The sequence below is a fragment of the Gigantopelta aegis genome, chromosome 8 (genome assembly GCF_016097555.1).
Source record: "Gigantopelta aegis isolate Gae_Host chromosome 8, Gae_host_genome, whole genome shotgun sequence".
In the NCBI taxonomy this organism is placed as follows: Eukaryota; Metazoa; Mollusca; class Gastropoda; order Neomphalida; family Peltospiridae; genus Gigantopelta; species Gigantopelta aegis.
In genome coordinates, this window is record NC_054706.1 from 13672686 (window position 1) to 13744774 (window position 72089).

Below are 72089 nucleotides of genomic sequence, written 5' to 3' on the forward strand. Positions count from 1 at the left end.
CAGCGGGTTTCCCCTTCTCAATAGCTGTGTGGTCCTTAACCATATGTCCGACGCCATATAACCGTAAATAAAATGTGTTGAGTACGTCGTTAAATAAAACATTTCCTTCCTTCCTTAAATTTAGGATAGACGGAATGAATCATTACATGTTTAACGACACCCCAGCACGAACAATACAACATATATATTGGGTGCTAAAGAAAAAGGAACTATATAAATGTACTGATTATCAATATCAAATTATCAGTATAAAAATCCAAAAGTTAAATTAAAACATAGTGAAAAGAAATGTACAAAAATACTAACATCTCAGACAGGTAAAATTAAAATTTAGATTAAAAGAGTGTGAAATGAAAACAACTTCAGGACAGAATCGAAATATCTTAACATTTCTCGTCATCACAGTACACAACCCCCCAACCCCCCAAAAAAAAAAAAAACCCCAAACAAACAAACCAAAAAACCAAAAAAAACAAACAAACAACAACAACAAAAAACAACAACAACAAAGCAGTACACAGTGCTCACACTGAGGTAGAGGATCCTTATTCGGAATACATGAATGAGCCGAGTATATATTATAGAAGATGTTAATATATTATTAGTGGCAAGAAGAAGTTTGTTTTGTTTTACGACACCACTAGAGCACATTGATTTCTTAATCATCTGCTGTTGGATGTCAAACATATGGTCATTTTGACACAGTCGTAGAGAGAAAACCCGCTACATGTTTTTCATTAGTAGCAAGGGATCTTTTATATGCACCATCCCACAGACAGGATAGCACGCACCACGGCCTTTGGTATACCAGTCGTGGTGCACTGGCTGGAACGAGAAATAGTCCAATGGGTCTACAGACGGGCGATCGATCCCGAACCGACCGCGCATCAAGCGAGCGCTTTACCACTGGACTACGTTCCGCCCATCCTAAATTTAACGCCCCCTGCCACCCTATTCTGACCTAAAAGCGATATCTGGCTACGTCTCATTTACACTATTATAAGTAATGGATTACTTTATAAGTTATGAGTTTATAAGTTACAGTGGCCACCGCTCGACACGAATCACACAACACCAGTCGCGTAACAACGACGTGGGGACAATATATATATATATATATATATATATATATATATATATATATATATATTTGGTATTATGTTTTCTCTTTAGTTTTATATCGTAACATTATTTTTAGTTTCATGTAATAAAATGTTTTAGGTGTCCAATAAGTCTATTTAGGCTAGGTGGCAATATATTTCATGTTTGGTTTGCATACTTTTATGTATATCGTCATTTGACACTTTAATAAACAATTAAAGCATTATATTACCGATGCGAGCACGACACAAGGCAACTTGATCCTTCCTGCACTATCTATAGAAGGACACTCCCAGGACCGCACCGTTACGATCATCTTGCCAGGTTAGTTAATATCATATTTAAAATCAGTATAAGACACACCAACCCTAATCTAAATCTAAAGCAGATTTAGGAGCTGAATATGCATTGTTCATTACCTTCATGCCAACATGGCTGGGCAGTCAGCAAAAAAGTATTTATTTACAATACATAAACAGACACTCTTTCGTATAGGGGCGGGACGTAGCCCAGTGGTGCGTTGTCGGTTTGGGATCGATCCCCGTCGGTGGGCCCATTGGGCTATTTTTCGTTCCAGCCAGTGCACCACGAGTGGTATATCAAATACCGTGGTATGTACTCCCCTGACTGTGGGATGGTGCATATAAAAGATCCCTTGCTGCTAATCGAAAAGAGTACCTGCGCGACAGCGGGTTTCCTCCCTCAATATTTGGGTGGTCCTTAACCATATGTCTAACGCCATATAACCGTAAATAAAATGTGTTGAGTCCGTCGTTAAATAAACCATTTCTTATTCGTCTCGTTCGTATCGCCATCCCAATTAAGGGGTGTCCCAGCTCCATATATTGTAAAGCCTTAAGAAACGAAAGTGAATCTGTGAAAATAATGTATTTGAATGCTACAGAATCCTTAATTATTTCCGGGATTTAATAATTATTCAAATTTCAACTGTAATGATTGGCGCCGAATCGGACAATCTCTTGGAAATTATTGGGCCGATTTCTCATGCCTGGGTAATCGGTGGGTGATGAAAACCTACGGGTTACTCTCAGGTTAACCTATGGGTTATATTCATTGCGCGTTTCACGTGCAGAAGTTTCTGTAACCCTAGGGTACCACCTGGTTACAATTGCACTGCACGATAAACCTGCTATATGGCTGGTTTTTCAATGGGTTTTGTCGACTGGAGATGGAGCAATTTTGGCACGGAAATAGGGTTTTACGTCAATATCGAAGGGCTATGAGGCATGAACGCCTTTTTAGGGACCGGTTGGAACCTTTGATGATATAAACTTTATAAAAAAAAGTATCAGTTAACTCGACAAACGGCCTTACATCTAATCGATCTTTTAAGTGAACATTTGAAAATTGTAATAACCCCGTTAAATTCCTAAAAGACCTTTGCCTCTAAATATCATGGCTATGGGCTTGGTGGTAAAATCGATCCCCTGACCTCGTGCGGATCCAGGGGGTGGGGGGGTTGCAAAAAATGTATATTTGAGGTACATCCACTTTATAATTAGTGAAAACGTGTGTATATATATATATATATATATATATATATATATATGTATATGTATATATATATGTATATATCTATGTATATATATATTAAGCAGGGGCGTTCTGGATCCCATCGACCCCTCCCCTTGATCCGCGCCAATTTTATGAATAAAATCATTCTTTATTTTTTGTAATAAAAACTGCGTAACCAACCTATTAACTATTGTGTTTGCATAGATAAACTTCACCTATTAAACTATTAAAATAATTTTGTTACTTTTTGTGCAGTCGATGTTGCAAAAGGGGATGATTAAGAATGTTTTAACATATTTACGTCACACTGGTTGACTCTTCTGTAGGCATTGTCGTCATCGAACGGATTTACTAATTCTATAAATTCACCAGGAATCATCCCTTTAATTGTTTGGCTTGTTTCATACATGTCTGCCATAGGAGACCCTCCTCCGGTTCCTTTCTGGTGTTTCTTAAGTTTGCAGACATCTTTTTTGGCCTTGCATTTTAGCCGTTTCCATAACTCCTTCAGTTGTCCTAAATCTCTTTTAACCGATGACTGACTATTAAGTATTAAGTATATTTAATTATTTCATGCCATAAATTTTACTTACCAATATTAGTTTTCATATCAGATTTTTTACTTTCGATGGTTTTAACGTTTGCACGGATAAGTTCTAACAAAAACGTTTTGTCAGCTTCACAAAAAATGTTGTGGTTTTTTCACCCTCGTTTCAGCCATTATTGCAAACGTAACGTGTATTGTGCATGCGATCATTTATATACCTTGCAATCGAAGAAGACCTGCAGGTAACCCATGGAAAACCCGTGGTTTTCATAACACGTCTATAACCCACGCATGAGAAAAACCACCGATAGTGTAGGCTAAGGTTTTCAGCGTGTTACGTAGCCCAGGATTAACCCCGGGTTATATTATAACCTGGTGTTACCTAACCCGGGCACGAGAAATCGGCCATTGTGTCTGATGGACAAGTAGCAGACGCCACATAATTCCCATCCCGTGATCCGTCAGTATAAATAGGAATGTAAGCACGGATACCTTCTTGAATTTCCATGAAATATTGTTCATAAATATTGCTCATAAATAACTGCATCTGTGCGATCCTTTTCACATACGTGAGACACACTGGGGTTAGAATATTATTTTTAGTAAAATGGAGTGACACGGACACGGACACACACACACACTCACACTCACACTCACACTCACACTCACACTCACACACTCACTCACTCACTCACTCACTCACTCACTCACACTCTCTCTCTCTCTCTCTCTCTCTCTCTGTCGCCGTGAGTATCACCTTCTGTTTGAAGACCTGTCGCCGTGAGTATCACCTTCTGTTTGAAGACCTGTCGCCGTGAGTATCACCTTCTGTTTGAAGACCTGTCGCCGTGAGTATCACCTTCTCTCTGAAGACCTGTCGCCGTGAGCATCACCTTCTCTCTGAAGACCTGTCGCCGTGAGTATCACCTTCTCTTTGAAGACCTGTCGCCGTCAGTATCACCTTCTCTTTGAAGACCTGTCGCCGTCAGTATCACCTTCTGTTTGAAGACCTGTCGCCGTCAGTATCACCTTCTGTTTGAAGACCTGTCGCCGTCAGTATCACCTTCTGTTTGAAGACCTGTCGCCGTCAGTATCACCTTCTGTTTGAAGACCTGTCGCCGTCAGTATCACCTTCTGTTTGAAGTCCTGTCGCCGTGAGTATCACCTTCTCTTTGAAGACCTGTCGCCGTCAGTATCACCTTCTGTTTGAAGACCTGTCGCCGTCAGTATCACCTTCTGTTTGAAGTCCTGTCGCCGCCAGTATCACCTTCTGTTTGAAGTCCTGTCGCCGTGAGTATCACCTTCTCTTTGAAGACCTGTCGCCGTCAGTATCACCTTCTGTTTGAAGACCTGTCGCCGTCAGTATCACCTTCTGTTTGAAGACCTGTCGCCGTGAGTATCACCTTCTGTTTGAAGACCTGTCGCCGTCAGTATCACCTTCTGTTAGTTTTCTTCTTCTGCTTCCTCTATTCGTTTGGAAGCGCCAGTGGTATGCATCGTTTTATATTTATTATATGGAAACTTTTCATTTTATGTTTTAGATCTAATAACATTGGAACTGATAGAAACTGATTTTTTTGGCCCGAATTGAACGAAAATGCCCGAATATGGATAACAACGTTTATTCATACTACTTAGAATTAGGCATACAGCCAAACGACTATATGGGGTTGTAAACAAAGAACTTTTGCACAAACTGAGCAACATTATTATTATTATTATTTTATATAACTCAATAATTTATAAATAAAGCAGAAAACATTCGCAATTCATTTTACTTTGTAAAAATAACTGTGGCGTTACAAATAACCGAACATTAATATACAGTATATGGACGAAAATAAAGTTAAATTCAGCGTTCAAATGGTGCGTGTTCTTTTTCTTGCTTTTACGGTGACGCCACTTGTTATATTATTCATATTATTCTTATCTATACAAACACATTATAATGGGACACACAGTTCACAAGCCCACTGACACAGTGTAAAAATATAAAAATGACAGACACTAGTTGTTAAGCACTAAGGCATGTTTCACTGAAATCATACTTCACTTATATTTTATTGTGTAGATTATTAATTTCTATACACCGGAAGTGTTTCTGGTCATCCTGGTGTTTATCACAAAATGTATTTTTCATATTCTTTATGTTACCGAAGGTTCTATATATAGCAAAGAAGACTTCAGCTGGGGTTTAAGGTTTTTATTCAGGGATCACCTGGAGGGATGTGAAGATCCTGATGTTTATAAAAACATCCGCACACAAATATATATCTCTATAACGACCCTGGAATAACAAAAGAACATAAAATCAGTTACATTTTCCAGGTTAAGTACAATTTACTTCAATATTATATTACTAATGTACATTTAACACACATACATTTCAATTCAGACTCAAATCAAATATAATTATAATTCAAAGGTTAATTTAATTATCACATCATTGCTATAAGCATGTGCTAAGCACGTCATAAAACTATATAAATACCTGTGTGTATATTCTATAACACACAGAATTACGACATCACATATAAGTAAATATTTAACCTACCAACTGTGGGTCAGGTCGTTTGAATAATGATGCTGGTTGTGCTACATCATTGATAACCTGTCAACAAAATACCACTTATAAATAGGAGCACATAAAATATACACATAGAATATATTCATATATACACTTAATAATAAAGTAGTTTAATAACTAATTTAGTTATTTACTTATTTGTATTATCAAACCTAATCAAATATTCGTCTTAGAAGACAAATATCCCTATATAATTATAAACATTATTAAACACTACTTTAACTCGTTCGCTATAGAATAAGTTTTATCAACTTCTTACACATGCTAAGTTCTAATTTAAGGCTTATCATAAAATATGCATACACTAATCTAGTTTACTACTTAAAACACATGGTTATATCTTAAAATATATGTTTGTATTTACCTGTGCTGTTAATAACTGTGCCATGCAGAACTTGATCAACTATAAAACTCGCAATGCTGAAAACCACCTGTCTTGCTTGAATGTTTAAAATTCTCTCACTCCAGAGAACACCAGGTAACAAAAGAAACAATAGATGAGCTTACTACTGAACGATTACCTGGCCTGAACACTGAGTTGAGGGTGAACACAACCCAAGCTGACACTACCAAAGACACAGGAAAACAATAGAAACAAAATAAGAAACAGCTTTGCACTATTAGAGTTAGAAAGAATAAAATATATGTAAACTGTTTTAAAATTGTAGTGTATGTGATATGCAATTTAAAACATCCGGTTACATTTAAAACGCACGTGGGTCTAAGAAGTAACGATTGTGGAGTCGAGTTCTGATCTATTTTTAAGGATATTTCCCTGTTTCAACGTCAGAGATTCTTGTCTGACTCCGTTGTAACTTTATCCAAATGTGTTAAGGTTTGTAGATTTTTTACTCTTTTTTCCCCCATAAAATCTGTAAACACATCGAAGCCCGACGCAGAATCATGCAGAGTGTAGCAGATCGACGCAAATAGATGCAAATCGACGTCGACTTACACAGAATGTAAAAAAGTAGAGCACATTGATTTTGTTTTATCTTATCATCGGCTATTGGACGTCAAACATATGGTCATTCTGACACTGTTTTTAGAGGAAACCCGCTGTCGCCACATAGGCTACTCTTTTACGACAGGCAGCAAGGGATCTTTTATTTGCGCTTCCCACAGGCAGGATAGCACATACCATGGCCTTTGTTGAACTAGTTATGGATCACTGGTCGGTGCAAGTTGTTTACACCTACCCACTGAGCCTTGCGGAGCACTCACTCATAGTTTGGAGTCGGTATCAGGATTAAAAATGCCATACCTCGACTGGGATTCGAAACTAGTACCTACCAGCCTATACCGATGACCTAACCACGACGCCACCGAGGCCGGTCTACACAGACTGATGCAGACTGACCCAGACCGATGCAGACCGACGCAGACCGATGCAGACCGACGTATACCGATGTAGACCGATGCAGATTGACGGAATCCGATGTAGACCGACACAGACTGGTTCAGACCCACGCAGACTGATGCAGACCGACGCAGACCCATGCAGACTGGTGTGGACCAAAGCAGACCGACGCAAACTGACGGAGACCGATGTAGACCGACGAAGACTGATGTAGACCGACGCAGACCGATGTAGACCGACGCAGACTGATGGCGACCAACGCAGACTGATGGAGACCGACACAGACTGATCTAGACAAACGCAGACTGGTGTAGACCGACGAAGACTGGTGCAGACCGACGCAGACTGATGCAGACCCATATAGACTGATGTAGACTGACGCAGACTGGTGGAGACCGACGCAGACCGATGTAGACTGACGCAGACCCATGCAGACAGACGCAGACTGATGTAGACCGACGCTCCCATTTCTGTAGGGGTGGAGTGGAGGGGGGAGGCTTGCTTTTGCCCGAATTCAACAAAAATGCCCGAATTTGATTAACAACATTTAGGTAGTACTAAACCAAATAACTTTCGCCTGGATCAAAGACCGATGTAGACGACGCAGACTGACGGAGACCGATGTAGACCGACGCAGACTGGTGTAGACCCACGCAGACTGGTGTAGACCGATGCAAACTGCTGCAGACCGACGCAGATGTAGACTGACGCAGACTGGTGTAGACCAACGCAGACCGACACAAACTGACTAAGACCGATGTAGACTGACGTAGACCGACGCAGACTGGTACAGACTGACGCAGACTGACGTAGACTGACGCAGACTGATGTAGATCGATGCAAACTGACGGATACCGATGTAGACCGACGCAGACTGACGGAAACTGATGTAGACCCATTCAGACTGGTGTAGACCTACGCAGACCGATGCAGACAGACGCAGACCGATGAAGACCGACACAAACTGACGAAGACCGATGTAGACCGACGCAGACTGATGTAGACCAACGCTCCCATTTCTGTAGGGGTGGAATGGAGGAGGGAGGCTGCATTTTGCCAAACCAAACCAAACTAAACCAAATAACGTTCGGCTGGGTCAAAGGCCGATGTAGACGACGCAGACTGGTGTAGACCGACGGAGACTGGTGTAGACCGACGCAGACTGATGCAGACCCACGCAGACGATGTATACCGACGCAGACTGGTGCAGACCCACGCAGGCTGACGTAGACTGACGCAGACCCACGCAGACTTGTGTGGACCAAAGCAGACCGATGCAGACCGACGCAAACTGGCGGAGACCGATGTAGACTGACGCAGACTGATGTAGACCGACGGAGACCGATGTAAACCGACGCAGATCGATGCAAATCGATGCAGACCGACGCAGACTGATCTAGACAAACACAGACTGGTGTAGACCAACGCGTACTGATGGAGACCGACGCAGACCGACGGAGACCGATGTAGACCGACAATTTTTTATAAGATAAACCTTTCTATTTCAAACTTGTTTCGCAATATACTTTAACTGCATTGACATTTAGCACAAAGTAGTTAATATTGATTTTCTCTAGTCGTGCTAGCAACATTTTTGCTATAACAGTGCCAAAATCATCCCCAAGTTCAGCCAGGAAACGTTTCGCTAACGCTTGCGAACTATTTGATTGGTTCTCGACGTGGCCATTTGATTTACCGTGAAACACATAAACCAGTCTAGCAGACTTTTTCTGCTCGCTCTGGCTGAACTCACTCGTGGTGTCGCTCTTAGGCAGTGATAGTGGGATATTAACTGACATCGAAAAACAGTAGCTGATAAAACTTATCAGACAGAGGACAGTACAAAAAAACAGATAACGTTTATGTATGCCCAATCAACAAGCAATTGTTCTGCGAACACACCAGGACGTACACTGAAGTACCTTTATTTTTATTCGGTAAAATCACACGTGATGAGTGAGAAGAAGCTGAGTTTTTAATTTTATTTTGTCTGGTGAGTTGGCTGAAATTCCTTTTTTTAAAAACTGGTTTTCATAAAGGTTTTGCGATCAGGATAATGAAGGTGACTCTCTTGCCAATAACTAGCATATCAAGTAGTGTGGATCGACTATTTATTAGACGGTACTAGTGTGGAGGGCATAGCCCGACGACGCAAGCGCCGTAGGTGCGAAACCTGTGACGTGTGGTATTGGGGTCATCACCCAGAAAATAATGCAATATTGACACCTCTTTAGCGCTATCATGGCATGTTTTCTGCTGTCTTCAAAGCATTTTTTAAATCACGCTTTTTGGTTTCGTTAATAACATTTATTTGATTCATCCCGTGAAATAAACTGTAGACATCGTAACCATTTATTCTCCGCCCCACAAGGTAATTTACTACAAGTTATTTATTTCTGAACCGATTGTTTTCTAAATTGTACATAAAATAGGCTGGGGTTTTTTTGTGCTGTTTTTTTGTTATATCCAAACTACTTTTATATTTTTTCTTACGTCAAACCAACGGAATTTATTTACCAAAATATGTTTGTAGTAGAATGGGACGGACTATATCCATTTCAAATCAACAAATGTCCCACGCTCTTCGGTTTCAGATTCATTTGAAATTTGTACAAAATATGCATCAGTCATCTACATGAATAAATCTGAATTATGGGCTCTATATTCCAAGTATTTTAGCTCGAAAATTCTATCCTGTTTCAAGTCCCATTATTCTAGCAAATAATACAGATAGAAATCGAACATTTTGTGTAGGAATTAAATATAATGGTTATAAAGGTCTGGTATACAGATATACAAAAACATTTATATTCATTAGACCTACACACATTTAACTTTGTTCTATATAAACTGACTGAAAACATATTTTACTGTATGTACACACACCCACACACACACACACACACACACACACACACACACACACACAGACACACACACTGGATTAGGTTATCCAACATACCACGACCTTTGATATATCAGTCGTGGTGCACTGGCTGGAATGAGATAAACATGTTTAAAGGCAATATTCGCTACAAACATAAGAGGACAGTATTTGTTACTTTTTAAAACAAAACAAAACAAACAACACCCACAACCCCCACCCTCCCACACACACTCCTAAAACACGTCAGATGTTAACCCCTACTTTTAGTAAATATAGTGTTAGAAATGAGCGCACACATACTCGACCATAAGTGTGGCAGTGACATCCTGTACCATATCATTACAATATGACAAATATTTTTCGTGACAGATTAAAGATTATCAGTATATAATCATGATGAAACTGTAGCCGGTGTGAACTTTGTTATCGTGCTCCACCCACTGACACGATTCACAGTCGTTTTGAATCTCTTTATCTCAACCCTAATATCGAGTGGAAAGGAGTTAACGCTGCAAGATGAAGGGCTTTTCTAAGAAAGCAATGCTCACGTGTTGATGATATTATTCTGTGAACTTGGGTTTCAAAATGAAGATAGCAGTGGACTGAACGGTTGTCTTGTCGCATTAATTCGTGAGTAGGATTTTCATCTATATTAATATATATATATATATATATATTTCCTCTGTAGAAACGCTTCATATGTAATTGTATTCACACCTCAGTCATCTAGTATATGTTTTTAGTCTATCAATCAGTCGTTCAGTCGACGCGTCCACCCGTCCGTCCGACAATTAGTTAGTCATTAGTCAGTCAGTCAACCAGTCAGTCAGTCAGCCAGCGAGTGAGCGAACTAGCCAATCAGTCCGGCAGTCAGTCAGTCTGTGTGTGAGTGAGTGAGTGAGTGAGTGAGTCAATCAGCTGGACAGTTAGTCGGAGAGTCAATCAAGCTGTTCATGAATGAATGAGTGAGTGAATCACCCAGCCAGCCAGGCAGTGTGTCAGTCTGTCTGTGAGTCTGTCATTTGATCAGTCAGTCAGTCAGTCTCTGAGTGAGTAAGTGAGTGGGCGAGTGAGTGAGTCACCGAGTCATTTAGTCAGTCAGTTAGCTATGACATTAGTCTGACTGATAATCTGGTTCACACGGGTAAGATGGTAACCCATTTCATTAACACGGACTATTGAATAAGATCTGTTTAGGAATTATCAAATGAGAGGAACGCGGGTGGCCATGATATCCAATGCCATCTGTTAATGAAACTCTTACCTTGAAGAAATAAACATGTTAATGAAAAATCTATTTGTTGTAGTATAACCCACTTTAATGTTACATTCTAAACAATAACGACAACCATCATTTCTTGTGACGCCTTTTATATGATTTTAGTTGTCGACTGCTATCAGTAAGTTATAGCAGCAGCAGCAGCAACAGCAACAACAACAGCATCAACGACATCAACCAAACACAGCAGGGGTATGAGCTTGCGCATTCTGGCTTTTTTATTGTAATGTTTTATTTTTAAAGTAAATTCATATATTATTTCCAAAACATTTATATATTATTTTGTTTGCTTTTGAGAATAGTCATCCGTGTGTACAATGATATTGTATCAGAGAGATTATGCTTGTTTACCGGATACGAGTGGATTGAGTGTAACCTAAGATAGGGTTATTTTTAAGCAGTAACTAAATTATATAAGGTGCTCTGCTTTGTCAACTAGTTATTCTGTTTTCTTCTCTCTCTCTCTCTCTCTCTCTTTTTTTTTCTTTTTAAATTTTTTTTACCGGCCTCGGTGGCGTCGTGGTTAGGCCATCGGTCTACAGGCTGGTAGGTACTGGGTTCGGATCCCAGTCGAGTCATGGGATTTTTAATCCAGATACCGACTCCAAACCCTGAGTGAGTGCTCCGCAAGGCTCAATGGGTAGGTGTAAACCACTTACACCGACCAGTGATCCATAACTGGTTCAACAAAGGCCATGGTTTGTGCTATCCTGCCTGTGGGAGGCGCAAATAAAAGATCCCTTGCTGCTAATCGGAAAGAGTAGCCCATGTAGTGGCGACAGCGGGTTTCTTCTCAAAATCTGTGTGGTCCTTAACCATATGTCTGACGCCATATAACCGTAAATAAAATGTGCTGAGTGCGTCGTTAAATAAAACATTTCTTTCTTTCTTTCTCTCTTTTTTTCCTTATTTAAAATATCTTTTACACATTTGGTGTGGATATTACACATGGTATATTGTCATACCATGCCGAACCTGGTTTTAAAGGACATTAAAAAGTACCAGGAATAGTGAAGTACGATTGTAGAGGCGGGTAAACGTACATTAAAATAAAGTGAATTAAAATATACTCTTCAAAAAATGTAGGGGAACTCTAATAAGAATTTACAATTGCCAAAATTGTAAGGTATATTAGCTGTGCTGAATGGTTATATGATAATAGTGAATTAATTGGGTAAACATTACAACCGGTAGTTCAGTATTACAGTAGGTTTTGTGACCACCAAAGATCTTGAAGGACGACTGGTGTCTGAAGTGAAATTTGAAAGCTGACGGTTTTTTTTTTATTAGTAAATCGCAAATTCAAACAGTAAAAATTACTGAAAACAAAACAGTAACAACTGTATGATCAACATAATGAAACACATTGACAGAAATAATGTTCCACAGTGATTTATCGACCTTCCTAGAAATGGTCAAAATCGAGAATGACACCCCACGTACGTGTACGGGGCAACTGTGCGATGCATGTGCAAACTATGGAATGTGTTTTGGTGTGTTGATAAACAGACCTGAACGTTCTTTACTAGGATGTCTGTGGTCAAAACGTATGTTCGGTCTAACAGAGTTCCTCTACTTCTTTTTTTTGAAGAGTATATATTCCTTTTATGTGCTAATATCTGCGACCAAAGATATTAACTCAGTATATGTCACTTCCTTAATCTGAAATAAAAAAACGACGAATTCAAATTTTAGATTACACGAAGAACTACTATTTAAATATTTGTTTCATTTGCAGAATGTGCAGAATGTCCACGTTCCGTTATCTGTTAGGATCTGGAGCAATACTTCTTTTGATTCACGGTAGGCACCCCCCCCCCCCCCCCCCCACACACACACACTAAAAAAGAAAGAAAAAAACCTACAACAAAAACCACCAAACAAAACAACAACCCCCCTTAAAAAAAACCCTACTGTGAATGTGGTTAGGATTGGTTCTTTGTTGACTGAAAGAAGATTGCACAAACAACGAAGAAAGGCTAGACTAGTAGATACATGTAGTGTAATGACAATCGTCTTGTTGAATTATGGCTAATCATAACATGTGTCATAAAAATAGTTCTCGGCTGTTATGTTATAGTTGGTGTATGTTTAAAATGCATCACAAAAACCCCAATACCCCCCCCCCCCCCCAAAAAAAAAAATTAAAAAAAAATTACGCATTTATTTTGCACGACTGTACATACTATACTAACTATAGCTATTTACAATATTGAAACTTCTAATATTTGGACTATTATTGTAGGTTGTATGAGCTTTCCAGAAATAAAACCCTCCAACCGGATAAATGCAAAAGAAGATCTGCCTATTGGTAAGGGAAATGTGCACCCACAAACGCACGCACACACGTACGTACGCACATACATACATACATACATATGCATACATATATCTATACATACTTGCTAGTGCCATGTTTGCCCACAACGTCATGTACGGTAAGGGCCTACCACGTGGTTCACCAAGTATATCATCGGTTATTCGGTGACTAAGGTCCGATTCCCAGCAATGGAATAAGACACATTTGTGAGGCCAAAAAATTAGATTATCCCCTAAGCCAGTGTGTTAATATCTATGAATGTACCAGTGAAACCCGACAAACATACAATATATTAATATTCATACATCTATACATACATATATACATACATGCATGCACACACGCGAGCGCGCGCGCACACACACACACACACACACACACACACACACATACACACACACACATGGCCACGGCATGGGACAATTTGTGAGGCCAGAAAGGATTCAATTATCCCCTGCGCCAATACGTTAATATCTATGTATGTAATGGTCAACCTCGACATACATACAATATATAGATATTCATACAACAATACATACATACATAGATAGATATGTGTATGTAATATGTAGTAAATTTTACAAACCTGCGAGGTTTCTTGGTGATTATTAAAAAACCTGTTCACAACACATTTCATACTGAATTGATATTAGTCGACTAGCATTTTTTAAGAAGTGAGTAACCATGCTATATAGTTTCATCATGTTCCAAGCTTTTAAAAACACCCGGTTACCACTGCGGCATTTAACCTTTGAAGTCAAATAGTCAAGTAAGATCAAATAGGAATTTTCATCTAAACTCATCTATGAACCCTATATTCTGAGAATCTGCAATATTTAACTTCAGTTGTTATGACATTTTCTCCTTATTGGCATAATCCTGAAATAGTGGCAAATGTAGGTGTAGTCATGAATGTTTTAACGTATTAAGCAGTTATGTTTCACCAAGACTTCTAATTAAACTTATTGTTAACAATTATCTTACTTTGTATTTTAATTATTATGACAATTTTTGTTTGATCAGATTGTTAAATTGCGGTCAAAAGTCAAATACAATTTGACACAATGAACAAAACACTTAATATTCACTGACTATCAGTGAATTTTCAATTGTGTATATAATCATAATGTATATATTAAAATGTTTCTATAAGGTCATTAGGACATAAGATGATATAATAATATTATAATATAAACTTACCTTACAACTTTCACCATTTTTATTATCCTGATAATAAACTCTGTATTAATATTTCTTTCTGGTTACATGCAACTCCAGGAAATAGTTTCTTTGGTTCGACAAATGGAGTTCAGAATCTTATAAGCAATGCTACCACAACTTTAAACTTGTGATATATTTATCTCGAGAAAATGAAATAATGAGACATGTTCATCTAGTTTGAGGTTAGACATCCTGTTATTTTTTATTTATTTATTTATTTATTATTATTATTATTATTATTTTTTTTTTTTATCCCACTGCCCCGTTTCCTTTCTCTCCTTTGAAATCCATCTCATTTCTTCCCGATCTGGCAACTCCTCCTATCTTTCAACTTCTTTCGCTGTCCACCTCCACATCCTAGTCCTTGTCTCTCCAATCGCGACAGGTGCTTGTCTCTTGTGGTGATTTGTGCCACACGCCTGCCATTCCCCATCAGCTTTTAGCTGTGGGCTTAGTCTGACCACTTTGGGGAGTGTTCAGTAGTTACTTCTGGCATTGTTAAGAGGCACTTGTAACCACCTACTATGCACCCCTACTACCGGCGGTCGTTAGTTAGTGCCGTGGGTCAGACCAGCTTTATTAGCGGCAGAGGACGAGGATGCCAGGTGGGTGCAGGGAAATACACAGAGACTGCACCCGTGGAGGAAGTTGAGATAGGTAGGCGATGGTGTGGACAGCCCAGAAGACAGAGTCGGAGGAAACTGACAGAAAGGGTCGAAACAGATGGAAATCGTGGGAGAAATTGAAAGTTTTTTTTATATTAAGATAATGTGAATGATAGGCAGAGGGTGATATATGGGAAAGATGAATGAATGTGTGAGCCAGCTTTGACGGGATTTGAACGACTGTCGTCAGCTTGATTGTCTAGCAGCTTATCCACTAGACCACGGACCTCACTCTGAGACGGTTTAAAGGTTATGTGGACCAGAAAGCCATCTATCCCAAAATAGTTGCCTAGGTGTGATTCGTATGGTTGCGTGAATTCAGTCAGTATCACTGAACAACACTAAGTAATAATAAAACATCCCGTTTATACCGTCTCAGTCCAACCACTAGTAGCCACTGGACTACAAAGCAACATGGTGGTCTCACAGGACTGCAACCACACCTTTGCTTGGCAATTTGCATGAGACAAATATAGATACAGGACATCACTTGTTGTGGAAAGCTTTTGTACATTTTCGAAAGAAGTCATGTCTTGCTTGGTCTGTTCCAGCTGTGACAACTGGCGTTTGGTACAAACGGCAGATAAACTGTTCTATATCAGGAAGTAGACCATCTCGTCCTACACCCTGAAGGAATTCTAGAGATTATACATACAATGTCCAACATGTTTTCTTCCCATTACCATGAACTGTTGAGACAGTGTCACAGCCAGTCACAGCATGAAACCCAAGGATATTATCAAAAACAGCGCATGGTAGTGCTTTTGCAATATCATAGACGTGACAGCTGCAGCAAATACCCCGTCCTCGAACTGAAAGAAACAAACATATGATAATGCTGCCACTATTTTTTTCTTCTAAAACAGACAAAATGATTGGCCTGCGTACCCGGTCCAACCACTTAGGATGCGAAGTTAGGGACCCAATTAGTGATTGCATTGTTTTTAAAGTAGTTTTCTTTTTATGTTGAATAACCGTTATAAATTGTCATAATTTTAGCAGTTGTTTTCTCATCACAAAATCATGTTTTGTTTGTCTAATGTCGAGAAAAATCAGAACAGTACTGGGGTCTTCGGGTTTCCTTCTGCTATTAGGACTCCTAACATGAAACATGCATTCTGGAAGCTATCCACCACTATTTGACACTTATTTGCCACCCCCTCCCGCCTTCAAAAAGAAAATCATCAAGCTAATGAAAAACATCTGTCGAGTTTTGCAAACACTGCTGTTGGACTCTTCACTGAATGAAATGGAAACAGATTCAAATACTGCACAGCTGATTGATGCCCCCATAGGTAGACATTGATCAAAGTAGTACATGCCATCTATTTTAAAGCCTAAAAGATCAAACATCCCTGGATATACTGGCAGTAGCCGATATGCCGACTTTATATCAGATGTCCCTAATAGGGCCCCCTTTCCCAATGTTTGAATAGTTTGAACTGCATCATCTACGCGTATTGTTTGGAGGAACAACTGGGATCAATGAAGTCATTGACAAAGCCAGGGTCTGGATAACCCTAAAATCTCCCACCATGAATGCTGTGTTCTAAGCATCATGTTTTTGCACATGACTCCCTTTGTTATTACAGGTGCATGTTTCGTATCCTTCTCGGCTTACCTTCTAACTTAAAAAATATTTTACTGGCATTAAATGGGATTATTTGGTATTACAAATAATCTGTATTATGATAACTCTTTTCATCTATCACTACAGGGCATGAATTTGGCCCCTTCGTTGTGGAGGATACTGAAACTAATCAAATCAGAATACAAATGAGCAAGAGCCCCGACATCCCATTAGATATGGTAAAAACAAATGACACAGTCTTCTTTTTCAATCTAACCGGAAGGCTGGATCACGACAGGGTAAGTAAAATATTTTGTCACATTTTTAGTCCATCTCTTTATTTCTCAGGTATGAGTGAAAAGTGGATACACAACCATTTAGTAAATATCACCATAGAATAATATATCCTAAATAGTTCAAGATTTAAAACAAGACACATCATTATTCCATGTTTATCTATGCAGTAGCTAATGATTCTAGTTGTGGCTCAAAAAGCAATACATGTACACGCAATCCTTGTTCAAACTGATTATTGACTCGCGTCATATACTAACTGTACATTTCAACCACAGTTCACTATATAAGTGAAGTATATGTTACGATTAGATAGACGGGATATTTCATTAAAAGGATTGGGATGACAAACGAATTTGGGCGACAGGATGTTCTGTCAGAAGTTAAAACCGCGGGGATCCAGGCATTCTGATTGAAGGGTATGAAAGTAAATGTTAAAATCAAAATATAATGCAATGCCACGTTCTCCGGCTGCCTTATATATCTGCCGCTAATTAGTTTCATATTTATGCCTTATGCAAACAATTTTCTCTTTTGAGTTTACTTTTTAAATTATTTGTATCCAATATTATTTCCTTTAATATTATGGGATTGTTTTCCTTGTTATTTTTCCTATTATTTTTCAAATTAAAAGAGCAAATTCGCAGACTTTCTAACGCTATCTGGTTTGGATACATTTCCCAGGGAACTATAATAGGCAATGGGCTACATAAGGTCCTCGTGCACCCCCACAACTCTACTACATTATGTGCGTTAGAAGACGTGGTATTTTCTGAACATGAAACTGACTGGTATCAGTGAAAAAATTTGAATCCTGTACTCATTTGTCAGCACTGTTCGAAGGTACTCTAGAAAATGCGATTTGTTTTCGTTGACATCAAGTCATAAAAAATTGATAAAAAATCTATAGCAGAAGGTAAAGGACCATTGTTTGTTTTAATTCTTGCCGAGTTTGATGAAAAAAATTAATAAAACTTAAATTCTTTAATGGCCAATCACAAGCAAGTCATGTCTTGTTTGTAATGAACAGTGTCAGCGGCACATGGTCGACGTCCTTGTTTATAAACAATCTCCAGTGTCGTTTCCCACATTAATTACACTCAGAAAAATAGTATGTTGTTTTTACAAGTGATGCCAGCAAACAAAACGTGACAGAACGTCTTGCTGACTGTTGTTGTCTGGTCTTTCACATATTAACAAGGACATGTATACCACAAACGTTACCCATTGTCCCTGGCTTCTGTTCATTCCACCGATATGGTGTCCCAAGGCTAGCACCGCATGCTGGTATGCTTCTTTGAGGCATGTGCACAGTAGTTTATCGCGTGATTACATAATTATGCTATTCGGTGTACTTCTGGTGAGGTACATAACATCGAAAAGAGGGATAACCTACGACAATGAAATAAATATGTCCAACCATATGTGGGACGTCCATGTTTCAAATATTTCAGCTGATTCAATATCATTAGTGGCAAGTCTGTGGTCAACAGATGTACATATGGATAAGATTATTGATTTTATTCTGCATTTGGTCTACAACTGATTCAAAAGTACAAACAGAATCCACACACTGAAGCCTCTGGTACAGGGTGTATACTACCAAATCAAATCCCATAGACGACAATAGTAACATATGTGGCTAAAAACTCGTAGCTGCAACATATCAATCGACATATACACCTCGGATATAAATACTACGATCCTTCACCCTTAAAGTGAATCAGAAAATATTGGGTGTCAAGCTGCTCATTTCAGAGTAAGTGGGTAGCGTCTATGACTAGACTATTTTTACAGGTACCTCATACATGTTTCAAGCACAAGGCTGCTTAACATAGTGGTGCTAGATGAAATAAAATTGCAGAAATTGTTTGCCCACATAAAACACTTTTTTTGTACAACCAACACACTCACATTTATCACCAATCACATGACTCGTGGAACTAACTGTTCTAAAAAATGTTCGCTAACTATAGCCCTAGGATAGCCCTAGAATGCTAAATTGGTCAATCGAGTCAGTACTATTATCAAGTGTCATGAAACTATCTCCAGTGGCCATGACATGCCAATGTAGAGCCTTGAAGATGTTATGACAAAATTCAAGAAATGTTTGTTTAGAAAATTGTTGAGTATTACCGTATGAGTATAGTGAAAGCTGTGTGTATATATTAACCATCTGACAAGGATTCTCGACTGTCATAATTCCCTTTTGACTCTACATTGTGCTGAGATACCTTTTGGATCATGGTAATGTGTTTGTAAATCCTTCAGTATTCTTTTCACGTTATCTGGTACCATAATGTATTTATTATATACAAAAGTAAAAATGTTAAGGTATTTTGAAATCGATTTGGTGATGCCTATCAGAGAATGTAACCATTTTGGTGGACATTATGAATGTGGCGGCCATTTTGTATCCTGATCATTATTTTATCGCATTAGCCATTCTTGAATTAATTTTTTAAATTTCGAAAATAGATAAGAATTTACATATATAAGTACGTTTTTATACTAACTCCCAAAAATAATTGGAAAAATACTCTGCTTCGGTGTTTTGTTTACGTTACATAAATATACAAAGGTAAAGATGTTAAGATAATTTGAAATGGATTTAGTGATGCCCATCAGAAAATATCAAAATTTTGGCGGCCATTATCAATGTTGAGCAATATGGCGACCATTTTGTATTCTTGTGTTCTGATAATTATTTGATCGAATTAGCCATTCTTGAATTAATTTAAAATTTCAAAAATAGATAAGATTTTACATGTATAAGTTTTCATGCTACCGTCCCCCCTCCAGACAATAAATGAGAGCCGGGGATAATTTTGGCACATTTTATAAAAAATTAGTTGTAACCATCGGATGCCTTGAAGAAAAAAGTATTTTGGAATCACATTTCAAACAATGTGAACACTATTTTTGTAAAGAGCTCAAATCTGAGATGGATATTTCGCATTACGAGAGTAAAATTTGTTAAAATCCTATCATGTTTAAAACACTACACCTAATTTAATATTAATGTCATGATGATGATATTGGTGTCACATGAAAGCTACAATAGCGTAGAATACGACGAACTATACTGGCGTCCAAAAGAAACTATACCAAGACTCTGAGAGACTACTGCAGAAAAACCTAAACATGTTGCATGTTCAAAAGATATATATTCATGAGAGTGGTGTTTTGGCATGTTGTGAACACGATTTCATTCAATAAAAACATAAAATGTTCAAGAAACTGTGCTACAAAGACACATGGGGTCAAAATGAGATGATTCACAAAGCCACTGTCAGAACAGCTTTTCAACAACAGTATGTTAAGTGTCTGCAAAGTAACTAAACATTGTGCATCAATGCATGCCACAACACGTCGCCGCATTGATGACGTCAAGCGCCGGATGACGTTAGCGGGAATCCGTTGCCATTCGTCAATTAAAGCTCTCTCCATGTCCTGACGGTTGGCTGGTGGTACTGGTCGTCTTCTGATTTGTCTGTCAAGATGATCCCACAAATGTTCGATGTGGTTCATATCAGGAGAACATGCAGGACATGGCAAAACATGAATGTTCATGTTGTTGAGGAACTCCTGTGTTATCCTTGCAATATTGGGTCTAGCGTTGTCATGCTGGAAGAGTATACCGCGTGGCTGCTGTTGAACAAATGGCAACAGAACGAGTCGCAAAACTTCATCTCGATACCTCTGTGCATTAAGGTTACCTTGAATAATAACAAGCCTCGTTTTTAAGTCCCCACATATTCCTCCCCAGACCATGACACCACCTCCTCCAAACGCTTGGACTTCCTGGACACAGTTCTGCACTACACGTTCTCCTTGACGTCTGTATACACGCTGTCGACCATCAGCTCTAAACAGGCAAAACCTGTTCTCATCACTGAATACAACTTGTCGCCAGTCTCGCACTTGCCAAATGGCGATGCCTCCTGGACCATATCAATCTGTAATGTCGGTGTTGTTGCGTTAACGTAACTCCACGGTAGGGTCGACGTGCTCGGATAACAAGTTCCCGTAATCGTCTTGACACTGTCTGTCGACTAACACAATGCCCTAATGCTGTTGATGCCGATGTAGTCACGAGGAGAAAGCGATTTCGGAGATGCAGAATGCGCAAGTAACGGTCTTGAATGGGCGTGGTCACACGCGGTCTTCCACTCCTAACCCTGTCAGTTGTCAGCCCTGTCTGCCGAAAACGTTCCATCAACCTGGTTATGGTAGCATCATTGGACGACGTCAGTAAAGAACGTCAACGTCAGCCAACCAACTTGGCTGAATTAGGCGCCGCTCTCCAAGAGGAATGGGACAGGATCCCCAAAAATATTATTGGACGTTTAATCAGGAGCATGTCACGTCGGATTCGTGCGTGCTTGGCGAACAGTGGGGGTTTTACTCGTTATTAGTGCAAATATTGAAAACGTCAAATTGACAAGCACCACCCCTGTTGTCAATCTGTGTCTCCTGCGAACCTACACCACCATCTTGGCTACAATCTTTAATGCCAATCCCTTGTCACATGAGTGCTTGTCTTTTACCATTAATTAATATTAGTTAAAAATTAATACATCTCTGTTATATTGTGTTATATTGGAATATCCCTTACTTATTTTGAATTTTTTTTATGTATGCCACTAACGCATGTGTGGGTATTGGGGTGCACAAAATGTAAAGAGTACCAATTATGACCTGACGTCAACGTAAAAATGACATTTTTAGGGTACCCTGGTAACAAATGAGTAGTTGGTCCCAATTTTTGTTTTCACTGTTACCAGTCAGCTTCATGTTCAGGACATGTCAAGGCTTCTCAAAACCATAAAATAGTAGAGTTGTGGGAGGCGGGGTACACGAGGACCCTGTGTAGCCCATGGTCTATGGGGCATTCCTACGACAGACATGCTTGAACTTTCGGTGAATTTACGCACACATCAAATGGTTGACTGATTAGTCTAAGGCAGTTAATGCACATTGATTTTTATTTGTGGTTAAAATTAAAATATATTAGAGACTTTGACAGCCGATTGGAACAGTTGATACCACACACACATATGTATTTATGCAGTAGTTATTTGAATGTTGAATTAGTTATATATAAATATTAAATTCAAGAAAAGCAAAACAGTGCCTTTTTATGAACTAGATACAAGTGTTTACATAATAAGCAAAACACATTATATGCTCTATTTGCAGGGATTTCATGTGAAGTATATTAGGATCACAATCAATGGGATCAAGGTAAGATACATAATTAACAGAATCGTCATTGAGATTTACAAATGAGGGATATATCGTGTGATTAAGGGGAGAAAACTAACTCCAACTTAAAAAGGAAATGTAATAGCGTAACAAGTATGTGTCACAGATACAATTTCCTGTGAAATGATGCTAGACTATCATTCTGAGTGTCCATAGTTCAAATCTCCTCATTGGAGTTGCATTTATCTAATACATTTGGAATCGAGGTAGGGACGAAAGTAATTTCATCTTTGACTGCATCTGTTCAACGACCACTTCATCTACCGAATTTGTGAGTTCATTTATTTCATTTATGACTTGACCGCCCTTAATTTTCTACCGATCAGTGTATTTCTAGGCTCAGTGTGCTGTATTTTTTGCGATTCTTAAGTTGTATGACCGTAGAATTTTTTTTTTTTTATAATTATAAAAACTGAGGTCAACTCTATGTTACCTCAGGGTTAGGGTTAGGCTTAGGGTTAGGTCAGCTCTGTGTTCCCTCAGCTGTGTGTTAGTGTTAGAGTTAGGGTTATCTGAGAGAACTTACAGCTTTGGGAACGTATACATGATCCCTAAAACCCCAATCTTTTCCACTAAAAATGCTTACTTATAAACGTAAGGAGCGGCTATCGACACCCCCCCCCCCCTCCCCCAAGACTCCATTCCTGTTAATTCTATATATTTCTATGCATATGGGGCAGAATTATCTCAGTGACTATTCGATCGACTGACGTACAGTGAGTGGGTCATGAGATCGACCACTGAAATATTTTAAATTAGACACGAAATAGCTGTAGTTTAAAACAGGCGTACGGGCTGCCATTTTTTGTAAAGTGACGGGCTGGTCTTTGCCCGAATTAAACGAAAATACCCAAATCTGGATAACATTATTTATTCATATTAGCATTACTATTAAACTGCTATATATGGTTGCAAACGAATTACTACGCATTTTTACATGGATTACAACTAATTTTAGGGTAAAATTATGGAAATATACGGTAAAATGGTCTCAAGTTAGCATATTTTGCCTGAATATCTGTATAATTTTTACCCGAATTTGAAGTTTTTCTGCAGCACTAGGGGCCAGTTGCTCCCCTGCCCCTATATCGTACGCTTATTGTTTAAAATATTAATTAAAAAATCCCTTTCCTTGGTCTACAAAATGAGAAGCCAGCTGTTCCACTCCTGCCGATTATCATCAATTAATTGTTTCTAAATACACAAATATTTATATCCCGTGATGCTGAATTTCAGTTTACTTGTACTACTTACTTGTACTATGTCTATATGCAATGGGGCTGTTTAACTGTCAAATAAAGTCAGAAGGGCCCTTTTTATATTCTTTCTGAAAGATTGTTTTCTTGTAATTCCGGAAAAGCAAAAGAACCCACAAACCCCCCCCCCCCAACAACAACAACAAAAAACAACAACAAACCCCCAAAACCCCCCAACAAAAACAAACAAACCACAAACAAGAAACAAACAACAAAACACCCCCCCCCCCCCCCCCGAAAAAAAAGAAGAACAAACCCACACAAAAAACCCCCACAAAAAACCCAAACAAAAAACGACGACAACAACAACAACATAAACAAACCCCATCAAAGAAAGAAACAATATTAAATATCATTATAATATTAGTAAAACAGTTTATAAATCACTCTAAATTTGCACACATTTTGTTTCAAGCAAATTAAACTTATCATACACAAATACGACATTCTAGAACGAACATCATACTGTGTCGCCACATATCTGGTGTAATATGTTCTTGCAACCTAAACTAGCCCAGACAGAAATATTTTGCATGTAATATATATTGTGTATAAATGTCAGTACTATCTGTGTTGGTTACGCATTATAAAATGTACCATGTAAAATTTTGTTACAAAATGAAGATGATGAAAACAATATAAATAAAATAAAATAAAATTGTACCAAAATTATATGGATACACAATATTTCTAACATGTAACGCTGAATTTCAGATTCCTTGACCAAATTCTATATTCAATGTGGCTGTTTGACTGTCAAATAAAGTCTGTTAGAAGAATGAGAGAAAATTATGCACGTATGTGCAATTAGAGTTGAGTCAAAAAGGTTACTGAAAGCCAATAGAAATAATAGAATTAGACCATAGGTGAACAGGTCACACTGTGGTATATTACACTGTACTGAATGACAGCTTAGTAAAACCTGAACTCAGTCCATATTACTTGCACTGAAATACAATATGTATTATGTTAACACAAGAACAGACTGTATCTTATATAACCTGAACATAAATGATTAATTACATGTACTTAAAATATGCATATAGCCTTATATAACTACTTAAAATAAATTATTTACACTTAAAATGTATTGACCAGGTTTCTGTCAGAGGGTATGAAGAGTAAAATTACGTACCCTAATTTGTTTAGAAACATTATAGTAAGAGAACTGCTGCTTAAAATTTGTGAAAGAACATGAAATTCAGTGTCAAATTTCAAAAGGTTTCTAACCCATAAAGACCTAATAAGGGTACTTATGATATGTTTTTATTATTATTACGTACCCTCAGATTATTTTCTGGCAGAAAGCCTGTTAACGTATAATAAAACCCACAGTTGTACATTACTCTAACATTTTTCGACTTCCGTTTTAAGTTGACTGACTGAAAACCGTTTTAAAAGTAAATTATATATATCATGGTGGAAATTGCAGAATCTGTCGACTATGAACTAGTTTTGTATAAAATGTGAGTGTCCTGGGTTGCGTACTTTTTTTGGTACTCAACGTTAAAAAATAGGATGTTTTCGTGAATATCCCAATATTAATAGTATTTTACTCAGATTTTACTCCTAACAGAATTATGGAAAATTTTAAATAAGCTTTTCAGTCATTTTAAAACTGCCTTTACCAATATACTCCGTTTGCATCCGATGTGATATATTTTTGAGTTTGTTCCCACACCAATTATAAAAGTTAGTAGTTTTTGTTACAACGTTTCTAATATCATAATTTGTATTGGCTTTGTTCAAACAGGTTACAATGTATCTGAATATTTTGGAAGTGAACGACGAAGTGCCAGAATTCCAGGGTTTACCCTATACCGTCAACATACCAGAAGTAAGAAGACCTGTTTGACGTTTTGCCCTAAGATACAGTTGAAGAAAATTTTAATTTCCTCTTTACCTTTAAAACAATAATGTATATATTATGCATGCGTTTATGTATGTATATGTATATGTATATGTTTATGTATGTATGTATGTTTTATATATATATATTTATATGTATATGTATATACATACATACATACATACATACATATATATATATATATATATATATACTATGTCAAAAAAGAAACGCATAGGCAAATATTCATGGAATTATCTCTTTAATACAAAGAGGCATAATTCCGTTATTTATGATCGTATCATACTAAAATGTTACATGAGTATGTGACAATGTTCTTGCTATGGACTGACGGCAGTGGAGGCGTTTTCGTCACCAAACAGCGTCGCACGAGGGCGCTGAAATCAGTACCTTGTGTGGCCACCAGCAGGAGCAATCCTAGCCCATTCTTCCTGCAGTGCATGCGACAGTTGCAGAAACGTCTGAGGCTCCGGGTCATGCTGACGTACATGTCTGTCCAGTTCGCCCCATATATGTTCAATGGGGTTGAGATCTGGCGATCTTGATGGTCATGGCAGCACATTAATGTTCTCATTCTGTACGAAATCCATTGTTACACGTGCCGTATGCGGCCTGGCATTGCCCTGTTGAAAGAATTCTCAAAAATAGGAAGCATGTGACGGCGAAGAATTTCACCCCGCTAGCGTACAGCTGTCAGGTTGCCTTGTACGAACTCAAGTTCACTTCTGCCGGTGTATGAGATAACTTCCCATATCATGACACTCCCTCCACCGAATCTGTCAACTTGGGCGACGCAGTTGTTGGCAAAACGTTCATTGCGGCATCTGTAAACACGTTGTTGTCCATCACGTCGCTGTAGAAGGAAACGTGACTCGTCGCTGAACTATACTCGTCGACAGTTTCCCCAAGTTCCACCCCTGACATTCGTGCACCAGCGAGCACGTAAATGTCGATGTTGAAGTCACAGGACGGGGCCAACATACGGTCTCCTAGCCCGTAAACCAGCTTCTCGAAGTCGGTTCGGAATGGTTTGTGCTGACACCCTTCTCAAACCAGGTATGCGTCCAGCAGTGTTCGTTGCTGTGGCAGTTCGGTGACGCGAGTGCAGAACACGGATGTAGCGATCTTGTGCTGCAGTCGTTATGCAAGGTCTTCCACTTCTGGGCCGGTCTTAAGCTGATTGAAACTGCTGGTACCTGTCCCAGAGACGTGAAATGGTGCTCTGGTGGACGTTCATGTGGCGTGCGACTGCTGACTGCGATTCACCTAATTGGAGGCGGCCTATTGCAATGTTTCGATTCGGCAGGCTTAGTCTTGGCATCTCGTAACTCGTCTACGTCGAAATGGAAATGAGGCATCATTGCGAGCATTGCAGCTTTAAATACCCATCACTACCCCAATCTTTTCCCCGAGTTTCACGTGCATTCGCCAAAATCTGACCATTTCACACCGATTTCCTGCAATTGTCGCGTTAAATGTGTTTTAGGATGCATTTGGGCATGCTGTCCCATTCCAAGAACATTAACAAACATGGTCATTCAGCAACATTGAACAAAAAACGATATTTTGTAAAATCAAACACTTTTCTTCTTTCCCTATCACCTATGCGTTTGAGTATATATATAGGTCTAGAGGTGAGTCGAGCTAAATTAGCTGGTGCTAACAAAATTAATTTGGTGACAAACATATGGTGGAAACATTTACCGAATTAATTTTGTAGACATCGATGTGTAATATTTACATTCTAAAAAGTCGGATCAGTATTTATTTCAAATAATAATGCACAGGTATACATAATTATTATGTGCAGTTCCCTTGAAAGTAATCTTCCTCAGATAATATACATCTGTTAAACGGCCCTGCCACATTCCGAACCAATGCTGGATATTTTCAACTGTTCGTTCACATTATTATGGATGGTTGCAATGTTATTAAATCTCCTCCCATTATACTAGCATATTATTCGAAGGAAAATTATTTATGCGTATTTTGAGCTACAAGTAGGCCTATATTATTTATATTATATTGTTTTTAATTTCGGTGGCATTTATCCATTTATTTGATGACAAAACTATTAGTATAGTTAGCTAGTATTCAAGTTCGCATAGCTAAAATAAACGATTTGATATAATTTGTGGCTGTTAACCAATTTTTGTGTAACTATACAAATTTAAAACGAAAGCTATCGGCGATGCAATATTCAACTGGCACAGAAATGTTTCTGTAGTTTTTAATAAAGAAATTTAAATCACTGTTAATTGCTAGTTTATTTTTGAAAAATTAATAACATAACTAACTTTTACTTTTAAAATTTGATGACAATAAACGTTTGTATATTTTAAAAATAAATATATTGCTAATAAATAAGTGTTTCAATGGTCTGATGTTTGCGATTTTAATTAATTAGTTTTGTTGACACTTTTTATACTTCTAGTATGCTATTTGGGAACGTGAACTACGTATTTTAATTTTAAAATAGCTTTTATTGCAGTTAGTTTAACTCCAAATCGTAGAATGACTGGACTAATTTGATGGCAATGTAAATGCGTTAGCTTTTATTGCAGTTTGTTTAACCCCAAATCGTAGAATGACTGGACTAATTTGTTGGCAATGTAAATGCGTTAGCTTTTATTGCAGTTTGTTTAACCCCAAATCGTAGAATGACTGGACTAATTTGTTGGCAATGTAAATGCGTTAGCTTTTATTGCAGTTTGTTTAACCCCAAATCGTAGACTGACTGGACTAATTTGATGGCAATGTAAATGCGTTAGCTTTTATTGCAGTTTAACCCCAAATCGTAGAATGACTGGACTAATTTGTTGGCAATGTAAATGCGTTAGCTTTTATTGCAGTTTGTTTAACCCCAAATCGTAGAATGACTGGGCTAATTTGTTGGCAATGTAAATGCGTTAGCTTTTATTGCAGTTTGTTTGTTTGTTGTTGGCAATGCAAATCGGTAGTAGAAATCAGAGGAAGGTGAACTTGCCCTATAGGTATTACCTCTTTTTCTGCAGCGCCGACAGCATCATTAAAACAAAATTGAAAGCGCTAAGTTGCGTCTTTGCTTTCGGCCACATGTTGTCGCAAAGTGAAGGTCAGTAACACCGTGGACGTTTATCTCAAATGCATGTTAAATAAATATAAATTTAATAAATGTTTAGTTTTATAAGATTATTAGGGATTCGGAAAACCTAAGTGGCTGGGGCCCTATTACAATCGTTAGAATTCGTCGTCTTCTTCCTCCTCTTCGTCCTCATCTCTTCTGCATTTTAAAGCAAATGTCTGTTTTGAATATATATTGAAGACTATTTGTCCAAAACTTAAATTTTCATTATTCTTTATGTCACAAAATGGAACGAATATCCATTCTTTAAGAGACAAACGTTTGACAGCTTAGATATTACAACGCTCACGCAAAAACAAAAGAAGAAACCATGCAATGCTGAAGTCGATACGGATATATGTAGAGGTTATTGCCAAAGTGTTTTTCGGTATGGTCATTAATATTTGAATATATCATATATTACGAATAAAAATTGTATTATGCGAGCTTCTGGCGAGCATAATACATTATTCGTATTCATATTGACGATACCAAAACACACGAGGGTAATAATCTCTTTATCATATAACCTCAAACGTAATACAACGTGTTTTGTAAACTGTATGGCAACTTTAATTTCAGTCAGCCATTACCCAATATTCAAATGACTTAAAACTATGTGACGCGGTGTCTTTTTGAATGGAAATGACGTCATACTCGAATGACGTCATTTTAGATATCCATACATAAGAATAGACTAGTGCTTACAGTTTTTTGTTCTCTAAACGCTGGACAACTTTCAGTGTAAAGTTGCTATTGAAATGTTTTTGTTTGATGATTATGAATGTATACGTCAGTTATGGAATGTCACTGTAGTACGTTTGTTTAAATGTCAATAAACGTTATACCATAATCTCGATTAATTTACATCTAATTTGCAAAGTTGTCAAATTCTGAAAGCATGTCATATGAAAAATACCACATACTTTGAATAAACTGGATATGCTAGCTACTATATGATAAATTATATTATTACTGATTTTTTAAATGCAATTATAGAACACACCGCCGCACTTCATTAAAACGGTCAGTGCAATTGACATTGACGAAGGAATTGGAGGACAAGTCCACTATAAAATTGAGGTAATGTTATTTTTATTTTGTTTATGTGTTTGGTTTTGGGTATTTGTTTGGTAAAAACGACCGTCATACTTACTTCAAATTGGCGGCCTTTTCATGTGATGCAGATTATATTACCAATAGTTTTTCAGTAGTGGAACAATCTGAACCAGTATCAGAGACACACGACAGTATATCCCCTGGGGTATTAACTAGTAGTTGCGTTCAATAATAGTAGATATTATCATTTTAATTTATTATTGTACTTGCATAAATACATGTCCACATACGTTGTGCTGGGCATACACCTAATCTGGACCATCTACTACATAAATAGATTAGTGGTTAGTAAGAAGTAATTCATTGTAGTCATCTTAGCCTAATTCATATAGTGTGTGCTAGAAGAGATTCTTGGATACGAACCCAGTATCTACAAGAATGCAGAATTTCCTTTGGTTGAGTAACGTCTCATTCACATTGGATGCTGCGCGGCTATAAAAAATAATATACACTATTTCCAGTCAGAGCATACGCGCTGTACCTCACACATCAAGTGTGAATGCTCTTTGCAAATCGTGTATTTTAATCGTGTATTTGTACCATATTAATGTCAGATTCAGGTCATGTTTAGGTACAGGACGTAGTTTAGTAGTAGTAGTAGTAGTAGTAGTAGTAGTAGTAGTAGTTCTGTAGTAGTAGTAGTAGTAGTAGTAGTTGGCTAATTATTACTTAACCCAGTTGAATCCAGTTCTACGTGCAGGAACAAGTTCAGCCTGCCGTTTGTGCGTGTCTGCACGCACGTTAATCTTGCATTTTTATAGCCAAAACTCCTCCAGATAAAACACCGCCCCTACACCCCAAAAAGGTAGTAGTAGACTACTACTACTACTAATAATAATAATAGTAGTAGTAGTAGTAGTAGTAGTAGTAGTAGTAGTATTAGAGTAGTAGTAGTAGTAGTAGTAGTAGTAATAAAATTATTTTAAAATTACCAAAAAAAAAAAAAGTACAGTACATTATCAAATGACAAAACAGAGCAATTCGTTCATGATGTATATAATATTGCATATATCTTCACTAAATGTGTAAGTATTTTCATAAATTACATGTAGTGCCATTGGCACATGACATATAGTATATACACACATACGGCTGCAGGTTTCTAGAGTTAAAAGTTGAAGTTTGTTTTTGTTTAACGACACAACTAGAGCACAGAGATGAGGTGCAACGTGAAAATGGAAATCTACAATATCCAGAGTGCACTACCATGCAATAAGTACACAAACTGTCTTTAGGAGCGTTGTCATTGTGTCGCACTGACATGCTCGAATCGTACAGTGAGAACATCTAAATCGAGACGACTTTAGTCTTTTACCCATACGATTAGAGTTGGTGCGTTAAATCGCATGCGACAAGTTGTACAACTAATAACGAGAATGCCCCTTTAAGAGACTAGTTACTGATGTCCTCGGGTAGCTGCTTAACAAAGATATGTATTCGCTACAATAATCTGGTTTACATCATAACCGAATGTTCGTTTTCATCTCCAAATTAGTGAAATCAAAACTTTTTTTATGTACATATTTGCTTTTCATTTATAGCCTCACACCAAGGTTAGTAACCATTTTGATTTTATCGCACATTTTCATTCTGAAACATACCTTGTATAATAAATATCTTTGCGGTATGGGTTTCGAAGTGAGTAAGCAACGATTTTACGGAGTGCAAAAATAACGACGTTTTTCTTGTTATTATTGACAGAGATATAGCTTAATGTATATACATGTACATGATTAAAATAAAAGCAGTAAATTCGATATATATTGCGATTTTTTCTTTTATTTATAGTTTACTTGTGTGTGCTGTAACAATCTAACCTTTTTAATGCGATATATGTTTCGTAGCGGAGCATCCAGATAACTTCTAAATGACCAATATTCAAGAACAAGTTCTTTTTGTTTTGTTTAACGACACCACTAGAGCACATTAATTTATTAATCATCGGCTATTGGATGTCAATCAAGAAAAAGAACTCCCAAACACCTGGAAACGATGTGTGGTGGTCTGTAAATTTCATATTAATAACACAGGCCAAAAATAACAGTTAAACCATTCAACTCAGTAGCAATATTGTCAAGATTTGTACATTGATGGGTGAGGAAACTATGACAGCCATTTGAGGTTTTTAGTGGCTTATTATTATTAATTTACTATCACTAAAAAGAAATGTCTGTAACACATTGCATGTTGAATAGATATTATATAAAACTGTATTTGAACGTCGTTTAATCTTGACCCAATAAATGTGTATGCAATGCATGTTAAAGAAGAACGGGTAACTTATTCAGACGAAACAGTTTGACGTAGGGTCACGTAGGGCTGTTCTCATTGTATTGTGTTTATTTCGCTATTAATTTAGCAGACGGCAATGTCTTGTAAAGCAAGCGAGTAAAATTCATTCTGAAAGTTAGGCGACACCTGTTTATGTATAGTAAAAAAGTGTCTTACGGAAGAAATAGTACTTTTAGTAACATAGCATTGTTCATTGTTTATACTTATCACTGAAAGGCAAATTGTAAACACTGCTTTATTTTTATCAATAAAAAATACTTTCTTCAACTAAAACTTCTACATGTGTCGTCACGGCTTTTGTTTGATGATGCGCAATCGTTAGTTAAGGATAGCACTTCAAAACCCATACCGCGCCACAATACATACCCAGACTATGTAAAATATTATCGATTACCAACACCACCCATCCAACACGTTCTTCATGTTTTGCCCATAGCCTTTTTTAAAATCCTTTTTTTATATTATATTATATTATTTATCATCCTATAACTTACTCATAATATACATGTCATAAATCCATATCAATGTTTTATGTATTAAGCCGGTTATTAAAGCTGTTGCTGTCAATGGGCCATTTGTTTACAAGCCTATACACCTAAGCGTAACGTTTTAATAACATTTATTCTAATGCACCTACCATATAGTATAAGTACATATCCCATTCATTAATTTACGCGTTAAATCAAACGATTTATGTACGCTGTTATGGGCAACCAGGATTTATCACGATGACAAAATTTTGCGCATTTGTCCGAATTTGTATGCTACGTGGCGTTTTTGTTAGTTCTTAATTCCGTTTCTCTCATTATGTTTAAATACTAATACAAGTAAGTCTCATAAACATTGCAAACTCAGATGAAAATCAGTTTTTTTTGGATTCATTGTAAATTTTCAACATTTCGTTAGCAGCACTGAACACCCACCCACTCCAAATAAGGTTCGGTCGCTATCGATCGCAGCTGTCAATTCGATCATGTAACAAAATCGCCTATAGTCCTTCCCAGCAGTTAGCGTCGTTTTCTTACTATGGTATGCATTACAGGTTTTTTTAAAGTGCACATAAAATTAATTGCTACTTTTTTGTTTTTTTTAATACACTTCAACTTTTCTTTTTGTGTCAAATAAAATTGAAATAATTTCCAAAAACAAATGTTCATGGAGTCTGGGAAGGACTATAGCTTGCTGCTCTTCCAGTCTGCGTTCCCAAAATGGCAAAAGCAGGCTTATAAAAATGAATTGCATACTGTTAAAAAATTAGGGGAATATAGGAAATAACAGCCACTTAAAGAAATATCAAGAGGTATCACTGTCTAGGAATACACATATGATAATAATGAAGGAACTGGGAAGAAATGGCAACCAACAGTTCATGCTGGCAGCAGATTGTATAGATGTAAACGATCTTGAAACAAGATAGGGATGACAAGTGAAAATTGAACGTTCACGTCTTTTGATAGTTGGTAATACCCACACGATTCGTCAAACATTCGTTTATTCGAGTCTGTGGGATGGTGCATATAAAAGATCCCTTGCTGATAATCAAAAAGAGTAGCCCATGAAGTGGCAACAGCGGGTTTTCTCTCTCAATATATGTGGGGTCCTTAACCACATGTCCGACGCCATATAACCGTAAATAAAATGTGTTGAGTGCGTCGTTAAATAAAACATTCCATTAACCAACTAAAGCTTCAGTCACACATTCAGGATTTTTACTGCCGTCCTTGATAGGACCATTCCCGATTAAAATTTGTCAAAAGTCTGATCAAGATCCTGTGATTCGTGGCGGGAAAGCACGACAACAATCAGATATTGTTCAGGAAGCGTCCCGATTCAGCCGTTTTCAGCCGAATTCGTCCCGATTCTCCAGTTCTCAATCCGATTCTGATCCGATTTGTATCTTTCGTAAGGTAAAAAACTACCAAATCTGTCCCGACAGCATCCCGATTCTCCCGAATGCGATCCGACAGAGATCAGACAGTGACCCGACAGTGAACCGACGCTGACGGAAGCCATCCGTTAGAAAACCGTTAGTCACGTGATAGTCCAGATCATGCCCGTTCATCACGACAGCGTCCCGATCCACAGGACACCGTCCAGACAACACAGGACATTGTTACGATTTTGATCGGATACAGCAGAATCTGTCACGACATAGTCACGATTGTAATCCGACTAGACAAAATCGGCTGAGTTTCCCGAATGTTACGGGACGCACCTAACTGTCGGGAGTGCTTGGCCGACCTCTCCGGACCATTCCCGATCCGTAGGAGTCTGCGTTCAGACAATGATAGGACATTCCAGATCATTGAGGATAGTAATCCGACTTTTTCACTTTTCGTGTCGTAGCGATGTCTAATCTCAAACGGGAGCCATAATCGGCACTGTGTGAACGCCGCATAACAACTAACCATATGTCCGATGCAATATATCCGAAAATAAAATGTGTTGAGTGCGTCGTTAAATAAAACATTTCATTCCTTCCTTCGTTTATTTGACGTGGCATGCTACGTATCAATCTCGCACTGTCCATTTGAAGACGTCTATACCACTCCTCTTGCAGCGCCTCGCCAAGATCAGCTGAAACAGACGGCGGCCGTACACGTCTCCCGATAATGTCTCAGACGTGCTCTATGGGAGAAAGGTCAGGGTTCATTGTTGGTCATGGTATTCTGGTAACGTTTTGCCGCTGAAGGTAGTCATTTACGATATGTGCACGGTGGGCCCAAGCATTGGCATCTTGAAACATAAACCGTTGACCAGCATAGCGAGCAAACGGGGCAACAATCGCTGCTGGTATGATATGCCGGTAGTACTGACCAGTCACCCTCCCTTGAACAATATGGAGTGGTGTTGAGTGATAGTTATGCCATCCTACATCATATGCCATGTGGCCTGGGGTTGACGTTTGCTTGGGGTTCATTTCGACGTCGCCAAACGCGACCACACCTAGCCAAGAAGTCCAGAGTGAATCTAAACTCGTCAAAAAACATTACACGAGACCATCGACAATTCCCCCAGTTTCTACGCTGTGTACACCATAATATCTGTTTACCATGTGGCGATTCATCAAAGGTGGCACCACACATGTTCACCGAGCATGCATATGAGCGGCATGTAGACAATTACTAATCGTCTGACCCGTTACTTGGACCCCAGCAGCCTGTTGTGACTGTGAAGCGATTTCAGTCGTTCTTTGAGCTCGATTTCGTAGAACCTGGGTCTAGTGAACCGATCCTGGACTCGTGTGGTTGACCTGGGACGCCCTGGAACGGAGCTGATCATCAAACGTTTGGATCTTCTGGTATCTGTTCCATAGTCTTCAAATCACAGACGGGGAAACATTGAACATATTGGCTACATCACGCTGAATTCTACCAGTTTGAAGCATGTCAATAGTCCTAAGGCGTTCTCCACGTCATAATTATGGAGTTGTTTTAGATTGTGCAGCCATGAACGTTCTTTCGTAGGCAATAATTTATGAAAGCGGATCTATGTTCCAATCATTAGTAATGGCATTTGCATTTTAAATTCCCCTACTTTGTTGAAGAGTATATAATTGTATCGCAATTTAAAGTACAACACTGTTGTCTAGAACATACATTTTGGGACAATAAAGTGATAATAAAGACGAGATGGAAATGACTTTCGATTTTTTAAAACATAATTTTAAACAACATTAACTGCTCTAAAACATCTGCAAAATTTAAAAAAACACAAAAAACACACAACCCCCCCCCCCCCCAAAAAAAAAAAAAACCCCCAAAAAAACCCACAATAAAATAAACTAAACAAACAACAACAACAACAACACGAAAATAATACTCTTTCAACAAATATGAACATTATTTTATGTATTTATTGAAATATCAGTGACAGAACTGTAGATTTACCCCGTCAACGTAGTTTTTGTCCAAAATTAATCCAGGCGAAGTCCTCGAAATAATTTAATATGAGTGTCACGTACTAGCAACTATAAGAACAACACGACCAAAGACTTAAAAAAACCCTCACCAATATTTATTTTATTTACAACAACACATTTAAATAAATATACCCATAGTGAATAGCCGATGTATTTTTAGTGTTGGGGTGTCGTTAAACATTCATTCATTCATTCATTTTTAAATAAATATACACAAAACGCAACACACCCTTTTGAACCACCTTTCAACCAAGTATTAAATACATTTCATACAACCCAACAGACCATTGACACACAATCGCAATGTTCAGTGTTTCACGAGAACCAAACCCCCCACAGTCCATGAAAGAATCAGCCACAACTTCAGTATCCAGCGAAGAATTAACTACACCTCCACAGTCCAGAAAACAGTTAATTAAGTTTTGCTATCATATGTCTACCATAATTAGCCGCTTATTACAAATTTCTCCTTGTTTTTAGTGTATTATTACCACGTTATCAGAAAGACAATAAATAGTCTCAGTCCTCTGGGCACCAACAGTTAACCCGTTTTGCACACCACTATATTAACTACGTTTCTCAGGCATCGAACTACCGAGTTCGCCAAAGTTCTTGGTCCAACTCCATCCACCATCCAGGTCCACTAAGAATCAATAACACTTACATGACGAAGCGTCTGTGATGTGACGTAATGTAAGAAGAAGTTCTACATATGCGACGCACCTCGTCAGAAATATCACTACTACAAAGATCCACCATTTCGTGTGGAGTAAAAAAAATAAAAAAAATAAAAAGATTTCTATAATCACCATATTGTACCATATACATCTTTACAACAATGTATTCCACATGCAATTATTCACTCATTAAAATACGTTGCATAATACATTCCTTTTTTCTATTTCATAAAATCTTATCGCACACAATGCACAAAATACACAAACGTCGATAAACAGCAAATTACTAGTATCATATCATGAGTTCATGCATATATTACATTATTTAACTTTCAATGTTAATATTTCAAACATAATATACAATAAATGCCTGCACTCACACTCTTATGCCAGCTTAAATCCACTTCCAAAATATCAGTTTAAAGTAAACACACTTCCATCAAATGTTAAGTCAAGAGTTATCAAGATATCCAAACACCTTGCTTTTATTCGTACCCATGCTTACAATGCATGCACCACACACCATTTCGTGCCTAGACCTATACTCTGAATTCGTCGTCATCACCTCTTTTGTTATATAAAACTAATCTTAATTGTGATCCAAGCTATCCCTGACTTGCTATACTATACTTTCCTAGCGGCATATTATATAGTATATCGATAAAAGTGTACAGTGATCATGTAGCTCAATACAGCACTCATGATATAATAACTATTACAACATGCCACATTTGACTTGTGAAAGTGAGTTTGAAACTGGGCGTTATCCGGTAGTTACTGCTAATACAAAATGCATGTTTAGATACTACCAAAGACTTGAACAACTTCCATCTAACAGAATTCTGTTAATAAACAAGCTTTCATGTGTGATCAAATTAACTATATGAATGGTTATAAATCGTGGTATGGCAATCTTTTGAAGCTTAAGCAAATAAAAAAGCATTAATCATAACTGGAACAAAAACAAATTTGATGAAAAAAATAAACAATAGGCCTAGTATCAAACTGAATTTGAAAATAAAACATCCTACATAAAAGTGGCACCAGATACAAAGTTGACAATATATAGCAACCTATATAAAATTCTTTTCCAAGTGCTACTTATTTAGATTTACTACCCACAAAAATATAAACGTTCTGTAATTACAACACTAGGAACAAGCTCACATACTTTAAACATTAAAACTGGAAGATATAAAAATCACCAAATTCCAAGAAAAGAAAGATTCGCCCCTTTTGCCCAAACATGATTGAGACAAAAATGCACTTTTTTTTACCGCATTGTAACAAAATATAATTCCATGAATTAAGAAATATATTTAAAAGACTTAATCATTAAACATGACTATACAGAAAAGGTTGCCATCCATGATGAACTTAAATTATGTTTACTAATGCTAAATCCTTTTAATACACACGATTGTACTAACTTAAATATAAGTTTATAATTAAAGCTCAAACAGTCTATTAAAATAGTAAACATACTTAATTTGACAATTGTTATTTTAATTTTATTAAGTTAGAGTAATACTCGGAACTGTGTAAAATGGTTTACATCGTTTTTATATATACACGTACGTGTATGTATATTGAAAATAAAAATCTTTAAGAGAGAAAACATAGCTGAAGTAATAAATAGAATAAGAAACTCGGTACCATTTATTATCAAATGTATGTCCCTGGTGAAATAATTTTCATTTGTCATTTTTTAAAGCTGAAAAGTATTTCACTTGAGACATAAATTTAATAATAACTGTTACTGATAATTCGTTTATTTTCCTCTATATATTATAACTAAAATAGCATTTAATTGATTTTATAATTATCATTTTGGCGAATTAGCAATGAAATATATTAAAGTTTAATTTGCATTTGGTGGCTTGGCGAACTACAGTATGAACCATAAATAAACTCGATATCCAAGAACATCTGTAGTTTGATGTTGTCTATAGTGATAATGGAAACCTATGACTTGGAACATTGTTGCGCATATTAAAATAACAAGAAATAAGGTAAATTATGTTATTGTTTTGTTTTCACATACAACGTTTATAACAGCTCTGTGCTGTAAACATTAACTGAAACGTGTAATTAATATGATTTCATTTTAAATATTTTATTCGTATTGCAGAGGAAAATTTCGTATTATTAAATATTTTAATTAATAAACAATTGAATTAAAAATAAAATATATTTAATAGAAGTAGAAATTCGGTTTTCAACGTATCACTTTTATCTCTTGTTTATTATTTGTTTATTATTTCAGACTCAAAACAGGGACTACTGGAATAAATTTATAATGAAGAATTCAAGTGACGGCAAAATCTATTTAAATGGATCGTTAAACTACGAGAGAGTTAAATTCTATCATTACTCTATTATTGCTACGGTAAGATGTGTATATAGTGTGGACAGATTACAAACATCCCTGTGTGTGCTGTTCCTGTTCGTGGTGCAGGAGTGGCAACAGTATCATGGGTTTCATTGAGAGTGGCAAATATAGCACATATTCGGTATCTTATCGACATTTTTAAAACAAGTTCTATAAGCATCTGTGAAAATGTTTTTGAAAAATGTTTTCATTTTGTGCAATGTTGCTTTTATTATCCCGATATTTTAAGATATAAGGGAAATATAACCAGTATGACACACGTGAGTCATAATGATTTCACGTGCAAAACGAATGACATAATTTTGGGAAGAGACGTCATAACATAATGCGGCTTCCCCATTCTTAGCTCTGTGTAAAATCTTACCAACATGACGTATTTCTGAAAATGATGTCATCTCCTATTTACATTTGAAACGTTTTGACGTCGCCCTCTAGGATAATAAAGAAAGTATTACACTCGCGTGTGAATCGTACTGATTTTACGTAACTCGTGTCAGGATTCATGTATTACCCTCGCTGTTGGTCGGGCAATACACGAATCTTGACACTGGTTTCGTAAAACCAGTACGACACACAAGCTCGTATAATAATATCTGTTTATCATAGCACCATACTGTTTTCATAGCGTTTATTTTGTTGGTATATAATGTTAATATGCTTTATTGTATTTGTCAGAAATGTGACTCTTTCAGTGATGTCTACACTATTTTTTTTGTACTTTTAGAATTTTACACAGATTTTTTATCCTATATAACTTCTTCTTTTTTTTGGGGGGGGGGGGGGGGCTAGGGTAGCATTAAAGGAATGCTCGCGCAAGGCCTTTGGACTGGTATCATATTCAACGATATATAATGCACATTATTGCTTAAGACTTTTCACAACTTTGATAATGTTCAATGGTTACGTGAAACGGTATCCAAAATATTTACATGATAGACTTTTACAAATGTGGAAAAATTAAATTGAAACGTCTCCAAAGGGTATTAATTATAGAATTTTCAAAAATGAATTGAAATTAGAAAGTTATCTTACTGTGCTGTCTCAAAAGAATGCAAATGTATTATGTAAATTTTGAACATGTAATGTGAAACTAAAAGATGGTATACTATTCTGAGAGAAAACAGAAAATGTCATATTTGTGATCTCGACGAAATTGGAGATGAATATCATTATATATTTAAATGTAACGATCCTGTATTATTAAATGTAAGAAAAAGTATACTTGATAAATATAAGAGGCATCCAAATATATTTTCATATAATAAATTGTTTAATAGCAAAAGCATGTTTATATTAAAGAAGTTATGTCTGTTAATAAGAACTATATGTGAGAGAGTATGTCCTCCACGTTAAACTTCCGCGCATGTGCATTTTAATTTGTTATTATATATTTGTACCACATTCTTCTCTATACTGTAATCCTACAGTTTATGAAAATAAAAAATGCATTCAAATTCATTCATTCATTCATTCATTCATTCAGGAATTAATCTTAGAACTGAAGAAACAAAACGTACCTGATTTTTACGGATGCATCGCAATGTTCTGTACGAATTACCATCCCAGAAAGCCAGCAATAAGTACATATTGTTTTTACAATACAAAATAAAAACCATTGTCAAAGTGTCGAAATAACTGTATTATGTTTTGTCCATACATTAACACACATACTGAAATGATAATCGGAGTTAATTGGTCTTTTCTTTCCGTGGCCTGTACCTGTGGTTCCTGATTGGCAGGAGTATCTTTTGACGGTCACCAGTCAAGGTGTCTAGACACACAAAACAAAACACTTGCCTGTTTTATTAAGATCGCATGGTATTGTGGGATAAGCGGCAACCCCTAAAATGGTAATGGACATAATCAGCCGCCCTGCTTTATTACTGTAAATAATTCAATAAAGTCACAAAACGGACCATTTGCGTAGTCACAAAGAAAAGAAAATGATCATTTGGGTATCGTGAGTGGGCGTTTTAGCTCAAACGTACCCTTCCAATAGGCCTAATAATATGCCTAATAATTTTTTTCTTTGGATTTTTAAAGATATAAAACTACTATAACCCCATGTCGTTCTATTAATGAAAATTGAAATATATTTAGTTAAATAGTTTATTATATTATCAAGTCATTTATGTTGTTTTACAAGTCAGGTTGATGAAAGCGAAGCGCCTTGTCGTGAATGACTGCGTTTGTGTACAGGAGTTGCATACAGGAGTTGGTCGGAGCTGACGTTAGTTTGCCCAAGCTAAATTCCGGACGCACCGACAACAAAAGAAAATGGCTTCCACAAGTTAGCGGGAATAATCACGTTTTTTATTAACTCTAAAATTACGCGTTTTTCATTTCTTAAAGTGTAAGTATGTGTTGGTGGTCCGGGTGTGCATCTTTCCAACGCACAAGGCCCATGTTTGAGTTTACTATCCCTTTAAACATTCATTCATTTAGAGTGCAGGCAATGACGTGGACGTGTTTAGTGACGTGTCCATGCCATTTTTGTCACAAGTTTTATAACATCATAATTTTTGTTTTAATCGATTGGTTGTAACCTTTTATTAAACGCGCATACTTTTGACGTAGCAAGCTTTACATTAAAAAACAGTAAAAGTACTGTCTTGAGTTTAACTACCATTGTGACATGTATGTGGTTACCAGAGGGTTGTTAAAGGGACAATCAGGTCAAATGTGTGACGAGTGTATTGGAAATATAAATACCCGAACCACCAACACATACTGACAATTTAAAAAATGAAATAAAATGACAAAATAATAATTTTAGAATTAAAAAAAGACATAATTAGTCCCGCTAACTGGAGGCAGCCATCATGTGACTTTCTCGATAACCACATCTGGGTGAAAGTGACGTCACCTCCTGTATTATGTAAACTGCTTCTGTATGCATGGAGTAAACAAAGGAAGTAATTTAAGGCAAGGCGCTTACATTGATCAGCCTGACTTGTAAAGTAACATAAATGCACAGTTAATTTAATAAAGCATATAACCAAACATATATCAATGTGTATTAACTGAACGAAATGGGGTTTTACATATTAGTACGGGCCACCCACGATCGCCAATTGTGTCAAATGCAGCCATAGTGACAGCTGTCGTTTCTTTGGAAAAACGTGATTGGTAAGTTCTGTGATTTTACATTGGACAGTTAGCTTAACCGATTGTATCACAGAATTATTGATAGTAATAAACCCTGTCGGTTGATAATGTACATTGTCATTTTAGGAGTTACAGGTTATCTGTTGGAAAAGGTTTTAATTTAGCACTATGGTGACACTGGTCATGACCCATTATATACTAATAACATAAGTACCTACATTTTCTCCATATCATTAAACAAAGAGTGATATTAGGACATGCCATGACACATGAGATGGGTAAACATGCATCACAATACCTTGTGATATTAAGACCGTACGTATGTTGTATGTCCAGACGGTGGTGTCGCGACCAGATGATAGCAAATCCCAATAAGCATCTAATCTACCAAATACCTGACAACCAGAAATCACAGGTCAAAACAACTAAAAGAACAGATCAATTAACAGTCATTTTATCGGTTCAGTATGTGGATTTCTGAACTATGCCCCTTATTTACTGGCAATACATGGCACATCATTGGACAGTTATTTTGATATCTCCCAATAATTTTCTCCGTACAAAAAATATATTAGAAAATAGAATGACATCTGAACAGTTACGGCCATTATCACAATCATATGTGTATCGAATATACAGATGTTGATTGATATTTAAACAAATAAGTAATTTAGTAGTTAAATTATCTATTAAAGGGACATTCCTGAGTTTGCTGCAATTTTTAAGATGTTATCGACTAACAGATACTTTTTAACGATTGTAATTACATATCAAATACATTTTTCTGCGTAAAATATTAGTGGCTGTATATTAAACGTGTTTCTGATCGTTGTAATATTTGTACATGGTTAAATTTCATTTTCTTTCTTAAAAATATGTTTTTTGTCGTACGTACGAAATTATTTGAAGACAAAATCCAGTTTGGGCTTCTTACAAATATTGAGATGACCAGAAACACATTGAATATACAGACACTGATATTCTAAACAAGAAAAGTTTAATCGTAGAAATATTTTATTAGTCGGAAACATCTTACACTGCAGCAAACTCGGGAATGTCCCTTTAATCAGAAACTCGTGACTGTTTCTTTAATACTTCATGCGAGAAGGTGCCATATTTCAATTTTTATAGAACGCCGTAAATGGGAAATCTTAATCTTGATGGGGTGTGCGAGTGCACTGGGTGCTATTACTTATCCCAGTGGGCACTCGTGGACATTTGCCAGTGTTTTAAATTTGGTTCAGTTACTGTATCGTTTTCGGTTTTAGCTAACAAAGTAATAATGTTTTCAGTTATACCATATAATATATATGTATGTAAACAGCCTGCATATCTATACTTGTTTTTGTTCACTAAAATAATTACAAGTGATATTTGTTGACTAGGATGGCGGAGGGTTGAATACCACTGTAGATCTGTTCATCACAGTTACTGATTTGCAAGACACGGATCCATATTTTACTGGAATTCCCTATCATGCCGAAATCAACGAAAACACACCAGTTGTAAGTATCATTAGTTATGCCTGATGGGAACCTTATTACAGTTGGGATAGCAATGCATTAATATAGGACACTGGCCTGGGCTATACGATGGGAAAATGTGTATTAAAGATCTTTTGCTGTTTTTCGTAATCGATTGCACTGTTTGAGAATGACAAACATATGTATCTTGACATCAGTTCACGCCAGGCTACACACATACAAATTGGCATTCCTTGTAATCTTGTTTCGATAATAATATCAATAGTAAGAAATAAAAATCTATAAGACAAAATACTTTTAGAATTATACAGACATTTAAAAGTTCAAAACTATCCAGATGAAGTATTTAAACAAGGATTCAGGAGGGCTACAATCATTAACGTGGAACGGACACAAAATTTAGCCCATTATAATGTATTACCTTTAGTTAACACAAACAAGCCTAGAAATGCTAATGTCTTTCCAATCATATGGACATGTGTGGAATTTATGAAGAAAGATGGGAGAAAAAATTAGTAAACAACAATCACAGTGTTAGAAAACATATTAACTAAATCTGAATAATACCGTAGAACCCCGTATATAGACTGCAACTTTGATACTTTTTTTTTTTTGGGGGGGGGGGGGGGGGCACCTGGTGTATATATACTGATAGTCCAGTCGCTAAGAGGAGATTCTTGTGTATTTTCAGCTATAGAGAATTAATTTTTAGAATATTTATCTAGATCATACAGAAAGTAAAACAAATCGAGTGTACAATTTCTTAAAGGTGGCAGTAACGTAAATAACGGCATCACATGTAACCGCATACAATCTAATATCGTTAAATGTTCCAATTTTATGTTTCTGTCGTAAATAGGTTAATGTTGGTTTGAAATGTTATCTTACGTAAGTCGATATTATATGCAAAATGCACCATTACTAATGCGAAACTGAAAGATGAGCTCCCTTTTGAACCAGCCCGCCTGGAACTATCCCAACATAGGATATACTGTGAAGCTTTGGAAAGAAGCTGCTTGAATGTCATGTTTTACATATGGGAACTAAGACCACCGTTGCACTGTTAGTAGTCTATGGACAGCCAAGTACGACTAGAAGACCGATGAGTAAAACGATCGCCAGCGGCAGCACAGGGGTGGGGCAAAAACAAGCTCAACGGCTAGCGGGAAACCCTCTTTGCGACGCCAACAGCAACCCCCACCTCACTGAGACCTCACCATCTCTTATACGTAATCTCCAACTTCTACCTGATGTGTGAATCGCGTCGAGACCCCATCCATGGAGAGGAAGGTAAAACGTCCTGATTACATGATCAGAACCAGCAACCTTGAACAGGTGTTGCCACATTACATCTCCACTTGGGAACCTAACCTTCGCGTTAAGACTTTTTTTGGAACTAAATATTTGGCCACTAATCAAAAGCTTATGTTATTTCTTTTAATAAATAATCGGAAACACTTGTCGTCTTATACACCTACCATCTAAACAGAAAAAGGTAACAGTTTATGCCAACATTAACCTATTTATGACAGATGACATTACGAAATATGCGATGACTTGTGATACCATGATCTACGTCACTGCCATCTTTTAGCTTCCATATGATCTGGATAAATAATCTGAAGAGTAATTCATTATAGCTGAAAATGGATATATAGATGTCTGTGACAGAACTAACAAGGCACACGTATTGCAGACATTTCAGCAGTCTAAGTACCATACTGTATCTCTGTCTGGTTAAGCCTAATTGTCTGACAAATGTAGGCACAGAAGAAGATTACAGTTGATGTAAACACGTTAGTATTGTCACTGAAATGGAGTATTACCAGTGTGTGTGTATTCCGAGAATAACATATATCTAAATCGGTCACAGACCTCTGTTTCTATTCTTCACTGAATCGAATAAGTTGCAGTGATTCAGCACTCAATGGACATAGTAAAGGTGGCAGTAGCAGGACTCAGTACTGGACATGTTCATGTGATTGCACGTGATTATCTGGTATTGAAAATTACAAAAGTTATCCAGCGTAAATACTTTTGGAGATATTGCTTTGTTATGCTGGTTGGTCCGCATGTCTAGATGCCACTCTCAAAGGCAATGGGTGCTTTTTTGGACGCGAGTGGTAGGATTCAGGCAATGTTCCAAGGCGTAATTAGGACACTAGGACTCGCTGACTCTTTCTTGAAGGCAGCCCACATTAAGAATACAGCTCGTGCACATAAGATACAGTTTGTTTGTTAAAGATTTTGTTTACGCCACCACTAGAGCACATTGATTTATTAGAGCTAATTTCCATTTGACACGTGCGGTAGCCGGCAAAAAAACAATCTATACAGTTCATTAATACTGTACCATTTCCATTGGTGCGGGTAGCCTTGTTCGATTTCTTTCAAATCGCTTTACCTCTGCCGCTGAAGCAGTGTTCTCATTATACGATTTAGCCCAGTGGTAAAACGCTCGCTTGATGCGCGGTCGGTTTGGAATCGATCCCCGTCGCTCCAGCCAGTGCACAACGGCTGGTACATCAAAGGCCGTGGTATGTTTTATCCTGTCTATGGGATGGTGCATAAAAAATCCCTTGCTGCTAATCGAAAAGCCCATGGAGTGGCGACAGCGAGTGTGGTCCTTAACCATATGTCCGTAAATAAAATGTGTTGAGTGCGTCGTTAAATAAAACATCCCCTTCTTTATCCGATTTGTCGCACCGACTTGTCGCATGCGATTTGTCGTAGTGACTCGAATCGTGTGTTGGAAGACAATAGGCATACGATTTCATGACGTCAAACAAAGCTCGTCAGTTTTGAGAATATTTTGCGGGAAATGTAAGTGCATACAAACTTCCAGTGAAATAAAGAAGCAAATGAAAAACCCCGGAAGTGACAAAACTAAACTGTTATACTTTAATGTTATTTGATTGTCGTGTGAAACAAGACACGTTCTAATCGGTACGATTCTGACATGACTTCTCGTATAAGACTAAAGTTTTTTCGATTTAGGCGTACTCACGGTACGATTCGATCGCATTCGACAAGTCGGTACGACTAATCGCGTAATGAAAACGCCCCTTAAAGAAATCCACGAAAATGACTCATACATGGGGCATCCCCAACTTCATCTTCAACCATGTGTCAATTCACGAATGAAATGATGGAGCAACTAACTGAATTAGTAAAGGAACAATCCTTTCTACCAATCATAACATAGCACACACTCAGTTCCCATATTTAGCTACACGACCTATTGGTATGATTTCAGAAAATGTGTCTAATTTCATCCCTTAAAATCCAAGAATTTTGAATTATTTCTAAGTGAATCAAACATTACACGTATGTTTTTAAAAATACAGCGCAGTCATCTTAAGCAGACGAGTGAGGAAAGATATATTTGGTAGAAGAAATGTGATGTGATGTTTTTTATTTCTTGCTCTTTACACTTTGTTTTAAATTAACTATTGAATTTTTTATATTGATGTTAATTATTATTTCATTAACACATTTATCTAATTTTGACACTCATTAACGATGTTGTTTTTTTGTGCTGGAGTGTGTTAAACATTGATTCATTCTAAAATTACATGTATAATACTATGTATCAGTATGTTACTTTGGATAAAAATAACAATTCATAAATCTGAATGACAAAACCGTATTACTTGTTTAAAATCGTATCTCTGCATAAGACAAAATCGTGATTGCTTCCATGATACACTATCAGGTGTTCGTCTTTAAGAGGACAGCCACTTTCCTAGGAGATCCGTAACAGGATGTTTCATCTCTCTTGCACTGTATGAAGGAGGACTGCCACTCCTAAAATAGATTGGGAAAATCCAAACTAGCACAGTAGAAAGCCCAATGAAATGTATACAGCTGTGATGGCATGTACTCATGAATCACTGAAAAACATTGATGGTATCAGGTGTTCGAGAAAGGTGAGCATACCCTGCCCCACTGGTGGCACCTGTCATGAACATAACCTACAGCTATCAAGTCAATAACTGAAATGTACAAGATTTTCACTAAAGTGATGAATATCCATGCAGAAAGTCAAAATAGTGTATTGCATCAGACATCATTTCAGTGTAGCGTCATATCGTGAAATGCCCTCTGAGTGTCTACCATAAAACGTTCTGACGGTTTTCAGGAATCCTTGCATGTTATAACCCTGGTTAAACACTTTCTCTACCAGAACGATATGTCAATATTTAAAATCGACATATGATGAGCATGCAATAAGGTATAAAAAGAGCAAGGTGTAATGAAAAAAAAAGAAGAAAAAAAGCTAGGGGTGCAATTCATACACGAATTGACGAAGTCGACGCGTCGACTACAAGGGAACGACCGAGTGATTAAATAACCAAATATTAGACACTAAATATTACAAACTTCAGTTTTCAGTTACGATTATCAGTGCTGATAAGCATAAGGACCATCACAAACCTTGGCGTCAAACTAAACGTCCGTATTAGTATTTCTTGGGTTGCAGAAAGTATATCTTACAATGCTTGTCAGTAAAACAGTGTTCACTTTGTTTTGTAGAGTTCAATTATAAGTGGTTTGCAAGTTACAGCTTTTGATGGTGATACGGGAATGCCAAATCCTGTGACCTATTCTATATTACAAGGTAAATAAAACTGTAAATAACAGAAATTAATTCGTTACCATAACCTGTGTAATTTTACATTTGTAGATAATATATAACAACTGTATGTTCTTATTGACGAGAATTTGCTAAGTGTTTGATGTGTTTGCTCACTTTATTGTAATAAACCCAACTTTTCAGCTAATTGAATTCTTAATTTCGATTTGCTCACTTGAATTTTGAGTTAGCCTGCGAGACATTTTTATTTACTTTAACCCACTTGGCAATTGTAATGTACTCGGTGCCTACGACTATCTATTTTTCTTGATATTTCGAATAATAAATGTTGTAGAATTGGAATTTTCAAGGGTAAGCTTGGTTATTGTGTTTATGTTTAACGCATGCGTACATTCTTTTCTTCTAGATACGTGCAACGGTACATTTACTATCAATGCCAATAATGGCACCATGGCTGTGAATCATGACTTAGATCGTGACGCGGGAATACTCCTAACAAATAGTGGAGTATGTCAGTTAACAATAAAGGCAAGTAAACAATATATTATGTAGGTGCGTCTAATTAAGCAAAGGCTGCGCTCTGTTAGATATTACATAGGTGTCCATACATAGGTCTTGTAGACAATACTAGTACACCACGACTAGTATATAAAATACTATCCTGTCGGTGGGAATCGCACAAATTACTGCTTATTGGGTTAAAATAACTATTCTGTCTTTATTTGCTTTTATTTGTGGTTGAAAATATAAACCATTTACTATTCGGATCGCTCAATAAATATTACAATGGAAAGGCTATCAGAACAAAACAATATACAAAACAGATAAGGAACAGGTATATATACACACATACATACATATATACATACATACATACATACTTACATACATACGTATGTATGCATTGATGTATGAATATCTATATATTGTATGTATGTCGAGGTTGACTGTTACATACATAGATATTAACGCACTGGCACAGGGGATAATTAAATCCTTTCTGGTCTCACAAATTGTCCCATGCCGTTGCTGGGACTCGAACCTGTGGCACCGAATCGCCCGTAAATTGCGAGACTAACCACGATGCGCTCTGAGCTACGTATGTATGTATGTATATATGTATGTATGTGTGTATGTGTGTGTGTCTGTATGTATGTCTGTCTGTCTGTCTGTATGTATATATATCCTATAACTTACCCATGATATCCATGTCATAAACCCATGTGATAATTTTAGTGTATCGACCCGGTTAATAATGGTATACAAATTTGCAGTCTCTAGGAATGTGTTGCTGTGGATGGGTCATTTGCTTACAAGCCAACAAGACCTGTGTACCTGAGCGTAACATCTTCAAAAATGTAGTTAGAATGCGTGACGTCAAACTGATTTGTGCTAATCGTGATGACGTCATATTACCGACGGCGGCGACTTTAGTACTGTGATTTGCTACAAAATTAATTAGCATGTTAATTTAGAAGTGTTATAGGATAAATAGAATTCAACCTCGTCTAGTTAATCGGTATTTGTCTCAGGAGAGCCTCGACAAATATTAATTAACATAGACTTGATTGATATTTTCCATATTAAAAACACTCGTGACGAATCCTCTCTCTCTCTCTCTCTCTCTCTCTCTCTCTCTCTCTCTCTCTCTCTCTCTCTCTCTCTCTCTCTCTCTCTCTCTCATATATAATACTACACTTGTTTTCACTAGACATCATCTTTTACGAAACAAGTAAACTTTCCATGTTAGTATCTGATCGAACAAAAGTCAGGTCAGATACCATGGGAAGTTCACGAGTATTCTAAAAATGCTAAATATAAGTGTGGTATTTTAGTTATTACCCACCATCAAATAATGTAAAATTCGATAATTACTTCCAACAATATTCAGCAATACAAGCAATGCACACGGCTAAGACCGTCGAAGATGACGTCACTTACCGAAATTACATCATTTTGCTACTAAAACAAACCGCCAGGTGCGTACGAAATTTTACCACACACCTAGATGTTCACCAGGTGGGTAATGGTGAAATACAGCATATATTATACTTCTAACCAGTAAAAATACATTGAAGCATATCGATATTATACAGGTTTAGAATTTCCAGTTTCACATCTAAGTGTGTGTGTGTGTGTGTGTGTGTGTGTGTGTGTGTGTGTGTGTGTGTATGTGTGTGTGTGTAAATAAAACCTGAACCTTGAATGGATAGGCGTACAATAATATAGTTTTCGTTCTTCTTTCTTTCCTTCGATTTTTGACGAACGTACTCGAGAAAATTTATTCATTTTCCATCAATATCTGTTAAAACTATGGCTCGTATTTTGATTTGTATATATTTACAAGTAACAGACTAATAAACACGACTGTTTTGTGATGGTACATGCATTGAATTAATAATGTTCTTCTGAATACATAAAATGTTTTTAAATTATAATATAACGCAAAATAAAATTTTGTATACAACTCTACAATCGGATAGAGTTCAATAAAATAATAATTAATGCAATGTAAATGAGACTAATAACACGGTACCAAAATTATTTTCGGATCACTAAACTGAAAATACAGATAGTTCCAAGGGTGCACACAATTTTATTAATGACCATTAGTTTTGGACTATTGCAGGCAGAAGAAGAACCAGTTAATACTCCAAATGGTTCATCAACAACAACTGTGACTATTACAGTAAAAGATCTTGATGACAATTCTCCAATATTCAATAATGGTCATTACACCGGCAACATCACTGAAAATACGCCAGCAGGAATACCCGTAACTCTCGAAACAAACATGACTGTATCAGACAAAGACCAGGTGAGAATAAATATACTAATACGTATCACCTTCAGTGATATATACATAACAACACACACATACACACACAAATACACTAATACGTGTCCCCATAAGTAATATATACAGAGCAACATACACATGTACATACTTATACACGCACACACACGCATACACGCATAAACACACACACGTGCGCACAAACACACACAAACATAAACACACAAAAATAAACTAATACCTGTCCCCTTAAAGAATATACACAGAGAAACATACATACATACATATACATATACATATACATATAGACATATACATATATATATATAGTCAAACACACACACACACGCGCGCGCGCGTGCGCACGCACACACACACACACATACAAATAGCAAATAGGTCATGGGCTACATAGGGTTCTCGTGCACACACATCCTCCAACAACTCTACTGAATTATGTTTTTTCAGAAGCCCTATTATGTCCTGAATATGAAACTAACTGGTAACCGTGAAAACAAATCGGGATCCACTACTCATTTCTCACCATTGTTTGAGGGTACCTTTGAAAATAAAACAATCGTTGACGTCAGGCCATAATCGGTACCCTCTAACGTTTGTGCACCAAAATATCCACATATCATATCAAAGCTTATGATCTACTGGATGTCGTGCTGTAGTGTCAACATGCACTAAACATCTATGACTTGTTCATCCTTAAATGATAATAAATTTTCTGATGGGTTCACCAAAGTCATTTCAAATCACCTTAATTTATGTATTTCAATGTAGTTGAGTTGGGGGGGGGGGGGGGGGTGTGTGCAGGCTGACCCTATGTAGGCCATGGCCTAAAAGTGTTTTACCAACATCCCTTAATGGCCTTTTGTCTTGTTTTTGTTAGTCACGTACCGATCCAACATAAGGGGACTATAGGTTTCATATCCGTCCTTCTGTCTGTCTGTCTATCAGTACATGCCAAATATAGTTTTGTGTATAGCTTTATCATGCACTATTAAATATCAAGTTTGAATTTCGTGCCCTTTGAACTTTGAAATTTTGTGCATACCTTTACCATGTTCTATTACGAATCAAGTTTGATTTTCATGGCGATTTATCCATTTTTGACAGAGCTATGGCCCTTGAATTTATGAGATACGAAAAGAAAATTGGTACCAGTAAGGGGCATGTATTGCTTTAGTAGTACTCTCAAAATATTTGTTGTATTATGTTATTGACATACACCTTTATAACATTGATTTTCTGTTGGGACATCGCATGTTATTCCATTGTATTTTATGGTTTTGATAATATGACATCTTGTTTATAATGGCCACGTTATTCTTGTTTCATTATTTGCTACTTTTTATTTATTAACCAAATGTATCATAATGTAGTGATATATATTAACTCGCGTGTCGAATGTGTGCCCATGTGACCTATTTTAAAGTTTCATCACCGAAATAGCATACTGTGGCGTTTGATATTACATGCATTTTAAATATGCTTATACCGTGTGAATGGGCTTGACATATTACTAAAGTAGAGCAGGTAATCGCAAAATATATTGAAAGTGGACATAGTAGGTGTTCGTGTATATGTATGAACGTTTAAATAGTTTCTGAGTATTAAAGGTTCACACATAAATGTACCGATCATTGTAAAATCAATTTGGTCTTCAAAAGCAACAAAATATGTTTCAATAAAAAGCGCGCTATTACTTGTCTTTAATACAAATATCTTTGTTTATTTATTTCTGAATTGATTAGATATCCATTTATTTATTATATTCGTTGTATACTTCAGGGTGACAACAGTGAGTTCGAGCTGAGCATTGAACCAGATGATGTTTTTGTTCTAATTCCCAAGAACGTTCGATCATCAGCGTCAGTTTCTATAAGGGTAAAGGATGAACATGCACTGGACTATGAGCAGAACACCAGATTTGTGATAACTGTGAGTAGTAGCGAATGTAGTATAGGTTTCTTGTGTGTGTGTGTGTGTGTGTGTATTTGTGGCGTGTGTGTGTTTATGTTTGTATGTGTGTGTTTATTGTGTATTTGTGTATGTATGTGATATTCGGTGTATGTTTGTATGATCTCCTGATGCTTTAATTGCTCACTAAAATAAAAATACTAAGTATCGGCTAATGCTCTAAAATATTAAGTTTTAAAGAATGCTGTTTCAATATCAAATTATAATTTAGTTTAATAATTCTTTCGTGTGTTTTATGTTTTATTAAAACAAGTAAGATCTCATATTATATAAGACTTTACGACCTTAGCTGTAGCCTGGGAATGTTGGCTCTGGCTACAATATGTCTAAACCGGGTAGTCCGCCAGGCTACTACTATGTTTTTTTGCAAGTCTAGTTACTCCACAATCAACAATATACTTAATTTATCGGTGTGTGTGTGTGTGTGTGTGTGTGTGTGTGTGTGTGTGTGTGTGTGTGTGTGTGTGTGTGTGTGTGTGTACCTTATTAAGATATGGATATAATACTATGTAACCTATAATCATCTCCCGTGTAGGTGAAAGCCACAGAGACTAAGACGACCAGCAAGCGAAGCAGTTCCGCTACGGTGACCATTAATGTTATAAACGCCAATGATAACGAGCCACAGTTTTCCCAACTCACATACAGTGTGTCTGTTCCAGAGAACATGGCGAATGGATCAGTAATCACAACAATCAACGTATGTATCCGATTTTGTACTGAAATTAAGTATATGCTTATACATAGAACAGCTGATTAGCAATTGAAAGTGACTGTCGTTGGGACTAACAGACGTTTGTAATGGTTAAATATCAATATCTATTCAATGGGACCTAGTCATATCGATATTTACAATGGCCCAAACTGGAATTTCACCTCTGAATAATTTCGTATGTACAAACAATGTACATTAGGCAATAAAATGAAATTTGAGCGACTACAGATATTAGGACAGATTGAATATACAGACACTGTTATTATTTTAAACAAGAACATACATGTAATATATCATTTCAGTGGATAAAGACGCTCTATTAGTAGGAAATATTTTACCGTGTATTTAGATGTGAAAATGATGGCTTTCAATAAAACATGTGTTAAAACTCTGCACCAACACAATAAAGCTCCCTGTATAATAATAATTTTACAAGGCCTACTTATTATGTGTTAGCCATGAAACATAAACATTCTGTAATGCAAGCTCACATAATTTAAATACTGGATAATATTAACATCTCTTGGAATTTGGGTATTTCTATATTCACTTTTATCATTATTGTTAATTAATAAGATGTGTATTTGTGTATGCAACGTAATTTATTATGAGTGGAACACTTTCTTTTGACGATAAAATGTTCACAGCGTGTTTTATACACAATATATTCACACAAATACACATCTAATTAATTAACAGTAATATTAAAAGTTAAGGTACAAAATAAATGGCTTGTCAAATTAAATATGAGGAAGTATACTACATTTATTTTGTCTCGCTATGTAAGCCATGATTATAAGCTTAGGTAGTGCAATCATTTATAATTAATGTGTTTAGCATTAACAAACAATTTATTTTCATATTGGATAGCAATCTTTTGTGTATAGATATTTGAAATGAATATGTCTTGTAAATATATATTTTTTAATTCATGAAATTTGTTAAAATGTACTAAAAACTGCATTTCCGTCTCAATAATACATGAACAAAAGGGGCATTGTCTCTCTTCTCTTGAAATTTGGGGATTTTTTTTATACCTTTCAGTTTCAATATTTAAATTATGTGAGCTTGTTCTTGCTTTTGTTGTTACTGAATGTTTATGTTTTGATGGTAACATATCTAAAACATGTAGCCCTTGTAAAATTATTATTATGTAGGTTGCTACATATTGCATATTTTTATTTGGGACAAAGTTTATATAAGATATTTTGTTTTTAAATTGTTTAATTTTAAATTTTACTCTGTCAGCGATATACCCGCGGGACCTCCCACCCACCCACACACCACCCACAACAGAACTGCTTTGCGGCAATAATGTTGATAATTAATTATCACATTAGGGGTGTGCTGTTCAATTTCCATATAATTTACCGCTTGCATTGCAATTTTAATATGTCTAGACTAGATGCTAAAATAGAGCCTTGTGTACATACAACCATCCACATTTCAAATGATTTTAATATTATACTATATTAGTAAATGTGTTACATTCTGTCCATATATCGTTGCATATCTTCAAGTACTAAATTGTGATTATAGGATACTGACTCAAAATTACAATTCATCCTTAATTACAAGACTGCTAACTCATTAGAAAAGTTTATATAATACTAATTGTTTGTGATATATTTCTTATATGTAATAGTACGAGCTGTATATAAAAACCCACCTTTGATCTCAATAGATCCCGTGTGTAAACTTAATTAAATTAGTACATTTTTAACCTTTTGTCATATTCTAATGCTAAAAAATATATATTACAAAATGTGCAGTTTTTATTACAGAATTGGCATCTATTTCTTAATTACAAAATGGGTCACTTTTCATAACAAAATGGGTACCTATTACAAAATGGGTCGTTTATTGCAAAAGAGGCCTTAACAAGTGCACACAATGAGAACAGTATCAATATCAGGTTCTTTATGCATACTGTCTGAGGCAGGACATAGCCCACAGGTAAAATGATAGCCTGTTATTATTGGTAAATGTTGGTCTTGGAACGATCCCCGTCGTAGGGACAAATGGACTATGTCTTGTTCCAACCAGTGCTCCCAAAACTGGTATATCAAATCCGTGATATGCTATATAGTCCATGAGCCAGACCAAAAATTGGTACCATCTGAGGGCATCAAACATAACTGTTATAATTGTATTAGTACACCCTAGGACAAAATGAAAATGCATGTTGGACTTTCCAATAGAATAGCTTTAGCTAGTTACAACACTTTTTAACATTTATCATTCAGGTGGTATCAAAATCCGAGAAGTCCGTGTTTTAGTGTTTGACAAAACATTAATAAACCTTTTAGATCGGTACCCACAATGTTCTTTGTGGGGTTTTTTGTTGTTGCATATTTCGGAAGTTCTTATTAAAGATCTGAGATGTGTAATTTTGTCACCATTAGCATTTTGAAATATTCAAGATGGCGTTCAAGTTGGTTGTCAAAACAGAACTGGAGACATCTCCAATACCTTATCAACAATAACGCAATTGTTAATGTTCGTGACTGTGGTTTAGGGATCAGAACAATTGTGAACTAATCCCAGCTAACCAAGTCATTGTAACATCATTTACTTCCAGATGGCCACCACTATATGAACCAGAACAAGAAAATTATAATTTATCGCATTTTACATCAAGCATAGCATGATTGTGATGTTATGGATTCATTAAGAAATCGTTTATAACAATTTCATGCTAACTGAGATATTGCACCATCAGTTAAATCCAAGATGGCCAAGATCGTCGTTAGGACTAAAATATGGCCCTGTTTCATTCTAAATTACTCCAAACATTCTTTTACACCAATTACAGGGTTTTCTAGGTGGCAAGGAATTCAATTCTCGCAGTCACTGTCTATAGAGAAATTATATCATTGCCAGAATTCAACATGGCTGACAAAATGGCTGCAAAAATAAACAAATGTGTTATATACTTCACCTTAAATAAACTTTTTGAAACTAACTTCTGTTTTCAGGGTGTTCAATCCATTTAAAAAGAAATGTTATCTAAAATATCATTTAAAATATTAATTCTTACGCTGACCACTATGTCTTAAGGGTTCACCAATTTATTTTAAAACTATCTAGAATGGCTGTGATAAATGGGTAAGTCGCAACTAATGACTGTGGAGTTAGTTTTTACCATTCTCATTTTCTGTCTCTTGATAATGGACATATTACTTGGTCATCAAAAAAGGTTGGTTAAAAGGTGCATTGAATCAGTTGGTTAATTTCAAATGGTGCATGTCTTCATTCCACGTGGAATAGTTTATTTGTGGAAGTGATCTAAAGCTAATGAACGTCTGTGACATGTGAATGTAACCTTCCTTACGACGTAGTCATATCAGCATCTAAGTCCTGAGGTTTAATATATTTAAATGCTTCACACAGAACTTTCATAACTGTCGCTTTTGCAAACCTTTATATTATGGCAACAATATCACAGCCTGAAAGAGCATGGGTCATCGAATGTGAAGCAACCTTTTCATGTTTCTTTGCAATTTCTTCATCACCCACTGCATTTCTTGCTAGTAGCTCTATCATTGGAACTGAAATCAGAACCACCTCTTAAATTATGCAACTAATTCGGTGTATCGGTTCAACAAAACATACTCTTTTTGAATGCGAAATGTGGGTGTTTAACAGCTCTGTTACCACATAATGTTCTGTAGGTATCTTGGGACAAATTCTCGAACAAACGTTACACTAAAAAGCAGGCTTACACAATGTTATGAGAATGAAAGTAAAGTGGCTGAATATGTGTATTATTATATATTTTTAATCTACTGTGTTTACATCATTAGATAATGTTATTTGAATCCTGTGGATATATAGCTACTACGTTCAGTTGGTGATGGTCGATTATTTGTAGGTATAACCGGTTCATGCTACTATACGAGTAATTGCCATGCTATGGGGAGATAAATTATCTTGGTTGACAAAATGCAATAATAAGTATATATCAACTATATAGAGATAGAAACTGGAAATGATAAAATTATACGGGTAGCTGAAAGTTCTGAGCCTAAATATAATGGACTGGGTTGGCGGAATTGGTTAATAATTTATTTTTCAACACAATCCACTTCGAGGTCCGTGCATTGATACCAACAATGCTGGAGTGCCTGGATCTCACGGGTGTCAATAGCTTCCTCCTTATGGTATAAAAAGTCTTCCGCAGTCGAAATAATGGCATTATCATTTGTATAGTGCTTACCAGACAGTTCTTTCTTCAAGTTTGGGAAGATGTGAAAATCTGGTGGTGCTAAATCTGGTGGTTGTTCTAATGACTTACAACTATGGGAACAGCAAACCTTTATACAATTCCTTGAAATGCAGCATGTTGAAACCTTTGTCATGCCCGTTTCATTCCTCAGACTGTTCTAAACTCGCTACTTGGCTTGTGGCGACTCGTCGATCATCCTTGCATTTTATCAACATTGCTCTTAGTTGTGGCAGTTGAAGATCTTCCTGGTCTTGGACCACCTTCAAGGTTCTCTTCTCCTTTGAACTCTTCTGCCCACCTCTTAACAATGACAAAGAAAGGAGCATCATCCTATAAAGTTGACACTAATGTTGAAGTTAGTCCTTTAAAGCTTTTAGTTGGAGATACGTGATAACATCACAGAAGTCAGTTTTGTCTTTTTACATCATCAAAGAATAATGTTTTGGAAAAATGATTGGTTGACCCTTAAAACTTAGCAGTTGATTTCGCAATGATTGTTGTCGGTGATGCTAAACATATAAAATGTTTATTGCTTTGTTTGTACAACCATTATAGAATCGTAGATCCATGCCATGATAAAATTGATCTGTATTAGAAAATGAATGTTTTTGAAGTATAAATTATACTTTGGGGAAAATATATAGAATGTAAGATATGGCCACGTCTTTATCCTGGCAGCCATTTTCATGGCCATCATGGATTTAAATTATGATGCAGTATATCGGTTAGCACAAAATCGTTATAAACGAATTCATTTGCCTATAAAATGAATTCAATAACATACAAATCCCTTTCTAGTTGATAAATTACCATTTCCTTGCTCTAGCTAATACATTGACGGCCATCTTGGATTAAATAATGTTGTGATGCCTTAATTAACTGTAAAGAGTTCAAAATTAATCCACAATGAATTTTGACAAGCTCATTTTAGTTTATGTGATTAAAATTAGCTATATAATGACATACAGATTAATATAGAAACGTTTTATTAACTTTTCTGAAAAATACCCCTCTTTACTAAAACGTAGTTTCTGATCTTAAGCTACTCTGCAGAAATATCCATCATGCTGTTTTGAGATCCAGATACATACCCCTATCAAAAAGCATAGTTACGTATGGTGCCCTCGGATGGTACCAATTGGTCAGATTTGGGGTCTTGGTTCATGGACTAATACCATGTCTGTGAGATGGCGCATATAAACAATTTCTTGTTACTAATTGAAGAAATGTAGTAGGTTTTGTCCCTAAGATTATGTCAGAATTACAAATAGATAATGATTAATAACTCCAGTGGTGTCGTTAAACATAACAAACTCTTTGATACTTACTATCGTGAAATATCATAACATATTTAACATTATTCTAGTAGTTGTCTAATGATAACAGCCCAGATTGAACAATTGTAATAAAAGGACTAAATAGTCTTACTTAAAATATTATTAAAATGAGTATACTTATATGCAGTTAAGAAGCGTACAAGTACTTTGAACCAATCATGTGAGTAGTAGTTGTTTCTCTTATTCTCTTAAGTGCCCTGTATACAAATGAGATCACGTGACATCTGATCTCTAAGCGTGTGGGTATGGCCTGGTTACATCACAGTGTGGGAATGTTGATCTTTAAGTGTGGCTTCGGTATTCTATTAAACTAAGTTAATCGCCTTTACGGTTATTTTAGCGTGGCTATCGAAACAAAGAATGTCCGTTGAAAATTCAACGACCTCTAATCACAGACTTAACTCAGTTAATGGCTTTTGCAGCTGTTAGATGAGTGTGGGAAACGGTGATATGCATAGCATCTCTCTTTGTGTCTATAATCAAAACTAGATGTCGGCCTTGCATGGTTTCACTGTATACCAGAACTCGTTCCCCAGTGGTGGTGACTGCAAATCTTCTGAGGCTTCCATCATGGCATTCACGCTTTTAGTCACGTAGGTATCTAAACCATTGGGATGAAAGCGTGGTCGGTGTCAGGTCTACCAGGGGATACCCACAAATATTGTGGGTGGCTTCTTCGTAGTGTTGCATGAAGTGCCAACGTCATCACTTACTGCTTGTCGATGGGATAATGACTTTTCTCTTTGTTTGATTTGATAGAAATCATAGAGTGATGTTGACTTCAGGTCGTCCTACATGGTGAGATGTCTTGTTCTGGGATCAAAATAATGATCGTTCTCCAGGTCCTCAGGTATACCTTGGATGAATTCACCTTTCACAACCACTTTGATACTGTCATATAGATGCTGCCATCGTTTGAATAGCTTGGTGATGCAATAGAGAAGTGGGTCGATTTTACCACCGTTAAGCAGTGTGTACACCAAAACCGTTTTCCCACATGAAGTGGGCCAACACACGAAGATGGTGAAGATATATAGCAACCTAACGGTCTGCTGCTCTGAAGATTTTTTTTTGTATCCAATAATCTATGTTTATTTTGTATGTGATGAGTACAGGCATATATTTTAGCACAAACGTGAAACTGATTAATGATGTTGACTGTTGAAATACCCGTTGTGTTTTGATACATGTTCGTGTGTTTCGTTTAGGGGCTTTCTGTCCCGTACCACTCTGCTGTTGTCCTTCCTGTTTTTCACTCAGGTCGGCTTTGCCTTGCTCCACCACCTATTGCGTGGGCGAGACCATGACTATATTTGGTACGTAGTTTCCGAAGGTTTGTTCTCTTTTTGTATCTTCCACATAGGATCTAGGGGTTTCCCTTGATGTGAAAACTACGAACAGATCTAGTCACGTTTAACACGAGTTTCTTTAATTACTCTGGTTGGATTCTGAACACGTCATGGCTCTCATCAAATTCTGATGATCCTGTCGTATGACGCTTCTCGGTTCTCGAATGAAGTTGTTCATACCAACAAAGCATTTTTTGAGCTTTTCCCCACTGTTCGACATTAAGCTAAACATCGCGATGAGAAGGCTTCAGTTCTTGTTCATAATACCACCACAGACACATGTCCATACCCATATAACTCTTGTCAATGTAGATGTTGCAGCCAACATGCTGTGATTCTTGTTTGAATGTGGTGAGTTCCAACCTCTCAGTGGGAAATATTAACTTTTACCACGAATGTGAATAGCAATGCCACCATTTCATGTTTTAGGTATGAACAATTTCTTACCGCTTATCTTGCTTCAATTTCAGTGCCTTCTTTAGAACTTCTCGAATATCCCGATGTCTTTTTCTTCTTTCAAAATGCAGTACCACTAAACACAAAAACGTAAAGATCATGAACTTTCTAGTAGCTCTCTAGTAGGGTCGACGAATGAGTGGTGATAGTTCTATACCTGGGGTTTTTTAAGCAAGTAACCCATGCCAACATAGTGTACCCATGCCAGCTCGGGTCAACACGTGAGCATGTCTGGACACGTCTCGGGTGTTCCCCTGACGGCAAACCTCATGCCATCCACAGTGGTCCCCCTCCAACGCTTACAGGTCAGCCAATCAGAGGGGATCACGTGTCCTCATACATGTCATTCAGGAGGCTCACCTACTATTCGTGTTGCACTGGTTGGGACAGCTAAAAAGCTAGAAAAAAGAAGTCCATTGAAGGCTATCAATCCTATTACCTGTCACATATATAAGTGGTGCAGTATATTTATTGAAACGTTGGTTCATGGTGGTCTATTTTCCGTGTCGTTTGTTAAGTCAATGACATTAAGAATACAACGGAAATATAATAGATGAATACATACAATACAAATGTATGATATTACCCTTTTGATCAATGAATGTAACTGCCCAACGAAATATGTTTTTAAGCAAAACCTCGAAAATGTAAGCCCACGAAAATAAAGGATTTCACAATATATCACGCGATGATGGTTTGTCAAAGTAAGATATTATTTCGTAACATCTTCAAACTCAAAATTGCAATAATACATCTTATTAGCTGGTTATAAATCATTTGCATATTACTATGCTAATGACATGAAAATAGTTTTATCTTTTACATTTGTTACACATTAGGCAACTGATCACGATTCTGGGACATTTGGCGAAGTCTCATATCACTTTCAAGTATCTGTTGAGACGTAAGTAATGTTTTATGTTTTGTATTAGTGGTTTTGTTTTTGGTGGGTATTATTATTATTACTATAATTATTGTTTTGGTGTGGGGGTTTTAAAAATTATTTGTTGTTGGGTTTTTTTTTTTTTTGGGGGGGGGTTCTGAGGGGAGAGTGTGTGTGTGTGTGTGTGTGTGTGTGTGTGTGTGTGTGTGTGTGTGTGTGTTTTGTGCATGTGTATAATTTCATGTCTGTCTTTACCCTGCATGTACGTATGTACGTACGTACGTGTATATATATATATATATATATATATATATATATATATATATATATATATATATATATATATATATATATATATACACGTGTATGTGCGTGCATTTTTAATTGTATTCGTGTGTGCTTGTATGCTAACATAAAACTGTTCTTGTCACAATTCATTTAATTCCCACAATGATTTTTGCATGTTTAACATTATTTTAAGCCAAATGCCAATAGGTATAATCCCAACAAGACAATGTATGTGGCTCTGTTTTATATACATTTTTCAGATTTGCTTTAAATTCTCAGAATGGACAAATAAAAATAAATAAACCTCTCGACAGAGAAAAGCGAAGCACCTATTTTCTCACAGTAGTAGCTGAAGATGGCGGTGGGCATAAAAACAGAACTCAGTTGTCAATAACTGTTACAGATGTCAATGACAACTCACCCGAATTCCTTCAGCCGGGTTATGCAGCCAATATTGCTGAGGATTCCACAGTGTTTGTGCCACCATTGACAGTGACGGTAAGTACAAAGTTTAAATAAGCATTAAAGACATTGGTGTGTTTGAATGTGACGCAACGTAAGAAAATGTATGTTCATGAACATCAAGATACAGGAATTCACAAATTAATTATTATCCTGCACTATACATTTATTATTTTTAATTTGCGATAAAAATTATTGTGTACCCGTACTGTGTATTGATTAGCTGTTGTCCTAAACAGATGTCTGATGATTACAGAATTCGGATTATTCACTAACATGTTGTAGTAGTTACGTAGGGAATAACAGGCTAATGGTGCATGCTACTGAGTTTATCATGTGATGGTAAGAATGTTTATCTCCTCGAGGCTTGCCAAACTGAATATCCCATTCGGCTTGGACAGGTTAAAACCAATAACCATTAACTCGTTCTTAATTTTATCCTGTCACTCGAAATCAACAGGCAGATTGGGGAAATCATCTTTATTACTGACTCAAGCTAAACAAGCAAACGTTTTGCAATACGACTTTAAAACATATGACCTAATTGTTTCAAGATATTGTCTTGTCATATTGAGAAATAGTTTTAAAACTAATAATTCGTAAATAAATAATTATGTAATATTTTTGTTATATTTACCACACCACCAAACTTTAGTTATATTGAAATTAACAATATATGTAATTTAAAATCTAGTTTAAGGAAAAACGAATGGAGTCAGACTGGCAATTTGACAAGCAATAAGCTGCTACTAGTAGTTTATCATTTTGCTTTAAAGGGTCACTATAATTGGTTAGTAGTTCCAGGATAATATAAAAATAAAATGAATGAATTAATGCTGTTTTGATTGTTGCCGATGGGTCACAGGCAAAGGCATTGGTATCCTAATCAATTTAAGGTACAATACTGTGTGCTCATTGGGTGTAAATTAAAGGAGGGTGGTCGCGCGACACCCTACTCTTAAAAAAAAAACCTGAAAAGCAAAAAAAAGAAGAAAAAACAAGAAAAAAAAACAAGAAGAAAAGGAAAGCGTGGTTACCATATATCTTTGTGTGTTAGTCTATACTCCATATTTCCCCCCTCGGTATTTGGTACAAAAACGTTCATACGAAATACAAGCCGACTCAACTTTTATGTACCGTTAGTTGAACTGGAGATGTTATCAGTCTAACATTCACGGACATTCGTTTTGCTGAACCGATCAGCGTTTTAATTTTAATAAAGATTTCAAGATATATGAAAAAACAATAAAGATTTTTGAAAAGTGATACCCTAATATGTGATAAAATGTTTCTGTTCATTTTATTTCCATATTCATCGAATGAATCGATCGCGCAATCGCTGTTATATCAACCAAATAACAATTAACAAATATTGTTAGCAAAAGTGAAATGGTTACACTGTTTCCTGAAATATGCGCTCCTTGTTTATAAGTAAAATGGGGAAATGTGTATTCTTTGTATTATAGTGTTTGGATCTCCTTTAGTACAAATCAATATTTCCTAGATATTATAACAAATTTTAAAACATTAAATGTTATTGTTAAAATGTTTATTTTAGAAGTTAATAATTTGTATTCGTGTGAGACTGCCTATTAACCAATCGACGAGTTAAAATTTATCAAGAATTATATTTTCCTCAAAGATTGTCAGAGATATAAGTATTATGTTACTGTGAACAACTAAATCCATCAAACAAACGTTTCAAGATATATAATCATGTGAAGAATAGATATTATGAAAATTGGATATCTGGAAACAAAAAATAAATCAACGTTATTCTGTTATTTTATGTGTAATATTCTGATTGGTGTGAACACCTGCAAATGAAGACAATATCCACATGATTAATGCAACTGTTATTCTTTTTAAAAAATTCTTTATTTATATTTATGGAATGGTATACAAATATATACTGTAAACAGGAAAGAAATTGCATGCCCAACCTCCAGTCGCGCAATTATACACACACATTATTTTTTAGGTTTCAGTGTTCTTAGGTGGTGTCTGATTTTCTATATGCAAGTAAACCATGAAGGAAAATAAACAAAACACAGTCATAGTAATTATCATTCGATGTGTTGATGTAACGGACATTAAATACTAATAAGTAGCACCAAATGATTCTGTTTCGCCAACTCACAATAATTATTATAAATCATGACCACTAATGCTCCTTTACTCACGTTTGTCTTGAATTGCTAGACAATACGTGCAATTAAATTATTCCAGCCTGTGATAAAAACAAAATTAAAATTTGCGATTCAGTACTATCGTTCCAGAAATAAAACTCAAAATAATATAACAGGTTACTGAACAAGCTTACGTAAGTGATGGTTTGTTCTCACTAGCCTACTATTTACTAATGAGCGCCACACCAGTCAGTGGCAAATAAACGTTAATTGTACGTATTCGCGGAAAAAAACCACGTCACAATATTAATACGGTTTACAGTATACATGTACATATATAAATATGTTACAAACAATAATAATTATATATCATAACAGCAGTATATATTTAAATACATATGAAATAGAAAACAACAAAGGCAAAACAGACAAACATTAATATACTAGTACATTAGTGATAACTGTTGCAACTGTTATTTTGATATTATTTGTATTTCATTTAGGCCAATGATGCTGATTTAGGGGAAAACGGCAGAGTGACGTATTCAATAAAGTCAACTGTCCCAAATGTGACAAACATGTTCTCCGTAGATCAACATGATGGGAAAATTACCGCAAACAACTCTCTAGACTATGAGGCACTAATTAGCACACAAGGTGCAATCAACTTAACTATCATAGCAACAGACCAGGGAAGGCCACCTCGATCATCATCTGTAATCGTCAATATCAGAGTTCTGGTATGTGTACGCACTCATGCACTGTTCATTTTAAAGACCAGCCTCGGTGGGGTCGTGGTTAGGCCATCGGTCTACAGGCTGGTAGGTACTGGGTTCGGATCCCAGTCAAGGCATGGGTTTTTTAATCCAGATACCGACTTCAAACCCTGAGTGAGTGCTCCGCAAGGCTCAGTAGGTAGGTGTAAACCACTTGCACCGACCAGTTATCCATAACTGGTTCAACAAAGGCCATAGTTTGTGCTATCCTGCCTGTGGGAAGTGCAAATAAAAGATCACTTGCTGCTAATCGGAAAGAGTGGCCCATGAAGTGGCGACAGCGGGTTTCCTCTCAAAATCTGTGTGGTCCTTAACCGTATGTCTGACGCCATATAACCGTAAATAAAATGTGTTGAGTGCGTCGTTAAATAAAACATTTCTTTCTTTCTTTCTTGTTCATTTTAAAGGGGCATTCGTGAGTTTGCTGCAATTTTTAAGATGTTATCGACTAACAGAGATGATTTAACGATTGTAATTACATATCAAATATATATTTATGCATACAATATTAGTGGCCGTATATTGAACGTGTTGCTGATCGTTCTAATATTTGTACCTGGTTAAATTTCATTTCATACGTACGAAATTATTTGAAGACAAAATCCAGTTTGGGTTTTTTAGAAATATTAAAACGACCAGAAACACATTGAATATACAGACACTGATATTCTAAACAAGAAAATATATTTAATATGTAAGTTTAATCGTACAAATATTTTATTAGTCGGAAACATCTTACAATGCAGCAAACTCAGGAATATCCCTTTAATATTGTATGGTAGTAATAGTGCCACATGTAATGTTTCATTTTTGCCACATAAAGTGTTATGCTTTATGGAAACTAGATAGCATAACACATTAATTTATTTTATGTTCCATTTCTGTATTTTCTCTTATTAATCCATACATGTGACGTCACACTATTGATGTAACTTGGTTATGTTTTAAAAACTCTACTGAGAACAATGCAATTTGAACGTTTTGTGCGTTCAGGTCGGGGATTCAAACTACAACCCTTCAGACCACTGCATCATCGACTGAACATGTATTTAAGCCTTATAAACATAATAATAGTGGTAGTAATGTATACTCTGTCAAAAAAGAAACGCATAGGCGAAATATTCATGGAATTATCTCTTTAACACAAAGTGGCATATTTTCGTTATTTATGATCGTATCACAGCAAAATTTGATATGAGTATGTGACAATGTTCCTGCTATTGACTGAAAGCAGTGAAGGCGTTTTCGTCACCAAACAGCGTCGCACGAGGGCGTTGAAATCAGTACCTTGTATGGCCACCAGCAGCAGCAGCGTTCGTTGCTGTGGCAGTTCGGTGACGCAAGTGCAGAACCCGGATGTAGCGATCTTGTGCTGCAGTTGTTATGCGAGGTCTTCCACTTCTGGGCCGGTCTTTAGCTGATTGAAACTGCTGGTACCTGTCCCAAAGACGTAAAATGGTGCTCTGATGGACGTTCATGTGGCGTGCGACTGCTGACTGCGATTCACCTAACTGGAGGCGGCCTGTTGCAATGTTTCGATTCGGCAGGCTTAGTCTTGGCATCTTGTAACTCATCTACGTCGAAATGGAAATGAGGGATCATTGCAGCTTTAAATACCCATCACTACCACAATCTTTCCCCCGAGTTTCACATCCATTCGCTAAAATCTGACCATTTCACACCGATTTCCTGCAATTGTTGCACAACGGGCCACAGCGTGCATTAAATTTGTTTTAGGATGCAGTTGGGCATGCTGTCCCATTCCAGGAACATTAACAAACATGGTCATTCAGCAACATTGTACAAAAAAACACGATATTTTGTATAATCAAACACTTTTCTTCTTTCCCTAACACCAATGCGTTTCTTTTTTTGACAGAGTATATTTAGACTTAATAAAACAGAATCGTCCAGGTTAGATTCGAAATAATTCTGTCGTTTTAAGTTATTAGTTTTGTAAATCTTCCATGAGATTTCAGCCAATTTGTCATTAAATAGTAGTTGATGTAGCAGTCATGTTTAACATGTAATGAATAATGTATTAAGTAAGATAATAAACGGTTAACTGTTGATTCTTAACAAATAACCACTTGGATTACGTATGCTTCTGTATAATATATTATTTATGTTTGTTCATTATTAGGATAGAAATGACAAGTCACCTGTATTCAGCCATTCCTTCACGGCTACAGTTGCAGAAAATGCTCGACCAGGTAAAAGTTTCGTTTAGATTAAATATGTTTGACAAAACACAAGTCAAGACATTTTGTATTGTTTAAAATAAAACATTTATAAAATGTAAATAATCGTTCTTTGCCGTCATCAGATTTAGTCTGCCATGTCTCTGTGATCATCCATATATTTAAAGGTACTCGGCTCTCTTATGGTATTTCTGTTTAAAACTTAGTTTCTTGCTAGAAGTAGTAATTTGAACATATCTGGTTTTGTGAAATGTATTTTAGAGTGAATAAGTACCTAGATTTTCATCAAGCACTGCAGAACAAAAATGTTTAAAACCTTCTGGAAATTAGTTAATTCTTATGTTCGTGACTTGTTCAGTTGTGGATTGTTAAACATTTTTTATTAAACATTTTACTCGAATACTTATTACATCTGAAAAGAAAAATCACTAGTGATATTAAGTTAAAGTTAATAAAAAAAATCCCACACAACTTATTTATTTGAAAATACACAAAAATCAGTTTTTAACGTCCTTTCCATAAACTTTTTTTTTTTTTTTTTTTTTTTAAATATATATATAACTACGTCACAAATTGTATAAAATCTCATAAATTCACATAAAAATTACAAACATGTTTTATTATTACAAACAACACAAACTATTTAGTCAAAATACACATAAATAAGTTTTAATGTCATTTGCACGACCTATTTGCCGTAATGACGTCTGATTTGAGATTATAACAACATTGTCTGAGGTTTATCGAAGGATGACATTCGGTTTGTGTCGATGTCGTCCAATCAAAATAGAGTAAATCGTTTAACAGGAGAACATTTTAAATTATATTTATCCTATAACTTACTCATAAGATCCATGTCATAAACCAATTTGATATTTACCATTATTACCTAACTAGTGAACGTCTGTGTGTGTTTAACAAATTTGGTACAACCTGTCTTTTGCACTATCAATTGCGTATTATTTGCGAATTGACGTCATTTTTCTTGTATTCTCTCTATTCTTTCGCATATGTCGTCCAGTTATTTTGGACGTAATTACAGATTTCACATTATTTAAAGGTGGGTAATAAATAAAATACCTTTTTTTTTTCACTCAATATAATTGTTTTGGAAACTCATGACCTTCACTTACACTCGGTCAGAATGAATAAATCAATGACTGTTTAACGACACCTCAGCACATTAATAGACATCGGCTATTGGGTGTCACAAATGGTAAGTATATAAAAGACATTTGGTCAGATACTAACATGGGAAGTTCAATTGATTTGTAAAAATTATATCTAGCCAACACGAGTGTAGTATTCTATATTTATTAACTTAGTTGATATTGTTTTGCTGTTAACAAGACCTGTATACCTGAGCATAATGTTTTGATAACATTTAGTTAAACTGTGTGACATCAAAATACATTTGTGCCATCATATGGAGGCGGTTTCCGAACTCTGATTTAATAAATATCAAATTAAAATGTTATTTTAGAAGTGATATAGGATGAAACAATTCGTTATTCATGTGATAGGATGAAACATTTCATTATTCATGTGTAAAATAACAGCTTCGTTAGTTAATCTTTATATGTCTCGGCAAATCCTCGACCAATACCGATTAACATAGACTTTGTTGATATTTTCTATATTTAATAATACTCGTGAGGAATTCTCTCTCTCTCTCTCTCTCTCTCTCTCTCTCTCTCTCTCTCTCTCTCTATATATATATATATATATATATATATATATATATATATATATATATATAGTCACAAGAATAACAAAATCGACCCAAACCTTACACGACTTCCAATACAATAAATAAATTCATTATGTTCCTTTGCTAAGCAAATTGGTGGGTGCGAACCCCTTGCACATACACCTCTTGACTTGCGCATGATATCTACCACACCGTGAACTATACGTTGTGATGTGCCATAGACACTCGTATTTCATGTCATAACATCACCATGAATATTTCCATTTTGTTTCCATATCAGCGATCAAGATTAGTTTCGATTATTTTCTTATAACTAAACATTAACATTTCCATTCCCTTCCATGCCAGTAACTCTTAACCCTTCCGTTCATTTTTACGGCAATAACTTTCAACACTAGTGCCGGTAACATGGAATCCTAACGTGCTTTCCCATGCTATATACAATATCAATACTACTAAAATGCACTCGATACCTATAAACAACATTTCAACTTGAAGGTGATCTATTAAAAGAGGTAACAGCTACAGATGCTGATGGCAGTGCCCCGAACAATGCAGTATTCTACAGTATTCTCGGTGGAGATTTTGGCAAATTTCGAATAAACAGCAATACTGGTGCTATTACCTGTTCTGGCAAACTTGATGCCGAGGAAAGGTCTATGTACAATATAACTGTTAATGCCCAGGACCGCGGTAATCCACCACTGTCAACAAGCACAACCGTCAGAATCAGCGTCTCCAATATTAATGACGAAAAACCGACTTTTGACAGCGAGAGCTATACGACAAATGTCACTGAAAATGTGGACAACACCATTTTTTACAACTGTGCTGCACACGACACTGATGCTGATTCAGAGTTGCGGTATACTATTTTGTGGGCACGAAGTACAGCTTCTGATGAAAATCGACAAACAGTCAGTCAAAATGTTTTTAAGGTGAGTAAAAAGTTTGTTTGCATTAAACAAAAGGCAGTACACTGTGTCGTACAATGACATCTATTTTCTATGAATTCAAACACCCGTAACTGTTAAAATACTTCTGACACTCATTTGTGTCCCTTTGTTCACCGGCGGTGTAAATATTACTATATGACTGATAGTTAATTAAATTTATTATTGCGCTTTTTATATAGAAGAGAAATTATGATTCTTTCGAATTTATACTTATTTTATTGAAACATTAATTTTGTACTAAACCATACTTTTATCCACCTAAAAGAAACTCCATAAATGGTTGTTCAGATAAGGTGGATTTTGTTTCTAGAGAGAAAAATATTTGTATCATCTAAATATAAGACATTTAAAATACAAAGAATTGAGAATCTGTTTATATTAAAATTCAATTGTTAACATCAAAATATTTTCCCAGTTGATGAAAAAATGAGATCATTGCCATTTTCTCGTTCTGACTGATATGGGGACGGCCATCTTGGTTTTAAATGATGCTGTGATGCCTTAATTAGTTGGGGCTAGTTCCAAATGAATTCCATAACCCATAAAACACCATAATAGACATCAAATGCTTTATCATACGTGATAAAATATCCGAGATAGTGTCAGTTGTGGGTTTTGGCAGCCATATTGAATATTTCATAATGCTCAAGGATACCAACTTTGTACCCCTCGGATCCTCCATCAGTACCTTCCAAAGATGCAAAAATGCAAAGAACAATTGTGGGAACCGAAATGCAAGGTTCAGCCCACACTGAGGGTTTGGCAAACAGACTAATATGTATTTTGGAAATGTATACTATAATCAATGCTGTCTCATTCTTAAGAATAATCATTATGCTTCATGAAACACTGTACCTTCAATGCTAACCACATGTTATGTTCCTTTTTCTTATTAATTTTGTTTACATAGGACAGTGTTTAGATGCGAGTGCGAATAATTTTTACATGCTCATATACCACTAGAGTTTCGAGCATGTCCGTCCCGGGGCCTGTCTCTGGATAGGCAGAGTTGAAAATGGGCAGAAGTTTGAAAATAGCAATTAGTAAAAACGTTAATAGAATTTTTTTTTAAAAGAAAAAAAGTTACAAGCCAAAAATAAAAAGAATTGACTGCTCGGTCGAATATTTATATAATTTGGAGCATTTTAAAAGGACAGTCCAAAAATAAATAAGAGAAAGAAGAGAGGATCGGACTATTTAATAATATTTAAAAAAAGAAATTTAGGGTGCACATCTTTTCATTTTTAAGATGAATCATTATCCAACTTTACCTGTAGTATTTACGCATTCTTGGTAGTTACAATATAAGTTTTCGTTGTTTTTGTGTGTTCAAAGAACTGGTTTGAAATCGCCCCTC

The 72089-nt window shown here is 36.3% G+C and overlaps 2 protein-coding genes across 2 annotated transcripts in view; both read left to right on the forward strand.

Annotated features, from left to right (window-relative positions):
* Positions 1 to 16614: 16614 nt before the first annotated feature.
* LOC121379485 (cadherin-related family member 1-like) lies at positions 16615 to 56442 on the forward strand. The gene is made up of 12 exons (XM_041508130.1): positions 16615 to 16798; positions 17221 to 17372; positions 25645 to 25728; positions 29864 to 29947; positions 31525 to 31536; positions 43760 to 43879; positions 48395 to 48479; positions 48862 to 48962; positions 51085 to 51273; positions 53053 to 53202; positions 53777 to 53941; positions 56362 to 56442. Exons 1-12 carry the CDS (start codon positions 16615 to 16617, stop codon positions 56440 to 56442), a joined length of 1407 nt encoding a protein of 468 aa, XP_041364064.1.
* A 5111-nt stretch (positions 56443 to 61553) lies between these two features.
* Positions 61554 to 72089, forward strand: part of LOC121379486 (cadherin-23-like) — a 56985-nt gene continuing 46449 nt past the window's right edge. Inside the window, exons 1-6 of the mRNA XM_041508131.1 lie at positions 61554 to 61631; positions 62777 to 62995; positions 65592 to 65828; positions 68008 to 68077; positions 70275 to 70714; positions 72068 to 72089. The exon at positions 72068 to 72089 is cut by the window's right edge and continues 117 nt beyond it. Of these exons, the coding sequence (XP_041364065.1) occupies positions 61554 to 61631; positions 62777 to 62995; positions 65592 to 65828; positions 68008 to 68077; positions 70275 to 70714; positions 72068 to 72089 (1066 nt within the window). The remainder of the gene's footprint in view (positions 61632 to 62776; positions 62996 to 65591; positions 65829 to 68007; positions 68078 to 70274; positions 70715 to 72067) is intronic.

Bases quoted from the DNA above. Each gene is read 5' to 3' on its own strand.
- LOC121379485 (XM_041508130.1), top strand. From the start codon at position 16,615: ATGCATTCTGGAAGCTATCCACCACTATTTGACACTTATTTGCCACCC. The intron at 48,480-48,861 runs GTAAATAAAACT...CTTTTCTTCTAG, and splicing joins GACCTATTCTATATTACAAG to ATACGTGCAACGGTACATTT. The intron at 48,963-51,084 runs GTATGTCAGTTA...GGACTATTGCAG, and splicing joins TACTCCTAACAAATAGTGGA to GCAGAAGAAGAACCAGTTAA.